The sequence below is a fragment of the Budorcas taxicolor genome, chromosome 8 (genome assembly GCF_023091745.1).
Source record: "Budorcas taxicolor isolate Tak-1 chromosome 8, Takin1.1, whole genome shotgun sequence".
Taxonomy (NCBI): Eukaryota; Metazoa; Chordata; class Mammalia; order Artiodactyla; family Bovidae; genus Budorcas; species Budorcas taxicolor.
The window spans coordinates 19,004,416-19,076,504 of record NC_068917.1 but is presented as its reverse complement, the minus strand read 5'-3'; positions in this window follow the sequence as shown (position 1 = coordinate 19,076,504).

The following is a 72,089-nucleotide window of genomic DNA, read 5'->3' as shown; positions in this document are numbered from 1 at the left end:
GATCCCCTGGAGGAGGGCGCAGCAATCCACTCCAGTATTCTTGCCTGGAGAATCCCATGGACAGAGGAGCCTCATGGATTCATGTCCACAGGGTCGCAAAGACTCAGGTATGACTGAAGCAACTTACCACATACATTAAAAGATGAAAGATTTTGCCCAATAACTTACAGGATTGACATCTCATGAATATTAATATCTTACACAGTAATTTCATTTCTATGTCACTGTTCTTTGTTTCTCCCTAAAGTTCTCATATGAGTCAGTGGTGAAAGGAAATGCTATGTTAGGGATTCATTGAAGGCACTCATCACATCATGTCTCACCTCTGATGACTAAGACTTACTTACTGGGTCAGATTTCTCTACTGATTCTCTTTGTTTAAATTGTATCCTTCCAGGAGGCCCCTCGATCCTTCAAAACCACCAACTCTGGCTGATGCCCCCAAAGAATCTCATATTTTCAGGTAAGAATCTGCTGAATGGCTCTACGTTAGGCCTGATCTTAAAACACACTACTTTCATATCATTTATGAAATTAATAATTTACTCCTTCATTTTGTAATCTGAACTTTGTATGTGGTTTGTATCTCCTCTCTGCATCTAGACCATAAGTCCTTTCAGGACAGTAAAGGGAGTACGAAAAGCCCTTAGAAGCAAAGCACTATGTCATGACATAGTAGATATTAATACAAGTCTTTGTGAATTTTGAAGAAATGTTTAATGGAGTAATAGAATCTCACAGTTATTTCAAGATGTAGAGGAAAGTCAAAGAAAAAATATTTGAAGATGATGCAGAAAACTCTCATTACTTAATTCAGCATTTATTGAGGAGCTACTGAATATTCAACACTTCAGCAGGCACTGGACTGCAATGTACAAGAGACACCCCAGCACTGTAAGGAGCCCTCAGTCTAAAAAAAGGAGTTGTTGCTGTTTAATCACTAAGTCGTGCCCAACTCTTTTGCGACCCCATGGACTGTAGCCCACCAGATTCTTCTGTCTATGGGATTTCCCAGGCAAGAATACTGGAGTCAGTTGCCATTTCCTTCTCCAATGAAGGAGTTAAATATGTTAAACAAAAAAGTATAACACTGCTTATACTGTTAACAAAAAAGTATAACAACAAAGTATAACACTGCTTTAGGGATTATAACAGGTACAAATTTAGGGTAATATGAGAATACAAACATGCAAAGAAGCCCAAGAATGTTAGAAGTTAGTCAAATTGGATTCTTACGAATAAACACTGGGAAGTACTGATTAACTCAGATCACCTGATGTATGATCACCTATGTGTGATTTCTCTTTCAAGTTTAGTTTCAATAAAGACAAACTTCCTTTTCTCTTCTTCCAGGCAGAGAGTTCAGAGTGGAAATAGAACATCAGGAAGCTATTTAGATAACAGGATGAACTCAGGGGTTGGTAATGCTTTGGGGGCAAGTCCTTATGTACCCAGCGGTAACTATGCATGGCAATCTCACCCACATCACAGAGAATGAAAGAACTGGGTCATTCTCCCTGCACAGGTCAAGCAGTGGTGAGAAGTTAGATACAACGCTCTAGGTCAGTGCCCAGTTTTACAAAGTGACTTTTCTATCAAACAACCATGACATATGTTTCTCTAAAAGCCACTGATTCTTCTCAGGATAGAACCTGAGTTGACTCAGATTAGAATATTAAAACCCAGTGATTACTTTATGTGCAATAACCCTAATATTTATTTCCTTATTTTCATTAATAACAGTAACAGACACAATATGAGGTTTATTATTATTATTATTGTTTGTGGGTTTCCCAGATGGTGCAGTGGTAAAGATGTAAGAGACGCAGGTTCAATCCCTGGGTCAGGAAGATCCTCTGGAGAAGGAAATGGCAACCCACTCCAGTATTATTGTCTGGAAAATCTCATGGACAGAGAAGCCTGGTGGGCTACAGTCCATGGGATCCCAAAGAGTTGGACATAATTGAGCATGTGGGCAAAAGGAAGGGATAAATATCTGCAGTAGTCCTTTTAAGAATTTCATTCCAATACAAAAACATCTAATCTGACTTGTCACCTCTGAGGAGTAGCTGCCTAAATTTACTATCAGACATGGGGAGACTTACTAGAAAAAGAACACAAAGTTAATGTAGACACCAGGGCACAACTGGGTGAAACGGACAAACAACTAAAGGACACTACAAAAGTCACTTCTGACCAGTAAGAAGATAATATTATTTTTAAAATAACAGAATATTTAATTTAAAAATATAGGAATTTTACCCTAATGTTTGATATAATTTCAGATTAGAATTTTCAGTTTGATTTCTATAATAAATAAGAGATGGTATTCCCATCTTAAAGAGATGGGGGTACTAGACCACCTTGCTTGTCTGCTGAGAAACCTATATGCTGGTCAAGAAACAACAGTTAGGACAGGACATGGAACAGCTGACTGGTTCAAAACTGGGAAATGAGTATGTCAAGGCTGTATATTGTCCCCTTGCTTATTTACCTTCTATGCAGAGTACATTATGTGAAATGCCAGGCTTGATGAATCACAAGCTGGAATCAAGATGCAGGGAGAACTATCAATAACCTTAGATATGCATGTGATACCACTCTAATGGCAGAAAGTGAAGAGGAACTAGAGTCTCCTCATGAGGGTGAAAGAGGAGAGTAAAAATGCTAGCCTGAAACTCAATATTCAAAAAACTAAGTTCACGGCATCTGGTCCCCTCACTTCATGGCAAATAGAAGGGGAAAAAGTGGAAGCTATGACATTTTCTTTTCTTGAGCTCTAGAATCACTGCGAACAGTGACTGCAGCCATGAATTTAAAAGATGCTTGCTCCTTGGAAGAAAAGGTGTGACAAACCTAGACAGAATATGAAAAAGAAGAGACTTTATTTTGCCAACAAAGGTCCGTATAGTCAAACCTATGGTTGTTCCAGTAGTCATGTACAGATGTGAGAGTTGGATCATAAAGAAGGCTGAGTGCCAAAGAACTGATGCTTTTGAACTGTGGTGTTGGAGAAGACTCTTGAGAGTACTTGGATTGCAAGGAGATCAAACCAGAAAACCCTAAAGGAAAATAATGTTGAATATTCATTGGAAGGACTGATGCTGAGGCGGAAGATTCAATTCCTTGGCCACATTATGTGGAGAGCTGACTCACTGAAAAAGACCGTGATGCAGAGAAAGATTGAAGGCAAAAGGAGAAGGAGGTGGCAGAAGATGATATGGTTAGATAGCATCAATCACTGACTCCATGTACCCAAATCTGAGCAAAATCTGGGATATAGTGCAAGAAAGAGAAGCCTGGCATGCTGCAGTCCATGGGGTCACAAAGAGTCGGACAGGACTTAGTGACTGAACAAACACAACAATAGTAAATAAGAGACTGCATATCTTTTTGTTTTAACCAATGAAAGCCTATATTGACCACTAAACATTTTCAGTGTAATAAAATGCCATGTGCATGTTATTTTCTCAGTTCATCAATTCATTCATTTATAAATACACTATTCACATTAAGGGACTATTAGATACTAGATTTTTTGTTTGTTTGTTTTTGTTTTCATGAGTGAATTTACTATAATAGAAAAGACCGGTGCCCAACCTAGGATGTACATAGTCTGGTGAAGATGGGAAAAAAGATGTGGATGGCCTTTAATACCAAAAAAGTAACATCAAAAAGATGCTCTGTTACTAAGCGAATCACACCATCTGAAGCCAGATCCGCATGACTTGATTTTGATTTGTGACACACTTGTTTCTAGACGTAAATTCCAAGTGCCTTCCTGGCCTATTCAAACCACAGTTACTGGATTTCTGCAGGTTAAAAAAAAAAAAAAGTACATTTGAACTTATAACTGTTTCTAAACAGGAAACAAATGCCTTGTGGAAAAGGCAAGCTGAATTTCCTCTTGATCTTTAAAATCCAAACATTTGGGAGAACATCAATGTCTAGTCACAGGGTTCCATTTAAAGCATGCCCCTGATTAAATTTCAGAAAGCATGTCAGATCCAGAGGCCAGTCAAAGACTCACCTGGGTGGAATATGATTAGACTTGGCAACTAGAATGGTACTTACTGCAATTACCTTCTGATTAATTAGAGACCACAGTTTGAAACAGTCAAGCTATTTCTAAGATACGAATCTTTTAGTAGTAAATACATCATATTGATGAGAATGAGTCATGGGATACATCTCACCAGGGTGACAGAAATATAACTCATAGGTGAATGATGTACAGAATTTAGGACAAATGAGATCAAACTGTAATTTACCATCCTTTCAGCACAGGTTTTTTTTGGAAGGTCTCCAAATCATGTATTTCAGAAGGTTCCAGCTTGATTAAGAATTCTATTTGATGAAAGATCAGATGGAGAAAACACTACCCTTTCTGCTGGTGAAGCGTGTTTTCATTCTACTACAAACTCAGGCCAGGAAACAAATGTTATTTTTCAAATAAAAATTATTAAAAGTTAGCTAAGATACTGTACTATAATAGCTATACTTCTCTGGCTCTTATTGGATCTGATTTGATAATCAGATTTGCCTTAGCTATGTCCAGGAGATGCTTGGGAATAGAGTCGGAGACTTTCTATTAGGTACGGATTTGAGAATTTAAAAAGTTAGGATTTGGGGCTAGGAAATTCTCTGATGCCCCGTACAGTGTTTCTCATTTGCCAGCCACCAGCTATAAAAACCTACGTGCAATACATTCACTTTTGCATACCCACAGCGACATGTATCATTTTCAATTTTTAAAATCTAACTCCTAGTAACACAAAGAATATATGTACTCCTTTGTACCTCAGTGATTGCATACAGATTGTTCTTGTTCTTCTTGTGATTCCATTTATTACAGTTTCTTACTTGCATTGCGGGAGTAGGTTAATTAGGTAATAGGGGAAAAACATGTTGAAATCCAATATTTCAGGTACACTTTACTTAAGGCATGAAATGAAGAGAACAAAAGTGTTCATAGGTGTATCTAACATTGTGAAGGGTGTAGGATATACAGAGGGAAGTTTACTGAGCTTTAGAGCCTAGGTGAATTCCAATAGAGTAGAATCATAAAAAGCATTTAAACTCTTAAAACTTTTCTATCAAAATTAGTTTTCAATCTACTTTAAATTGTTCTTGTAAATACCATCACTTTTATGAAATCACATTTTCGAGTCACATTTCAATACCATCTGTAGTATTTCCAGTGCTGGAAGTAGAATTTTTGTTTTCAATCCCAATGATTTACATCATATTTGCCAGCCCACATTGTTTTTACTAGATATTCTAGAACTTGCTGTTCTTTTTAACCATGCCATAATGCATTTCAACAAAATAAAGGCAAAGGGGAGTCTAGAATCTGATTTCCAGTCTTCAAAACTGACAAGAGTTGAGTGAGTCCTGATAAGGCATATGTTCATGCCTACATGTCACCTCTGTGAGATAAAGACATTCTGAGAAAACAAAGATGATGAATAAGAACTGGTCTCTGCCTTAGAGAACTTATATTCTAGTGAGGGAAACAGGTGTCATAGAGGTATGTTGTAGGAGTCAAGATATACACAATAGGGGATGAAAAATAGTGTGCTCAACTGTGAGGCCAAATAAGGAAGTGTGATACATATGAAGTGTGAATCTCACAAGATAAGAAGTCTGATCATGGAGAACTCCCCCGTATATGATAAAGGGTATGGGAAAAACACGCTGGTGCTTGCTTTTGCCTTTCTTTTTGTAAGGAGGCCAAATACCAGAGAGACTTTTAATTGGTGAACTACCTACACTTTATTGCTTAGATGCCCCTCCTCATCTGGCTGACACAAATCATGTGCATCTTTATTTATTTATCTATTTTTGACCTCACCACATGTGGGATCTTAGTTTCTTGACCGGAGATTGAACCCACACCCCTTGCATTAGAAGCACGGAGTCTTAACCACGGGGCTGCCAGGGAAGTCCCTGCTTTTGCTTTTGTTTTTGTTCAGACTCCAGGAACTGCAGCACACTAGGTTTCTCTGACCTTCACTATCTCCCTGAGTTTGCTCAAACTCATGTCCATTGAGTCAGTGATGTCATCCAATCACCTTACTTTCTGTCACCCCCTTTTCATCTTGCCCTCAATCTTTCCCAGCATCAGGGTCTTCCAGAGTACTGGAGCTTCAGCTTCAGCTTTGCTTTTAGTAATAAAATTCCTACTCTTTCTTTGAGGCTCAGCTCTGGTTCATCTCCTTCATGAAGCTTCCCCGACGGTTCAGGTCCACCATGACTTTCTTCCTCTGAATCTCTGCAGTTCTTCTCATCCACCCAGGTTCTTGCCTGACACTTAAAAGTACTACCTTTTTCTTTTCTGATAATATTGCATATCTGCTCTGCTTGTCACTGGGATCATAAACTCCTTGAAGACAAAGCTAACATCTAAGAGTAGAGATTTACAACACTGCATTTAGTTTCAGATGCCTAGCAAAGTGATTCAGTTATATATATCTGTATAACCTATAATGGAAAATAATCTAAAAACGTATACATTATTGTTTTTCAGTCATTCAGTCAGATCTGACTCTTTGCAACCCCATGGACTTTAGCCTGCCAGGCTCCTCTGTTCATGGGATTCTCCAGGCAAGAATACTGGAGTGGGATGCCATTTCTTTCTCCAGGGGATCTTCCTGACCCAGGGATCAAACCAGGGTCCCCTGCATTGCAGGCAGATTCTTTACCATCTGAGCTACCAAGGAAGCTCATATATATGGCATATATATAAGTTTTCAGATTATTTTCCATTATAGAGTATTATAAGACACAAACAGAAATCGAGGCTATAAGCCACTAAGCTATGACATTTAAAGAAATTGGGAGAGACAGTCTGTAACATATGTGGAAAGGAAAGCGACTGAAATTGAGACTGCTTCACCAGGCCCAGTGCCCCTGCAAAAAAGACTAGCAAAAATCTCCTACTGATCGTGCTAATAATGGAGTCTGACAATAATTGCCTTTGGCTTCATAATTAGGCTGCATTTTGAATGTGTAAAATGTAGCCTGTGCCTGGAATTCTACCTACTACCAAGAGTGTGAAAGTGACGTTACCCTAGAAAAAGTAATTTCCTGGTAAAAAGCACTCTGTCTATAGGAGTTGCCTTAAAATTATAATGTCTCTCTTATCATTAGCAAGGAGAGGGAGAACATGTCCAGGTTTTGCTTGAACAGATGGAAAAAAATGATAACTTCAATGATGGGAGTAACATATCTAGGCTTCCCTTGTGGCTCAGATGGTAGAGTCCACCTGCAATGCAGGAGATACGGGTTCAATCCCTGGGTCAGGAAGAGCTCCTGGAGAAGGGCATGGCAAACCACTGCAGTATTCTTGCCTGGAGAATCCCAAGGAGAGAGAAGTCTGGTGAGCTATTATATAGTCCAGGAGGTCACATAGAATCAGACACGACTGAGTGACTAACACCTACGCACAGACACAACATATCTAGAGAAGGGATGTTACTGGACATAATGATCTGTTTTAATTGAAGAGTGGAGAAACCCAAAGAAAGAAATGTTAGCATGTTCTTCAGGCAAGGGGGATAGAGAGGAGAGAAGTGAATATGAGAATGTGAGGCAGGGAGGAGGAGAAGAGGAGAAAGGAAAAGAAAGAGAAAGTGGAAGGAGAGAGGAAAGGGGAAAAAAGGAAGAGGAAAAGAAGAGAAAAAAGAGGAAGACAAAGAGATAGAGGATGAGCATTCATCTGTCCAAGGTCTGTGTTCCTAACACCAGAATTGTCATCTGGGGGAAAAGGTGGCTCAAAACCATTCACTTTCCTCTGCTTATCAATAATCCTCCATTCAAGGAAAAATGTGGCCCATGTGGTAGGCAAACCTAAACTCTTTCTTTTCATGCCAGATCTTATCACAAATAAGATACCCGCAAATGCATTTGGCTACAAAACTCTTCATACAAGGAACACATACCTCCAGGCCCAGTTTTCCATAGAACACATGTTAGAAGACAATCCATTTAAATCAATCCATGTAAATGCTCTGTTATGGGAAAGAAAATCTTATATAGATGAAACAAAATATTATTCAAATGATTTTAATATGGTCATTCAATAAGTTATAGGTATATGACTTTATATATACAACATCTATGCTAAGAAATATATATGAAGTGTGTATATATATTCACCTTTGTTGAAAAGGGGCAGTTTGTTATTGACATTATCATCAGCAAATATTCGTTCAGAATCAGGGCCTATCATAGCACCAGTAGTAACAGGCCTCTGTAAAATGAAACACTATGGGTTCTACCTCTCAAATCACTTTCAAATTAATGGAAAAGCAAAATACACACACATGTAACAAGAAGGAAATTACACAATATTATAAAAATTTCTTATACACTAGAGCAAATTCGCACCTATGTATAAAGGCATAGGGATTGGAGTGTTAGTTTAAGAACTGAAAATTAGGATAATAATATAATGGAAAACTCATGTTTATAAAGAGATCTTGGAGGAAAAACTCACCCTGACACACATTAGCTGTGTGAGCTTGGGTCAATTACTAACCTTCCGAAGTCTCAGTTTTTTCATCTTGAATATACATGTAGTTTTGTCTACACTGCAGGGTTACTGATATAAATTACCTGTATTGATCTAAACATTCAACTTAGGGTGGTTGCCATTATTTCATTGCCGCTGTCACTGCTGGATTCAACAGGAAGAGACATGGTATATCTGAGTCTTGGTTATCCTTCCGTTCCCATTTCTGCAGAAGGGACTTTGTAAAGACTGTCTCCAGCAGCATCTTAATTTCATGCTAAATCTTATACTCAGGATGAATAAATCCTTTCTAATGAAATGATCCCCTGCCCGACAACTTAGGGATTTCCTACCACTCAGTCCAAACCCTCTTGCACACATTTTGTCAAGCTGTCAACTCCTGGCAGGACTCCCCTCAACTTGCCAGTTGACTCCGCAGTCCATCACTTCACTGCTACTTCCGTCACCACAGTGCCTCCCTAAATTCCTTCTCTCTCCACCGTGGACTTCCCCTGCCCCTCACTGAGGGCAGCAGCGAGCTGCTGATGGAAAATGAGCTGCTCTCCAGTCCTGGCTTGCTGCCGACACCCACAATCCAATCTTAAAAGGCCCTTCTGCCAAAGCCTGGTTTTATTTGCCCTTGGTTGATTCATTTCCCACATCCCACTGCTGCTTTCTCATCGACACTGTCTTCCTTCATGCCTCAGCTGATGATCTGGATTCTGCCTTTTACTGACACAGCCAGGGCCACTCAAAACCAACAGCCTACAAAGCACTGACCAGAAATTCATGAAATTGCCTAGCATTTATCCCCACTAATCACCTAGTCTGGTTGTAAGATTAATCATGATAATTAAACTTTGAAGTATTATTGTACTGTGTAAAATGTAGTTTTAATTCTAAATTTTCATTTCAAAATTCATGGCTATCTCTCTTATAAAACTCATATAATAAGAAGTTAAAGGCATATTTATATATACCACTTGGTTAATGGCAGGGTCCTCTAAAGACAGTCTTTATGAGTGTGTATTAAAGAAGTATTCCCAAATAGAGAATCATGTCAACAGATAAGGGCGATCAGTTTGCTATTGTGGGATACAACAGGGCTTCCACATCTGTGGATCCCGTCAGTAGTGGCTGACATTTCACTGTGCTACACCACTTTATACAAAGGACTTTGTGTGTGTTAGCTGCTCAGTTGTGTCTGACTCTTTGTAACCCCACGGACTATAGCCCGCCAGGCTCCTCTGTCCATGGAATTCTCCAGGCAAGAATACTGGAGTGGGTTGCCATTTCTTTCCCCACAGTATCTTCCTGATCCAGGGATCGAACCCAGGTCTTCTGAATTACAGGCAGATTCTTTACTGTCTGAGTCGCCAGGGAAGCCCAAAGGACGCTTGGCATCTGTGGATGTTTTTATCTGTTGGGAGTGGACAGTGTCCTTGTTTTCAACATGATTTTTTTTTAAAATTTTAAAGTCTATAATTTGGTATGGAAAATCACTTTGGTGATCTTTGGTTAAAAAGAAAATGATATTTACTTCAGTATCAGCAACATGATTACAACATGACCAATAACAGAGTGATAAACAGGATTTTATCTCAAACACTAATGATATGCATAGACCTGTCATCATTCTAAGAAGGACCTTGTTGCTATAATTAGACCAAGATCTCTTCAAAAAGCCTAAGGAAGAGAAAGGCATATATAAATAAATAATAACGATCACCACCACCACAATATGTACTGAGTGCTTATAGGTATCAGGTATTCTGCTAAGCACCTTTACAACTCATTTACTTCTGGGAAAAGTGGGTAAAATATTCTGACATTTTGCTGAAAACAAGTGGATTTCTAGACAGAACTGCTACATATACAGATTGCAAATAATAATAATAATAATTAGAACAATAGTGATAAAATAATTAGAACATTATGTGCTAAGTCACTTCATTCATGTCCAACTCTGCGCAACCCCATGGACTACAGCCCGACAGGCTCCTCTGTCCATGGGATTCTCCAGGCAAGAATACTGGAGTGAGTTGCCATGCCCTTCTCAAGGGGATCGTCCCAACTCAGGGATCGAAGCCTCGTCTCTTGCATCTCCAGAGCTGGCAAGCGGGTTCTTTATCACTAGCGCCATGTGGGAGTATCCTCAATTAGAGCAGTAGCATTATTAGCATGTTTACAATGTATCAAATATTCGCTGAGTGTCTTAGAGCATGATCTCATTTAATCCTCATGATAGCCCATGGAACCTCTACTGATAACTTTATACTTCCTATTGGAAATCACAGTTCTGAGATAATAAATAACCTGTCGAGGATGATATGACTGTTAAGTGTCAGAGTTCAGATTCAAAGCCAGCTCTTAATTAAAGCCAATGCCGATAAATATGATAGAATATTTACAGCTACAATTAGCTATAATCTGCCTCCTCAAAGTAGAAGAGGGTAGCTTGCTAGCATGGCAGTTTCCAGTGGTTTCTACCCAGAGAAGTCCACACCCAAGAGCACAGAAGGAGCTTACTTCTTTTTCCCTCGCATTTGAAATCCATAAAAAATAAAAATGCAAAGTCTGTGATAGCTTGTAAAAGAGAACCATACTTATAAAGGCAAAGAGATATTTAGTAAATGTTTTTCTCTTTTTTTCTTGCTTCTTACTGTCAGACTAAATCCTCCAAACCCCTAGACTTTGGGTACTATTATATGTCACCGGGTGATTGAAAAAGATCTGTTACTAAATAATGGCAGTATTTAAAACATGAAGCACTAAGATGCCCTTGATGTAACAGTGGACAAAAAATTCAAATACCAATGGTCCCACTAACAAGAGAGAGAGATTTCCAACTCGTAAAGACACTGAAGTTATGAATTTGATTTGAAGCCCAAGTTTTGATATTCGTTCATTCACTCAGCAGATAAGTTCATTGAATGTGGCTCTGGAAATAAGATCCTAGAGAAAAAAGACAAAGACTCTAGTAACAAGAATATAACGTCTTAGTGAATCATATCCTTATTTCCTTAAGTAGGCATATTTAGAAAGAAATTCTTGTTTTTTCCCCCCAGACCATAAGAGAACTTCTTTGAAAGATAGCTAATTCAGTCATACAAAATGCACTGAATTCGGTGTATGACTGGGGAGCTGTATAACAACAGTAATGTTATGTAAAATAATTGGCGGGAAAGTGATGCTATGAGGTAGGGCTTTCCTACAGCAGAGGTGTTAATGCACCCAGGCTCATTAAAGGGTTGTGTCAAAGACTGTTGGGCTGCAGCTTCTTTTCACTTGCTTTGTGTCTTCTTCAGGCTCCCTTCCCCAGTTATTTTCCATAGCTTTAAAGTGTCCCCTATTATTTTGACCAAATGTGCCCTGTGATGGAAAGGACGTGATACTTTCAGCAGAATTACTTAATTAGGTGTAAATAAGCAGTCTGGGCCAAGTAGGGTAGGTTTGCTTTCCAGCCATAAAAATGTGCCTGCCATGCCTGCCGTGTTCCCAAGGAGTGAAACAGTGATTGATGCGATGATAAAACGATGAAGGGAAGGATAAAGCCTGAGAGAGAAAAGTCTCAAAAGGGAAATAAAAGAGGGAAGCCGCTGCCCCCATCTTAATTGAAGCATAAATTTCAGGAACAGGATCTGAGGTTTAATTTCAAGCACATATTGGGGGGAGTGGAGAGAGAGACAGCGTGTGTGTGTGAGTGTGTGTGTGTACTCTTGTATGTGATGAAAGCCATGTAAGTTTAATTCTTTTCATCCTTTGATGAAGAGTTCGCATACCATTTTTAAAGCAGGAAAAACTGCAAAATGAGAGGTTTATGGATTATCGGCAACAGGCGTTCAATTTAGTCAGCATTTAATAGAGACTAACAGAATCAATGACCGGCAGGCCCTGGTGATACAGCAGATTTGAAACCATAACTTTCTGCACTCAGGGAGCTCAGTGGTTTCAGTTTATCTCTTTTCTCTGCACATATTTTCCCTGCTTGTTCCCCTACACTCTATCGGAATTCTTTTCTTACAGATTGCATTATACATTACTTTCATATTTTTAGCCAAGATAGCCACACATGCAGAACACTACAGTCCAGCCCCAACCTGTATGTCCCACCTCTTTTTGCATTCACCCCTGTCCTCCAGTATCCAACTTCCATTCTCCAAGCATAACATTTATTTTTACACCGTGGTGACTTTGCCATATTTGCCCCTAGAATGCCTTCATACACATTTCCTATCAATTAAAATTCTCCTCACTTTCCAACTGTGCAGCTGAAGTATCTCTTAAGCCTCGAAGACCTTTTAATACTCTTATCAGTTTTAACAATCCATTTCAGTTTCTAGAGAATTTTGTTTGAAATGCGTCATTAAACTTTTTAGTTCATTTTGCCTGGAGTGAGCCATTTAGTGTCTGTTTTACTCTGGGTGAACTATTTGAGGACAGGGCTGGGAGGATCCCTGATTTGTTTCTGGCCTCATACTGTTTTACGTGTGGTTGAGGTTCAAAGGGCTTCCAGGTGGCTCGGACTGTAAAGAATCTTCCTGCAATGCGGGAGACCTGGGTTCATTCCCTGGGCTGGGATGATCCCCTGGAGAAGGGAATGGCTACCCATTCTAGCATTCTTGCCTGGAGAATTCCATGGACAGAGGAGCCTGGTGGTCTGTAATGAATGGGGTTGAAAGGATTCAGACATGACTGAGTGCCTAAGGCTTTCACTTGACACTCAAAACATGCTTGGAGAGTAAGTAAACTTGTAGCAAAAAATAAGTAACATTCATATGAGGTTTCTCATGATGGAAACAGCTGCCGCCTTGAAGTCTTAAAGTTTTATTTTCAGAAGACCTCAGAATAAGAATGGTGGCACAGGTGAGAATGTTCACACTCTCTGCAGAGGGTAAAGGACACATTGCCTACACAGGTAGGGCTTAAATGCTTTCCATGAACCACCTTGGAGACTACAAATTCCATTACAGGGGGCATGCTATTATCAGAAGTGCTTTGCAAAATCTAACCTTTTATAGCCTATCTTTATAGTTTAATATTGCTTCTCTGTACAAGCATTCAGTAATGTAACATTGAGATTAGGTAAACTTTTACTTTAAAAACGCTTTCTGCTGCTGCTGCTGCTAAGTCGCTTCAGTCGTGTCCGACTCTGTGCGACCCCAGAGACGGCAGCCCACCAGGCTCCCCCATCCCTGGGATTCTCCAGGCAAGAACACTGGAGTGGGTTGCCATTTCCTTCTCCAATGCATGAAAGTGAAAAGTGAAAGTGAAGTCGCTCAGTCGTGTCCGACTCTTCGCGACTCCATGGACTGCAGCCCACCAGGCTCCTCCATCCATGGGATTTTCCAGGCAGGAGTACTGGAGTAGGGTGCCATCGCCTTTGCCATTAAAATGCTTTAAGAAAGAAAAATTCCTTTTAGGCTAAGGAACAGTGCAAATTTTTACGAATTTTTTTACAGACTTCCAAGAACAGAATTCACAAGCCTTGACATTCTTTTAACTTTACGGAGAAGCTGACAAGCATCACCATAAAAAAAAAAAAAAAAAAAAAAAAAGCAACTGCCATTCTTACAACAGAGAGCAAAAACAAATTTCAAACTAATATAAGTATAAATCCATAACGTATACAGCTTCTGTTCATTTTAAAAGAGTCACCCTTTAACTGGGAAAATATTTGAATTCACTGTCAAATCTTTTATGTCCAGAGGCCACTTCCAAAGTTTTCATTTTTATACAGAACAGTGGAATTTATGATCTCTGTATATCCAGTCTGGAGAAGGCACTGGTGACCCACTCCAGTACTCTTGCCTGGAAACTCCTATGGACAGAGGAGCCTGGTGGGCTGCAGTCCATGGGGTTGCGAAGACTCGGACACGACTGAGCGTCTTCACTTTCACTTTTCACTTTCATGCATTGGAGAAGGAAATGGCAACCCACTCCAGCGTTCTTGCCTGGAGAATCCCAGGGATGGGGGAGCCTGGTGGGCTGCCATCCATGGGGTCACACAGAGTCGGACACGACTGACGCGACTTAGCAGCAGTAGTAGATCCAATCAACAGGATTCACTTTAAAGGACTCTCTAACATGGGGATGACCCACAGAGATGTTATGGGGAGGGAGGTGGGAGGGGGGTTCATGTTTGGGAACACATGTAAGAATTAAAGATTTTAAAATTTAAAAAATAAAAAACTATAAAAAAAAAGAGAAGTTATGTTTCTTTATGATTCTTAGATCAAAAGTATTGCTGTACACTTTTCTCTGTATATTGATGACTTATTTCAAAAAAAGATTCTAAAGAATAAAAGCACTTGTCTCACAAATAGAGAAGAGCTCTTTCTGTAATAATTACATTAACACATGATTATTGACCTTAAAAATAGATTAAATTGCATCCCTCCCCTTTGTGTCTTTCTTCTAAGTCTGATGTTTTAACATACAACCCAATTTTAGTGAAAATATTGAAATAAACATAATTAGGATCAAATTTATTTTGGACTAATAAGCTTAAGAACATGGAAGCCTATCATGAAGTGTTCTTGCTCTAATTTTTTGCTAGATAACAATGTAATGAAGCATGAAACTAGTTGAGGTTTATCCTACAAATGCATCTTTTTTGTTGATGTCTCTTTAATTTACAGACTTGCAGAACTTTTCCAAATATGGCTAACCCAATTTGCCACAAAACAGGACAAATAGTTACCCACTAACCCAGTTCATCAAATAAGGATTTGTGCCATGAGTGTGGTGATCTATATTATTTCTAATAAATTCAAAAGCCGTAACTCATCTGAATCTCAGACTTTCAGGATATCATCTCACAGACAAATAAGTTACTAGGAGATTGAGAAGACATATGTATAAAACTTTAGAAAATCAATTATTTTCAAGCACTATCAAAATTCTTATATCCTAATAATTATCTTAGCCTATAATTTATTAACTGCATTCCATTTGCTTAATTTTCAGAAAATAAAAAGCTGTATTTTAAAAAAACAAACAAACAAAAAACACCAACTGAAAGAGTTCAAGTTTTCTAAATGATTAAAATTTACGTATATTTTCTGTTTAGATAATTGAACGTAAAGGAAATCTTGATTTGGGATTCATAAAATTTTGATATAAGAGCTCTGCTAGTCTTAAAATCAGAAGATAGGAATAATGTAGTTGCCCCAAGTAACTGTTACTAACAAATTTTAATTATGTTATATAGGAGGAAGAGAGTTAAAGAGAAAGATAAGATCTGATAGTTGAAAAGAGGTTCCAGAATGAAACAGACAAAAGTTGCAGAGACTAGCTGAATAAGAGCATGTGTTACATTTTAAATTCCAAAGGCCACAATGGACTAGGTCATTATGTTACCATATCAAATAATACTTAGATGAACAGAATGTAGAATGATAAATACTTTCCAAAAATAAAAGGCAAAATAATGGTATACCTTCTAAATTGGAATAACTTTGAAGCATATATGTAAGATCATATGCTGTAAACTGCAACACTTTCCCTGCTTGACCTTCAAAAAGCACAACTGCTTATTCCATTATAGTTCAGAGTAGTTCCTTAAAGAGGAAACCGCCTTAGCTTGCAATCTGGGGCTATAGCATTAAACCATCATCCGTGTCTGCTTTAGGTGTATCTTAAAATAACCCCTCCCCTCCTCTTGAGAAAAAATAACTCAATGATTACTATATCCATTATCCTGAATTCAAGGGAGCACCATTCTTCAACAACCTGATGAGTGAACTTAGAAAGCAAACAGAGAAGTTACACATTATTCAATACACTTTGGCAGCACTCTAAAGCCCTTAGAAATGCCTAAACAAACGATAAATGATCAGATGACTCCATCAAATCTTACCTGGTTTACTCCTTTTAAAAATCCAACCCTTGCTGTCTACCATGCAAAGCTCTTGACCACTGGATGAAATCCAAACTGGGTAGTAGATCATGATAATTCCAACACGTCATGGGCAGCAGCATCTCTCAGAATCCCACAGGTTATCTCCTTGAACCAAACCTGCAACAAACAAGACATTTTTTTCATCTAACTGAAAAATAGGGAACCATATCCTTGGTCCAGGAGGCATCACTACTTGATCAATAAGGGAATCATAAAGGAGTGTATGAGGAGCAATAAATGCCTCTCAAGATGCTGATAAACATTAAAGCCAATAGACCGACATTTATGTGCTACCGAAGGTGTTTTGGCAGAGTGCATGTTCCTCTTCATGTTATTACAGATCTATTTAAGCTGTTGGTGTAAATAATATTATTGATATTAAAACTCACACATTTTGTAGTGCATACCCCTTCTCCTTCATGTAGGTGACCACTTGGAGTACTCAAAAATATTTTTCTGACTCTATTCATAATATTATCAGGGTAACTGGTAATGAAGTTCAACAGGACAAAACCCATCAGCAGCTAGAAGAAAATCCCCATAATGACCTAGATCAAGGACAGTTACATCTGTGAGTTCTGACATTCCACTTCAATATTCCCAACATAAAAATTAAAACATGTCTGTATGATAGTGTATGAGGAACACCTCTGATGAACATATATATATAAAGGGCTTCAAATTCAGCAGCCTCCATGATCCAAATCAAGATATAGACCACACCAGACAGTCACCAACACAAACATGTGGTAGCCAGAGTCTGTACACAAAGGAATGATCAGAAGTCAGGAAAGTAATTAGATAACTAATATTGGGGCAATCTACCACATATTTAATGCTTAAACTATTTATACTCATATGAGTGAATATGGTATTTAATCTTCATAAGCATGTTTAGCTTCCATTCAAGGAGATAAAACTCCATGTATAATCAACAACTCCTGATTGTATGATTTTATGGATACCTGCCACACAAATAACTGTGTTCAATAGAAATTTAGAAGGATTCTAATGGATAGATTTCTTTATTGGTCTTCACAGGGTAGGCATTAAGAATGACTAGATTTTTTTTTTAGCTACCATGACCATATTTAGCTATGCAGAGACAAAAACAAACATTTATTATTATTATATTTTCTAAGTGGTGCAGCAGAAATGGTTGAGAGGTTGTTCTAAGCCAGTAAGGGGACTGATGTGAATTGTTATGCATGGCAGATTCAAGAACACAGGTGCAAAGACCGGCTTTAACAAGATACAGAGTGATATATCCTCATAGATTTGTGATTAGAACTTCAACTAATATTCCCAGAAACCCATGTGGAAACTTTACTAGAAGACACAGTAGTGAGATCTCTTATATTTGAACCATTTCAGCAAGAATGGTAAGATAGCAAGGGGTTAAAGTCAAATGCATACATCAGAATAAAATGCAACACTTCAAAGTAAGTCCTTAAAAATCAAGACACGTGTACCTGGACATTAAGTGACCATTGTGCAATTCAAAAGTCAAGTGTTGTGTTGATGCTATTCATGTCAAACATAAATACCCATACATACACATACACATAACAGTTGAAATTGTCAAAGCTACTGATCCAAGCTCTGGTATTCATGAAGCTAACATTTTAGTTAATTTCTGGACACAAGTGTTCCTATTCATGCTCTCAATTATTTTACTTTTCTTCTTAGAGGATACTCTGAGTTACCAAATCAAGTCTTTTATAAAACAGATCCATTTCCATGAATAGTAATCCTTTCCTGTCTCTTGGGGGACAAGCAGGGTATTAGAAGTCATATACAGGTAGGCTAAATGTCAGGCAAGTGGAAATTAAACATCATCTTCAAGCTACCAAACTGACTTTGAAGTGAGGTTGAAAGCTAGTTGGTTTGGAAGGACCCACCTGTGACCTAATGTGATTCCTAAAACTTCAGTTCTGCCACTCACTATACAAGAGTGAAACTAAGTAAATCAGTATAACTATTTGTTTTCTAAAATGGCTTTATATCACCATACATAAATGATGTTATTGATCCCTTCTTTGAATGGATAGGTTTTCTGTGTATGTTTTAAGTAATGAATGAAAAGATTTTCTACTGACCATTGAACTCTAATTCATTCATTAACCCACTTATGCATTCCACAGATTTTAACTGAGCACCTCAGTTGTGCCACCTAAGGGGTTAGGTACCCAAATACACAATGAAAACACACTTATTGTTCCCATAAAAAATTTACTGTTTATTCTATTCTGATTTGCTGACATATACTGGTACCCAAGAAAGGCAGCAACATTAGACCAAATTAAAATAATTGGTTTTATTTTCTATCCCAGCTACTATATGATCAGACAAAGGGGTTTTTAAGTTTGCCAGTGAGCAAACCATTATAGACCAAGGGCTACAACACAAAACGACTGACTTACCCAGTCAACCTTATAGTTTGTATCGGATGTGATGGCCCTGTGTCACTCTCAAGCCCACTAACTGAGTGAGTCATGATGATTCAAAAAATCCAACCAATTAGGTTCTGACAGTACATTGACATTTCTGGCATCCAACACAGAGTCAGTGCCTCCCACATGTGTGTATTAGGCATTGCAGTACAATCTTATGTGGCCTATGTCACAAGTCGACAGATTTTGGTGCAGGTACTGTTATACAACAAATTGCTTCACATAATTTTTGTATTATTATTCCATTTATTTTTCTCAAAGAGGATATATAACATTAAATGCATGTATTTTCCTCAAAGAGAAGTTCTGAGATGTTCAAAAGTAACACTAATTCCACAACATTGGCTTGAATTTTCAAGACCAATTTTTAGAGTGAAAAAAATACAAAGCTTTTCACTTTCCTCCCTTCAGATATGATACTGAATAGGAATATGGAAATGAAAGACACAGATTATACTTCTAAAAATACTCTTTAGAAGTTAAGGAAAAAAATAAAGATATTTTCCTAAAATGGCTTCCAAATGGTTCCATTTTCTTCTATTTTCTCATCTTTTATTTTTTGGATCTCTGCTTATAATGAAACTAGTCTGAAAACACTTCTAAAAATAAATGTTATTCTTATTTTTAAGAGATTTGTATTCTTTAAAAATAATTTTGAATGAGTACATTATATCATATATAATTTACACCTCAATAATGTTGACTTACAATTTTTAAATGCATTTTTGATCATGTTCAAAGAGGTTCTAGATAGGGGCGTAAGATACAGAACCTATTGATAAAATACTGTTGCATTTGAATCTAAAATAAAACAAGTCTACAATAAATTTTTTATAAAGTAGAAGAAATTAAACATTCACAGACCCTACTTTCTTGTTTCTTGGTCTGGCCTTAAGTGCTCTATAATTGAATTTTGGTCTTCTTTGTCTTTCTTTATGCATGCTACTACTGTCTTTTTAGTTTATCTTATTGCTTGAAAGAAAGCTTTCCTAAGGATCCCTCTAGCACTGAGGCACATATTTCATAAGACATTGATTTGTACTTGTTGATATGATGCTTTTTAAACTTTATCTCAGGGATGTGCTTCATGATCACCATGGACACGTTGCAAACCCCTCTGGTAGCCAACAAAACCATAGGAATGCTCAGCATTCTATGAGCTCAGTGCATTTGTTAAATGACGTGCATTTTGCAATCCTTGTATCTAAGTAACTCATTTTCCTGCATAAACCTCAAGAATACAAACATCAAGAATGTAGGAATAGTGATTTAATCAGTGATTAAAGTTATGAAGCTTTTGGCCTTATGTATTTCAAATCTGTACCCTTTGATCAGTGATATTGGAAAAGGAAAGATGTCACTATTTTTTAAGTAGCAGATTTATTGCTTCTAGCTTCTTTTCTTTTTCTTCATTTAGTCAAATGTAAACATTATAGATTATTTCCCAGCAGGCAGGGGTGGGTAATTAACAAAAATCACTGTTAACAGCTATCTGCTATATATATAGTTTCTCATTTAATTGTCTCAAAAACCATGTGAAGTAAGTATTACAATAATGTCCAATTTATGGTGGTGAAAATAAAGATCAGAGATTTTAAATGATTGCCCAAGGGCATAGAGCTTTTGAAAAAGAGAGCTGGGTGTGTGCAGTTAATTGATAGTATGGTACTGTCAGTTTAAAATTCTTATAAATTGAATTTGAGAGATTTGCTCAATCTACTGATGAAAATCTGAGTTTCTGGGAAATGAAGTGACATCTCAGAGATCATAAGATCATAGCAGGTCTGGATGAATACCCAAACTCATGATGTCCCTGTCTTTCTAACACACCACTCTCTTACCCAGCTTTCTACACATGGTGTCTAAACAATTTTATAGATCTCCAATTCAGTTGTGTTTAGAGAACCATGTTTGGGGTAGGTTTTACTTTAGAAAGAAGATGCCAAAGCCAACAAACAAAATAACAGGATTTCTGAGTACTCAGTTTTAAAGGAATTTAATTTTCTGAAAGCAACAAATGATATTGTTCTCTCTCTCTCAAGCCAGTTTATTTCCCAATGGGGGAAAAAAAATATAGACACCAGGAGAAGAGTGTGTTGATGGATTGTGACAAAGTGTATGATTAGACTGAACTATAAATAGCACAGTGGTGTTTTGCTGATGCCCATTTGGTGTGTTTAGCTCTGTTTTTAGTAATTGCATGCTTAAAATAATACTCTAAGATATCCAGTTAATGTTTTTATTTCAGAAGCCCAGCAGGCAGCCTCTTAAGTGACATAAAACAAAATCTAGGGTAATTCAATCTACATCTGAGAAACCAGTGCCTGACACTCAAATACAAACAGTTCTTTGTGTCTGCTCAAAGACGCCTAATTCTGAATTGATTACGACCTAGAAAATGCCAATTACGATAGTCCACGTTCTTGATTTTTTGTTAAAGGAGGGACTCTATTACACTCCCAAATTCTCCACAAATGAAACGTGTCTCCATTCTTTTTCATTCCTTTCCTGGTCTCACTTTTCTGCATTCCTTCCTTCCCCTCTTCTCCTTTTCTGTTCCTTCATTATCTTCTCTTCCTGTTTTCCTTCCATACTTCCTTCAGTCCTCCTTTTGTTTCCTCCCTCTTTGTCTTTTCAGCTCAACAGAGTTTAAGGAATCTGTTACGTTCTATGTAATGTGCTAGGCTCTGAGGATAATGCAAGTACAAATTCAGTTCAAGAGGGAAGGGGACATGTGTATACCTATGGCTGATTCATGGTGATGTATGGCATAGGTCAATACAATATCGTGAAGCAATTTTCCTTCAATTAAAAGTAAATAAGATTGGAAAAATAAATAAAATAATTAATTTAAATTTTAAAAAGAAAGCATAAAAAAATAAAAGATTCAGGTACTGCCCAGGTATTGCCCATAGCCTACTAGGATGGACAGAGAAGTAAGCTGATGTATTATGGAAGAGGGGCAGGGGTTGAGCCTATATTAACTTTTCCAGAATATGTCAGCCTAGAGTAGAAAAACAGTGCATATCTTGACCCTAGTTGGCTTGGTCTGGTCAAGTGAGAACTTACAAACAAAACTGAACCCAAAAGTTCCCAAATACCTCACATTCTAAGTTTTCTGTATTTCCCTGGTGGCTCAGATGGTAAAGAGTCTGCCTGCAGTGTGGGAGATCCGAGTTTGATTCAGGGGTCAGGAAGATCCCATGGAGATGGAAATGGCAACACACTCCAGTATTCTTGCCTGGAAAATCCCATGGACAGAGAAACCTGGCAGGCTATAGTCCATGGTGTCACAAAGAGTCAGACAAGACTGAGCACCTAACACACTGAGCTTTCTGTGGCTTAGGAAGGGATCTTACAAATACTCAGCACTTACAATCAAATGTCTCAGGGTCAGCCACATGACTCGAACATGAACACAGCTTGGTTGACTACAACCAGAAGCCAAATGGACAGTCAATGGGGAAGTAAAGAAAGCAAGCTTAGCCTAAGAGCATCATAAACATATTAAACACTGCTTTTCCAGAGAGAACACTCTTTTTAACAGGTTTTGGTCAGTTGTCACCAGTTTAAGATGCTGCTTTACAACTAAGTCACTGCCCATTGTTGTCTACATGTTGGTCCCATTTCCCCACCTACTGGCAAAATCGATGGTAGGTAAAGATTTCTCAATAAATCTTTCTAGTGGAGGAAAAAAGTCCTTTGTATTAGCTTGTTAAAATCATCAAAAACTGCATTTCTTACTGTAGATTCTTGGGCACCCCTCCAGAATAAAACTTCATTTTTGGAGTGAAATTGGAAATTCTGCAAATGACAGTTCCCTAGATTGTACAAAGATACATTAGTGTTTAAGAATCATTATTAGTGATTTAAGAATCACTATTAGGGTTTAGGGAGAAGGCAATGGCAACACACTCCAGTACTCTTGCCTGGAAAATCCCATGGACGGAGAAACCTGGTAGGCTGCAGTCCATGGGGTCCCTAGGAGTCGGACACGACTGAGCGACTTCACTTTCACTTTCATGCACTGGAGAAGGAAATGGCAACCCACTCCAGTATTCTTGCCTGGAGAAGCCCAGGGACGGAGGAACCTGGTGGGCTGCCGTCTATTGGGTCGCACAGAGTCGGACACGGCTGAAGCGACTTAGCAGCAGCCTTAGGGTTTAAGAATCACTATTCTACAACAAAGCCTGTTTTTGACATTTCTAAATATGGTCCCACAAGTTTTAGTTTAGAACATCTATTTCTCTTTTACTTTCAAATAAATACATCTGTTTTGGAAAAAATATTCTTCCTTGAATTGAATAAATTGCGAAATTTCCTTTAAAGATCCACCCTTTTTCTTCAAATATTTAAAAAATGTATTTTAATGTTCAATATGTGTACAATCTTCATCACTCTCCTTTTTAATGTAACTTTAATTTTTGATAGCTAAAAAGACTTCCTAAGGACAGAAAGAAACCATTATTGGCATCTGGAATCATTGTGGATAGTACAGATTAGTCATAATAAGGAAGGAGGCATCAAGTTCTCTTTGGTATAAGGCAGCACTGTACCTACAGTGGGAAATAAGAAATGAAGGGAGCATAGTGATCTCAGGTCAACTTCCCTTCCATGGAGGAGACGTTTATGTCTCTCTACATGACCACCCTCAGTAACAGTCCACAGAAGGCAGGAGTCTGACAGCGATTACTGATGGGATCACATTCACTTCCTGACGGGATACACTCAGCACTTTGGGGATGCCATAGCTCCTTTCACAGGAGTGGTAGTGGTGGTTGTAGGGTATTTCAGGAGTTAGAGAGCATTTGAGAAAGAAGGATTAGGAAAAGAACACGTAATTGGCAGGTAACCACTGTGAATTAATGTGCTGTGGTGGATGCTTCACTCACTTGTTCATTTAATCATTGCAGCAAACCTAGCTGACAGATGTGATTATTCCTACCTGGTGACCGAGAAAACCTAGAATCACTGAGGATAAACAGCTTGCCTTGGGTCAAAAAGCCAAGAGGGAGAAGCAGAATTTAAACTTCTGACTTCTTAGTGGCACAGGCCATGTTTTGTTCTAATAGAATATGTTATAGATTGTCCTATGAATTTGATTTTATAATCACTTCAAGAATAAACCCAGGTAGACCATGTCTCTCTTTTATTTGTATTTCTAGACTTTCCCTTTTCTGAACACTTTCCCTAACCAGTTTTCCCCATCAGGTATATACACATAAAATACGAGAGAGATAATGCCATGTTTGTTTGTTTTTGGCTGTCCAGGAAGCAATACAGTCCTCTTCCAGTTAGGTCCCTGATTTTTGTTAGGAAAGTGGGACAGAGCTTGACTGCTGTATTATTATTGCATTCTGCATTATTAACATAAGGATAATCTTGAAGGGAAGGGAAAGCCTTCTTTCTATTGCTGCCGGGGAATAAGGGGAGCACAGATATGATATAAACTTGGATGCTTAAGGGAATGATACATAAATAAGTATATGACATATATACACCTATTATATATATAGCTACATATATATTATATATGTGTGTGCCTGTGTGTATATGTGTGTGTATATATATATATATATATATGACTCAGTGGTAAAGAATCTGCCTGCCAATGCAGGAGACACAGGAGATGAGTGCTGGATCCCTGGGTCAGGAAGATCCTTTGGAGGAGGAAATGTCAACTCACTCTAGCATTCTTGCCTGGAAAGTCTCATGGACAGAGGATCCTGGCAGGCTATAATCCATGGGGTCACAAAGAGTTAGACATGACTAAGCAAGTATACACACACACGTTTTATATATATATATATAGTGACTGAAAGAGTAGGTTTTCCTGCAATGTGACTGTTTATTTTTTCAGCTCCTAGCTTCCCTTCTATGTTCTTTTCCACATGCCTGTTTTGTAAGGTCTGAATCTCCTTTGGCTAAGTTCATTTTAATGTTTAAGAGAGCCAGCATTATTTTCCAATACTTGTAACTAAAAATCCTGACTGACACAGAATTTTGCTTTTTAAAATTGATAAGAAATCTGCTAGGACTCAGCTAGGAGACTGACCCAAAGTAATATGAAGCATGTCAAAGAGAATAACAAAGAGGAAAGAAAATCGGGGGGAAAAAAATACTGAATAGAGAGACTGTAGCGGAAGTTATGATGTATTTAGAAAAATTACCAAAAACGAGTACAAAAACAAAAGCCAGAAAGACTGTGTCTGGTAAATTTCAAATCTATGTTTTAAGGAGAATGTTGAGAACGACTTCCAGATACAATTAGATAGCTAGCACAACTATTCAATAAAGATACATTAAATTTAAAGTGATTTGCTTCACAAACAAATGGAAAATGAAATTAAATAATGATGGTACTGATGAACCTATCTACAGGGCAGCAATGGAGATGCAGACATAGAGAACAGACTTTGGACTTAGTGAGCGAGAGAGAAGGTGGGATTATTTGAAAGAGTCAGGATGAAACATACACATTACCAATATGTAAAGTACATAGCTAGTCTGGGGCTCTGTGACAACCTAGAGGGATGGGATGGGGAGGGAGGTGGGAAGGAGGTTTAAGAAGGAGGTGAGATATGTATACTTATGGCTGATTCATGTTGATGTATTACAGAAACCATCACAATATTGTAAATTAATTATCCTCCAATTAAAAATAAAATTTAAAAATATATTATTGCATCACAAAATATAGTACTTAAAGAAATTCCTCAAAAAATGTGTGTAATCAGGCAGAATTCTAACCCAACCTCCATGGTTTGTGCCTCTTGAGGGTAAATGTCCATACAGTCCTCCTCCCTTTGAATGTCGGCGAGATCTGTGAAAATGAGTTGTTGCTTATGATTAGACTACTAGTCAGTTGCCATTGAGTTGGGCTTCCCTGGTGGCTCAGAGGTTAAAGCATCTGCCTCCAATGTGGGAGACCCAGGTTCGATCCCTGGGTTGGGAAGATTCCCCTGGAGAAGGAAATGGCAATCCACTCCAGTATTCTTGCCTGGAGAATCCCATGGATGGAGAAGCCTGGTAGGCCCCAGTCCATGGGGTCGCAACAAGTCGGACATGACTGAATGACTTCACTTTCACTTTCAAGCAAAAGGAAGATCATCCTGGTCGGGCCTGACCCAGTCAGGTAAGCCTTTAAAATAAGGTGCAGTTTCAGAGAGATGCCTTTAGCTGGCCTTGAAGGCATAGCATCCCTGAGTTCTACAGTCCAAGGAAATGAATTCTGCCAATAGCCATCTGAGCTTGAGGCAAAGAAAACCAAAAACCTGAGTTTCAGAAGAGATCTCAGACATGTCTGATACATGATTTCCAAGCTGAGAGAGCTTAGGCAAAGGACTCAACTACACTAATTCTAGACTCCTGACCTATAGACATTGTGAGATATTAAATGGATGTTGCTTGAAGCCATTCAGTTTGTGGTGATTTTTAAAACATCAGTAGAAAACTAATACAACCTATAATGTCTCTACACTGAAAACAACAAAATATTTACAAGAAAACAAGGAAATTAAAGAGAATTTAAATAAACAGAGGGATATACCATGTCTGTGCATTAGAAGACTCAATGTTTTTAAGACACTAAGACCCTTTGAGCTGATTTATAAAGTCAATAGAATATACTCACAATCCCAGCAGGCTTGTAAACAAAATAGAAATTGTGAAGCTAATTCTGTAATTTATACAAAAATATAAAGGATCTAGGCAAAGCCAAAATAAATAAAAAAGAATTAAAATTAGGTAATTTTACTGTATTTGGCTTCAAGGCTCCCTATAAAGTCACAGTAATTAAGATGGTGGGTTACTGATACAATGATACACAAAGGGATCAACTGAAAAGAATAGAAAATCTAGAACTGCATCCACAATGATACCATCAATAATTTCAACAAAGCATACAGAGTAAAAATGTAAACATAAGAGTACACAGCGAATGTAGGTCACTGGTTACAGGAAGGGCAGGAAGCAGAAATGACTGCAAAGTAAGATCCAGCATCGTCTATAAAGATCTGCTTCTGACACAACAAAAACGAACACAACAAAACTGAACTAAATATGACAAAATGACAAACATTGTTAAACTGGGTAGAGGTGGATTTACAGGCCATGTTTCACTATTCTTTAGATTATTTATGTTTGTTTGAAATCTTTATTTCAAAAAATACTCTTTCCTTATGACTCATGATTTCCACAATTTGAGTTCACACAACCTATATTGACTTAAAATTTTTTTTGTATCTTTCTATTTGATATCTTTCCTACATAAGAGGAGAAATATGATTTCTATATAATAACTGATTATCAAAATGAGATATCTTCTCTGAGAAGTTCCAAGTTTTCTTGGCATTTGTCTTTCTGCACAAAGGATCTATACCTACATATTACCAACAGCTGATGACTGCTGCCATACAGTGATGTTTAATGCTTATATCACACGGAGCGGTCAATCACTGCACTTCTGATCTTATCCACATGGACACTTCTCTGCTTCGGGTATGGCCTTTACTTGAATGTACATTTAAATCTGCAGAGCTGTGTGAAGCAGTGATATTTGTGGTTGGATCTGATGCACTTTAAATATTCTCCCAACTCAGATACAGCACTGGTAACTCACAGATCTGTAACTCCGGACATCCAATCCCTTTGGACTTCAGACCTTTACTTCCACCTGCCTATCCTTCATGTTCCCTGGCTATGAGGCAAGCACCTTGGCTTCAGGCGAGTCACAACTAAACTAAATAACTCCCTTTATGAGACGTCTCTTCTCTTTTATATTTTTAGGTCAATGAATGGTGTTGCTACCCACACAGATGCAGAAATCAACAAAACAGGTGAGAACAAAAACCAACATTGATAAACACATGAAACAATGGAAATTACCTTTTATTCCTCCTCCTTCCTAACTCCCATATCTAGTCAGCAATAGATCATGTTTACTATAACTTTTAAATATCTTTGAACTCATCCCCTTGTCTCTTTAGACTGCTAAAACTACTTCCAAAGTGGTATTCCAGCCCAATTCCAGCTTTCCCTAAGCAATTGCTCTTTGAAATATAAATCTCATCATCATCACCAACAGGATAAAATCAAAATTTCTTGACTATGACATACCATCCTTTATTTTATGAAATCCGTTCATCATCTAACATACCCTGGCAACTTCCAAAACACGACATGCTATCCTTTGTTTACCTGATTTTGACAGGCTACTTCCTCTTTGAAAACTTTCCTTGCTTTGTTTATCTGGCAAACTAGTCTTAACTCCAGCATTACACCTTTGACTAAAGGAATTCCTGGGGCTTCCCAGGTAGTGCTGGTGTTAAAGAATTTGCCTGTCAGTGCAGGAGATGTAAGAGACACAGGTTTGATCTCTGGGTTGGGAAGATCCTCTGGAGTAGGAAATGGCAACCCACTCTGGTATTCTTGCCTGGAAAATTCAATGGACAGAGGAGCCTGGCAGACGACAGTGCAAGGGACCCCAAAGTCAGACATGACTGAGAACACACACACACATGCACACCCAAGAATTCCTGTCGTAACCTATCATACTCAGTTACCAGGCTGAACCTGAATCATTTGTAAAATGTCCATTTCTCCCCAGTAGACTAGGCCTCCTTAATATCAAGGATTCTAGGCAATGTTCATCTTTAAAAAGAGCACTGAGATTGTTAGTAATAAGTACACAATAATTGTGGTGTGGAAGAAATAAATAGTTACAAGTATCAGGGGAGGAAAAGACAGAGAAAATGAGACTGAGAAAGAGGTATTCCCATAATAAAAACAGGACAGGAAATAACTATCACATTTAATATGATAAAACTCAAAACAGAACAAAATCTGTTTCAGACCTGATTGGGCCAGAAATTTGGGGGACAGCATAGTTCACATCCACAATTTTAGCAAATCAAATAAAAAACATATAAGAACATAATACATATGCTTAGGTTAGGTTAGGCTATGATAGAACAGAACTTTGTTAATTGATGGTGGGAATGCTGGATGGTACAGTCACTTTGGAAGGTAGTTTGGCAGTTTCCTGCCAACTAAACATAGTCTTCCCATATGATCTAGCAGTTGGTTTCTTTGTTATTTACCAAATGCAGTGAAGATCTATATTCCCACAAAAACCTGCATGTGAATATTTAGAGCATATCTTGGTTCATATTTGCCAAAATATGGAAGCAACACAGAGGTTCTTCATTAGGTGAATGCATAAATACACTGTGACATATCTATTCAATGGAAGATCAGCACTAAAATGAAGTCCTACGGTTCAGCACTACAAAACAAAAACAAAATTATCAAGTCGGACATGACTGAGCGACTGAACTGAAAGAGACATGAAAGAAACTTAAATGCATATTTCTAAGTGAGAGAAGGCAATTTAAAAAGGTTATATACTATATGATTCCAACTATATGACATTCTGAAAAGGTGAAACTATAGAGGCAGTAAGAAGATCAGTGGTCATCTGGAAGGAAAGGGGGAAGGAATACGTGGAGCACAGTTGATTTTCAGGGCAGTGAAACAGCTCTATGTGATTACATAATGGAGGGTACAGGTCATTATACATTTGTCCAAACCCAGAGATTATACAACATTAAGAGTGAACTCTAATGTAAACTATGGACTTTGGTTGATTATGATGTGTCAACGGATGTCATCATTTGTAACAAATGTACCATATAATGGGGGGTGTGGATGGTGATAGAGATGGTTGGATGGCATCACCAACTCGAAGAACATGAGTTTGAATAAGCTCTGGGAGTTGGTGATAGAGAAGGAAGCCTGGCATGCTGCAGTCCATGGGGTAGCAAAGACTCAGACACAAGTGAGCAACTGAAATGATTGACTGATATATATATATATAATATATGTAATACATCAATATTAAGTCGGGTTTATCCCCCGAATTCTACACACTAACAAGAAAATATCTGGAAAAGAAATAAAAAAACAATCACAATCATATCAAATACAATAGGTTGTTTCCGTGTTCTAGCTATTGTAAATAGTGCTGCAATGAACAATGGGATACATGTGTCATTTTCAAATTTGGTTTCCTCAGGGTATATGCCTACGAGTGGGATTGCTGGGTCATATGGTGGTTATATTCCTAGTTTCTTAAGGAATCTCCATACCGTCTTCCATAGTGGCTGTATCAATTTACATTCCCACCAACAGTGCAAGAGTATTCCCTTTCCTCCATACCCTCTCCAGCATTTATTGTTTGTATACTTTTTGATGATGGCCATTCTGACTGGTGTGAGGTGATATCTCATTGTAGTTTTGATTTGCATTTCCCTAATAATGAGTGATGTTGAGCATTTTTTCATGTGTTTGTTAGTCATCTGTATGCCTTCTTTGAAGAAATGTCTGTTTATGTCTTTTCCCCACTTTTTGATTGGGTTGTTTGTTTTTCTGGCATTGAGTTGTATGAGCTGCTTATATATTGTGGAAATTAATCCTTTGTCAGTTGTCTCATTTGCTACTATTTTCTCCCATTCTGAGGGTTGTCTTTTCACCTTGCTTATAGTTTTCTGTGCTGTGCAAAAGCTTTTAAATTTAACCAAGTCCCACTTATTTACTTTTGTTTTTATTTCTGTTACTCTAGGAGGTGGATCATAGAGGATCTTGCTTTGATTTATGTCATTGAGTGTTCTGCCCAAGTTTTCCTCTAAGAGTTTTACAGTTTCTGGGCTTACATGGAGGTCTTTAATCCACTTTGAGTTGATCTTTGTGTATGGTGTTAGGAAGTGTACTAATTTCATTCTTTTACATGTAGCTGTCCAGTTTCCCCAGCACCATTTATTGAAAAGGCTATCTTTGCCCCATTGTATATTTTTGCCTCCTTTGTAAAAAAAAAAAAAAAAAAAAAAAGACTTCCCTGATGGCTCAGACGGTAAAGCATCTGCCTACAATGTGTGAGACCTGGGTTTGATCCCTGGGTGGGGAAGATTCTCTGGAGAAGGAAATGGCAACCCACTCCAGTATTCTTGCCTGGAAAATCCCATGGAAGGAGCCTGGTAGGCTACAGTCCACAGGGTCGCAAAGAGTCGGACACGACTGAGTGACTTTACTTTGTAAAAAATAAGGTACCCATAGGTGCATGGACTTATTTCTGGGCTTTCTATTTTGTTCCATTGGTCTATGTTTCTGTTTTTGTGCTGGTACCATACTGTCTTGATGACCGTAGCTTTGTAGTATAATCTGAAGTCGGGACGGTTAATTCCTCCAGCTCCATTCTTCTTTCTCAAGACTGCTTTGGCTATTCGGGGTCTTTTGTGTTTCCATATGAATTATGAAATTTTTTGCTCTAGTTCCGTAAAAATGTCTGTGATGTTGGTAATTTGATAGGGATCACACTGAATTTGTAGATTGCATTTGGTTCTATAGTCATTTTCACAATATTGATTCTTCCTACCCAGGAACATGGAATATCTCTCCACCTGTTTATATTGTCTTTGATTTCTTTCATTAGTGTCTTATAATTTTCTGTGTGCAGTTCTATAGTCTCCTTAGGTAAGTTTATTCCTAGATATTTAATTTTTTTTGTTGCAAAGGTGATGGGACTGATTCCTTAATTTCTCTTTCTGATTTTTCATTGTTAGTATATAGAAATGCAAATGTTTCTGTGTATTGATTTTGCATCATGCAACTTTGCTAAATTCACTCATTAGCTCTAGCAATTTTCTGATACTATCTTTAGGGTTTCCTATGTACAATAAGGCCTCTTTTGAAATTAAGTAGCCAGCTCATTGGCTATCAATCAGGTGTATAATGTTCTTTATCTAGATATTCTTTTTCTTTATATCCATATAGTGATAATTACCTAATCAATTATTTTACTGTAAAAGTATATTTTCCTAGAATGACTATTCTTTCAATTGGTCAGTTTTGTCTCCTCCCTTTGCAGATTTTGAAATAAAACTGTGATATAGGGTCTTAACAGATTTGATTAATTTTTTTTTATTTTTAAGTTTCAATTCATGAAAATAAAAATGATAAGGAGGGAAGGAGGTGGGTGGGAGAGTGGAGGAGAGGCTTGTCCAAGAGAATGGGAAAATGATGAGTAGAAACAATGAAATTTGAAGGAGAAACTTTTCAGCTATGAAATTAAAGCATATGATTATGAATTAGATTTTGAAGTTGATGGTAAACTTGAAGAGTATCTGCATAAGAGGATTACAGGAATAAATTTATTAACATACATAGGGTACTGTGTAGTGTTATAATGTTCTATTCTGATTAGGGGACTTTGTATTATTTTTAAAATTACTAGGTTATATTCCTGTAAATCCTTCTCTCCTTTCCACCAAAAACATATTTCTGCCTTCATACAAGACTGAATACAATTACTGTAGTTCCAAGAAAACGTTGATAGTTTTCTTAACATGTGCTAATGTGAAATAAGCTCACATGTGGCTTACTGCTGTTGCTGTTTCCACTTGAAATAATCACTTACATTACTCTCATCCCATAGGAAGTTTCAAAGTGGAAGATATCACCTTGCATCTTTACAGTTAATCAGAGCTCTGCTGTGTCAGGAAAAGGGAAAATCTGACCTTCTTGTTTTTAATGACCCAAAGGGAGTTATCCATTACATTAAATGCCACAGCAACTCACAAAATATAAAGGATTAAAGGCAGAGACAATATATCATCCCAACTTTTCATACAAATAGATTAATAGTCCAGGTACCAAGCAAAATACCAATAGAGAATAATCCTGACACCTGTTCCAAGGACTGATGAAGAAACTACACTGAATGGAAATTTAATTACTGATTTCCTATGGCACAGCCAGTTTCCTAATGAGACCACATGATTACAAGTGAGAGGACTCATATCCTTGGCTAATACATAATAATATCTGGAAGCATAACTGCTAAACTAGGAAACAATCATTTCAAGAGGATACTTTTCACACACAAAATAGATATATATTTAACAAGGGGGACTCTGGGTTCCTATTTGCAGATTTAAAATCATAGATTCAATTTAAGAAATATCCAAAAGCCACAATAAATTATTTTACTTTATGTAAGAATAAATTTTAAAAATTTATTTTATACTGGATTATAGTTGATTTGGGCTTCCCAGGTGGTGCTAGTGGTAAAGAACCGCCTGCCAATGCAGGAGACATAAGATACAGGAGTTCGATCCCTGGGTTGGGAAGATCTGCTGGAGGAGGGCATGGCAACTCACTCTAGTATTCATGCCTGGAGAATCCCATGGAGAGAGGAGCTTGGTGGGCTACAGTCCATAGGGTCGCACAGAGTCAGACACAACTATAAAGACTTAGCATGTACGCACATAGCTGATTAACAATGTTGTGTTAGTTTCAGGTGTAAAACAAAGTGACTCAGTTATACATGTACACGTATCTATTCTTACATAAATTATTTTCCCATTTAGATTACTGCAGAATATTGAGCATAGTTCCCTGTGCTATACAGTAGATCCTTGTTGGTTATCTATTTTAAAAATTAGCCATATGTATATGTCAATCTCAAACACCCAATCTATCCCTCCCACCCCTACTCCCCTGTGCGAACCATAAGTTTCATTCTCTGAGAGTCTGTTTCTGTTTTGTAAATAAAAGATCGTCTGTATGTTTTTTTTTTTTTTAAGAGTCTACATATAAGCGGTATTGTATGATATCTATCTTTGTCTGACTTACTTCACTTATGATAATCTTTAGGTCCATTCATGGTCCTACAAGTGGCATTATTTCTTTCTTTTTTAATGACAGAGTAATATTCCACTATAGTGTATATATGCATCACATCTTCTTTATCCATTTGTCTGCTGATGGACATTTAGGTTGCTCTGCTCCCGTGTCTTGCCTATTATAAAGAGTACTGCCATGAACATTGGGGTACATACATCCTTTCAAACTTTCTTTTTTCTGGATATATACCCAGGATTGGGATTGCTGGATCATATGGTAGCTTTATTTTTAGTTTTTATAAGGAACCTCCATACTGTTCTCCATAGTAGTTCTACCAACTTACATTCCCATCTACAGCATAGGAGGGACCCTTTTTCTCTATACTTTCTCCAACGTTGATTATTTGTAGACTTTTTGATGATGGCCATTCTGACTGGTGTGAAGTGATATCTCATTGTAGTTTTGATTTGCATTTTTGGATAATTAGCAATGTTGAGCATCTTTTCATGTGTCCCTTGGCCATCTGTTTGTCTGTTTTGCAGAAACGTCTATTTAGGTCTTCTGTTCATTTTTTGATTGGATTTTTTTTTTTAACTGAGCCATATCTCAACATTCAAGAAATGAAGATCATGGCATCCAGTCTCATCACTTCCAGTCCCATGGCAAATAGATGGGGAAATAAAGGAAACAGTGACAGACTTTACTTTTTTGAGCTCCAAAATCACTGCAGATGGTGACTTCAGCCATGAAATTAATAGACACTTGCTCCTTGGAAGAAAAGCTAAACTTAGACAGCTTATTAAAAAGGAGAGACATTACTTTGCCTATGAAAGTCCATCTAGTCAAACTCATGGTTTTTCTAGTAGTCATGTATGGATCTGAGAGTTGGACTATAAAGAAAGCTGAGCACTGAAGAACTGATGCTTTTGAACTATGATGTTGGAGAAGACTCTTGAGAGTCCCTTGGGCTGCAAGAAGATCAAACCAGTCCATCCTAAAGGAAATCAGTCCTGAATATTCATTGGAAGGACTGATGCTGAGGCTGAAGCTCCAATACTTTGGCCACCTGATGTGAAGAATTAACTCACTGGAAAAGATCCTGATGCTGAGAAAGACTGAAGGCAGGAGGAGAAGGGGATGACAGAAGATGAGATGGTTGGATGGCATTACTGACTCTATGGACATGCGTTTGAACAAGCTCTGGGTGTTGGTGATAGACAGGGAAGCCTGGAGTGCTGCAATCCATGGGGTTGCAAAGAGTCAGACAAGAATGAGTGACTGCACTGAACTGACTGACATGAACTGTGCCTCCCTAGGTAGGTTTACTCCTAGGTATTTCATCCTTTTTGTGTTGTGTGCATGCATGCTCAGTTTTGTCTAAATCTTTGCAAACCTTGGGACTCTAGCCCACCAGGCTCCTCTGTCCATGGGATTTCCCAAGCAAAAATACTGGAGGGGGTTGCCATTTCCTTCTCCAGACCTTCCTGACCTACAGATCTCCTGCACTGGCAGGTGGATTCTTTTGCCACTGAGCCACCTGGAAAGCTGTTATTCTTTTTGATGCAATGGTAAATGGAATTAAAAAAATTTTTTTTCTGTCTGATCTTTAGTTATTAGTATATAGAAATGCAACAGATTTCTGTTTATTAATTTTGATGAAACTTTACCTAGACTCATCAAAAAAAAAAAAGGAGGAGAGGGCTCAACTTAATGATATAAAAGGAGACGTTACAATGGACTCCACAGAAATACAAAGGATCATGAGACTACTATAAGAAATCGTATGCTAATAAAATGGAACAACCTAGGATAAATGGACAGATTCTTAGAAAGGTACAATCTCCTAAGTATGAACCAGGAAGAAAGAGAAAATATGAACAGATAAACCATGAGTACTGAAATTGAATATGATTTTAAAACTCCCAACAAACAAAAGTCCAGGACCACATGGCTTCATAGAAAAATTCTATCATACATTTAGAAAAGAGTGGATTCCTATCCTACTGAAACTACCTATATTTCTGAAGTTATTCCAAAAAAATTCAGAGGAAGGAATACTCCCAAACTCATTCTATGAGGCCATCATCACCCTGATAACAAAACCTAACAGATACAACAAAAAAATAAATTATAGGCTAATATCACTGATGAATACTATTGAGGAAATTAATAGAAATTGTCTTCTTCAGGCTTTAGAGGCAACAATAGGCCTTTGACTGGACAGAGACCCTCCCTGAAAGGAGTTACATGCTAAGCTGCTGACCAGCAAAAATGGGAAAAGTAGGTCTTGGGAACCAACACACAAGGAAGGGAGTAAGTCATGGAGCTTTCTGGACCTTGAGAATTTGGCTAGTTCCTGAGATCAGCAAACATTCTGAGACTTTGAACTAGAGATACAAGTATTTAGCATAATAGCAAGAACTGCGTTTTTGCATGTAAGCCGATGATTATCAGCTTGCAGCTTGGTAATAAAAGCAGGATTCCTCTGGATGGCACTCTGGGTCTGACCCGTGGGATGGAAGCACTGTCCAGGATTTTCTAATTGGGAACTCCGTGTTGCTATTTGAGGGATCTCTCTGCATTTCTTAAACCTGGGTGTAAGTGTTCCTCCAATTTGGTGATGCGCCTTTGATTTCTTGGTGTGTTGCTTATGTATCTTTTAATTGGAAACTCCAGTTTGAATCTGTATGTGTTTCCCCAGTTTGGTGATATATAAATCTATTTCTTGATATTCTAGTTGCATATTGGAAACTATTTTTCCAATTTGGTAATATGTGTAAATATATCTATAGTGTCTATATATGTGTGTGTGTGTGTGTGTGTGTATATAAATACACATGTATATATATACACAGATGTATGTATATGTATATATATATATGAGTCAGACATGACTGAAGTGACTTAGCAGCAGCAGCATGCACAGATGCATGTATATGTATATATATACACAGATGTATGCATATGTATATATACACACAGATGTATGCATATGTATATATATACACACAGATATATGCATATGTGTATATACACACAGATGTATGCATATGTATATATATACACACAGATGTATGCATATGTGTATATACACACAGATGTATGCATATGTATATATACACACACAGATGTATGCATATGTGTATATACACACAGATGTATGCATATGTATATATACACACACAGATGTATGCATATGTGTATATACACACAGATGTATGCATATGTATATATACACACACAGATGTATGCATATGTGTTTATACACACAGATGTATGCGTATGTATATATACACACACAGATGTATGCATATGTGTTTATACACACAGATGTATGCGTATGTGTATATACACACAGATGTATGCATATGTGTATATACACACAGATGTATGCGTATGTATATATATACACACAGATGTATGCATATGTGTATATACACACAGATGTATGCGTATGTATATATATACACACAGATGTATGCATATGTGTATATACACACAGATGTATGCGTATGTGTATATACACACAGATGTATGCATATGTGTATATACACACAGATGTATGCGTATGTGTATATACACACAGATGTATGCATATGTATATATATACACACAGATGTATGCGTATGTGTATATACACACAGATGTATGCATATGTATATATACACACAGATGTATGCATATGTGTATATACACACAGATGTATGCATATGTATACATACACACAGATGTATGTATATGTATGTATATATATAATTTGTTGTTGTCCAGTCGCTCAATCATGTCTGACTCTTTGTGACCCCATGGACTGCAGCATGCCAGGCTTCCCTGTCTTTCACCTTCTCCCAGAACTTGCTCAAACTCATGTCCATTAAGTCAGTGATGCCATCCAACCATCTCATTCTCTGTCATCCCCTTCTCTTGCCTTCAGTCTTTCCCAGCATCAGGGTCTCTTCTAATGAGTCAGTTCGTTATATCAGGTGGCTAAAATATTGGAGCTTCAGTTTCAGCATCAGTCCTTCCAATAAATATTCAGGGCTGATTTCCTTTAGGATTGACTGGTTTGATCTTCTTGCAGTCCAAGGGACTCTCAAGAGTCTTCTCCAACACCACAGTGCAAAAGGATCAATTCTTCTATGCTGAGGATGAGATGGTTGGATGGCATCCCCAACTCAATGAACATTAGTTTGGGTAAACTCTGGGAGTTGATGATGGACGGGGAGGCCTGGCATGCTGTGGTCCATGGGGTCACAAAGAGTCAGACATGACTGAGTGACTGAACTGAACTGAACTGAACTGAGGCTTCTTTATGGTCCAACTCTCATATCTGTACATGACTATTGGAAAAACTATAATTTGACTATATGGACCATTGTTGGCAGTCTCTGTTTTTTTCATACACTGTCTAAGTTTGTCATAGCTTTTCTTCCCAGGGCAAGTGTCTTTTAATTTCATGGCTGTAGTCACTGTCCACAGTGATTTTAGAGCCCCTCAAAATAAAGTCTTTCACTGTTTCCCCCTCTATTTGCCATGAAGTGATGTGACCAGATGCCATGAACTTAGTTTTTTGAATGCTGAGTTTTAAGCCACCTTTTTTACTCTGCTCTTTCACCTTCATCAAGAGGCTCTTTAATTCCTCTTCACTTTCTGTCATAAGGGTGGTGTCATCTGCGTATCTGAGGTTATTGATATTTCTCCCAGCATTCTTGATTCCAGATCATGCTTCATCCAGCCTGGCATTTCACATAATGTACTCTGCATGTAAGTTTAATAAACAGGGTGACAATATACAGCCTTGATGCACTCCTTTCCCAATTTGGAACCAGTCTGTTGTTCCATGTCCAGTTCTAACTGTTGCTTCCTGACCTGCATACAGATTCTCAGGAGGCAGGTAAGGTGGTCTGGTATTCCCATCTATATAAGACTTTTGACAGTTTATTGTGATCCACACAGTCAAAGGCTTTAGCATAGTTAATGAAGCAGAAGTAGATGTTTTTCTGGAATTCTCTTGCTCTTTGTATGATCCAAAGGATGTTGGCAATTTGATCACTTGTTCCTCTGCATATATATATATACACAATGTGATCACTGGTTCCTCTGCATATATATATATATATATATATATATATATATATATATACACAATGTGATCACTGGTTCCTCTGCTGTATCACTTACTATATTACTTGTCCTTATGCCGTAATTTACTATTAACAGAATAAACTTCCTTATTTCTCATTTACTAAAGTGTGAAGTTATTTTGCTAGTGAATCTCCTGAACTTGAAAATGAAAGTCTTTCACCCGATCATGAATCTTTCAGAAGAACAAATGTAGACACAAAAGTACTCAACAAAATACTAGCAAACCAAACTCAATAACACATTAAAAGGGTCATACCCCATGATCAAGTTCAATTTACCCCAGGGATACAAGGATTTTTCAATATCTGCAAATCAATTGGTGTGATATCAAAAACTGAAGAATAAAAATCATAGGATCTTATCAACAGATGGAGGAAAGGCTTCTGACAGAATTCAACATCCATTTATGATAAAACTCTCTAGAGAGTGGACACAGAGAAAACATAGCTCAACAAAATAAAGGCCACACATGACAAACTGATAGCTAACACCATACCAACAGTGAAAGGCTAAAAGCATTTTCTCTAAGATCAGGAATAAGACAAGGATGCCCACTCTTGTCACTTTTTAGCACAGTCTTTGAAGTGCTAGCCATGGCAATCAGAGAAGAAAAGCAAATAAAAGGAATAAAAATTGGAAAAGAAGAAATAAAACTTTCACTATTTGCAGATGATGTGATACTATACATAGAAAATCCTAAAGATGACATCAGAAAACTACAAGAGCTCATAAATGAATTCAGTAAAATTGCAGATACAAAATTAATACACAGAACCTGTTTATTTCTATACACTGACAATGGAGAAATAAACTCAGTCAAAAAAAGACAGTATATATGATGCTTTGTGAAGGAAGCATTTGCTAAGCTTCAACTCTAAAAGGTTTATTAAATTTTGGAAAAAGTAGACAATATTGATTTTCCTAAGGATGATTCAAATTCCTAATGTTGCACATGTAAAGACTAGAAGAAGCTGAAATCTGCCAATTATTGCTATCATCATCTTTAAGGCAGTTCATTCTTAGACTGTCGAGCTCAGAAGCTGCGCACTCTTGGAAACACTTTCAAACATTTTTTATTTCAAACCCTATTTTGAGGAAAGTTGCTTCCCAAATTCAAGCTTTTAAATAAAATCAGTGTCAAGTAATATATATTTTCTCAAATGCAAATTGAGAATTAGGAGACTGTAAGGAGCACCAATGAATATTTAACTAGAAGTTCTGTCTGTAATACCAGTCAGCTTGATGGCATTTTGTATGTGCATGTGAATGGGTCTTGTTTGAAGAGGGCCTTATAAAATGGATAGAGAGACTTAGATGCTAAATATCACGAGAACTTTAAACAGTGTGACCAGTGAGAAATCACTTTTAATCTTAAATCCTATAATAAGATTCCAGGAGGGAATTCTACACTTGAATGCAGCAAGAGTTTTGGTTTACAGTGAGCAAAAAGTTGATTGCAACCTTCCAACTTGAAACTCAAAACAAAATTTTAGACATTAGAGTCACTGGATTTTAGAACAGCTAAGAAAACCTAATCATGTACTTTAACTCCTCCCTTCCACCTTTCTCTCTTCCTTTCTCAAGAAGTAATTGAGTACGTTCTATATTCAAGCCACTGACTTCATTTTACAGCTAAAGAAACTGATATTGAAAAAGATAAAATTGTTCCCCCAAAGTAATCTATCTGAGCTGGGCATTTCTTTATGACCATCACAAAATTTAGTTTGACAGTCTGTTCTTTGGATATGACACGTTATTCTTTAATCACTGTAATGTTCAACCCTTTGCAACCCTGTGGACTATAGCATGCCAGGCTCCTCTGTCCTCCACGTCTCCTAGAGTTGACTCAAAACTATGTCCATTGAGTCAGTGATAGTATATAATCATCTCATCTTCTGTTACATTAAAAATTAGAATTTATGAACCTCAATATAAAACAGTGGCAAAGATTAAAACATAGAAATATGTTAGGAAAGAAAAGTTTATGATATTCAAATAATTTCCAAACAACCAGTGACAACACAACCTGAGACAGATCAATAGAGATACACTCTTGATCTGAGGTATATAATATAGTTTTGGTGTATAACTTTTCATAGAACAAACAGTTACATTCTAAATTTATTTCCTGTGCCTCTTTTATTTCTCCAAAATTCCTGACTGACCAGCTCTTTTTTTTTTTCTGAAAGGGTGTAAACCATCTTTATCACTTGAAAAGATATATTTATAATGTCTAGATTTTAACAAAAAGAAAATAGAATGCTTAATTTAAGCATTAGGAGAACTTAGCTAGTGTTGTTTGATTGTTTACAGGTTTATATCATCTTATCAGTACTATCAAACTGGACTGTGTCACTCCCCAGAGTATATGAGAATGCTTACTGGAGACCAGCAAGAAGATTTTAGAACTTCATTTATATTTTTAAATTTGATCCGTTTATAATTTCTATTTTATGTATATGTGTTAGCTTCAAAGTACCTAACTCTCTTTATGGGGTATAATAAAGGTAAATGAGTCACAAAAATGTAGAGTAGTTTATGGGTTAAGTGTCAAGTTGCCAGGGCCAGGATGAATCTAAAGTTTAAAATAGCTCTATCACTTACCACTTGACTGTGTGATACTTGGCTAAATTTATAAACCTTTCTTTGCCTCAAATTCCTTATCTGAAAATACTGGTGATAATAAGTAATAGTATTTCTCACTTTATAGGATCACCATAAACTTTAAGTGAGTAAATACATATGAACTATTTAGTATAGCACTTGATAAGTAATAAATGTCTGATAAATATTAGTTACCAAGAGCAATGACTACTATGCATACATACTTTGTAAATAGTATAAACACTTAAATTTTTATAAATGTAAACAATTAAATATATATGGAGATGTAAACAGATAAGTGAAAGTGAAAGTGTTAGTTGCTCAGTTATGTCTGACTCTTTGTGACCCATGGACTGTAGCCCTCCAGGCTCCTCTGTCCATGGAATTCTCCAGGTAAGAATACTGTAGTGGATAGACATTCCCTTCTCCAGGGGATCATCTCATTTCAGGGATCAAACCTGTGTCTCCTGCATTGCAGGCAGATTCTTTGCATTGCAGTCTGAAAAATCAGTCTGCAAGCCCACACAGGTAAGACGATATGTATTTATGTTAAAACTGAACATCTATTGAATTAAGTTCTATGCTAGAACTGGAGGAAATTCACAATTAGTAGGACACAAACTTTGTCTTTTGGGGGTTTAAGGTCTTATGGAATCAACAATAGAGTCCTAGGAAGACTTAAATGTGGCTGAAAAATGTTTCCACCTTAGATTACACATGTTGTTTTATAACTTTATTTTATTAGTAAAATTTTTACAGACCATTGTGTATGTGTGTCCAGTTGGTAAGCTGTGTCTGACTCTTTGTGACCCCATGGACTGTAGCCTGCCAGGCTCTGCTCCTTTGTCCATGGAATTCTCTAGGCAAGAATGGTTAGCCATTCCCTTCTCCAGGAGATCCTCTCGATTCAGGGATCAAATCTGGGTTTCCTGCAACACAGGCAGATTCTTTACTGTCTGAGTCACGAGGGGAGACCAAAGATCCACCAAGGCAAAATGTGTCAAATAGTTAAAAGTAGGACTATTCTAGGTGAGATAAGGTTGAGGTAGCCCATGAGCGTTCTATGAAACATAATTTCAAATTTTAATATCATGAGGTTGAAATTTTAATGGATTGAACTGCCATTTCATTACTCTAAAAACCAGAACTTTTGAAAAAGAAGTATTTTCAACAGGCACTAATAATATTTGCCTTCTCCCTCTCTGCTGTCCTTATTCACATAAATATGGGTTGATGGTAGCGATGAAATGCTATCTTAACGCACACACAGTACAAGAACAACTAGCTGTATTAGCAGTTACTAACTTTCCAAAAGCTCCCAGTCTACTAATTGAAGTCACATTTTTGTCTGTCACATAGAGTGTAGGCCAACTTTCAGAGCCTCAATAATGCAGCCCGTCAAATCGAGCTCCAGCCTTTGTAGGCTTAAGCATATCAAAACAAGAAGAGACAAAGAGGCAGCTTGAATGGCCAGTCTCTCAGACATCTGTGCACTGAGTCACATTAAAAGCCCATCAGCAAGTAGTGCACATACGCTGCAGTCATATAAGAAGCAGCAGGAGCTGAAACAGGTACGTGGCCCTTCAGCCCACCAAGATTCCCATGTCCTGTCAAGGTTCAGTGAATTAATACCCAGCTACAACTAGACTAATTTGATTTACAATGAGAACAACAAAGACCCAAAGCACTTCGACCCTCATAAAACTCCTAACAGATGCAAAGAAAAATAAAAATTCTTTAATATACCTAAACTCAGGACACCATAAATGGAGTCAGAACTCTGCAATGCAAATTAGCACTTGAAAATAGTTAGGCACAGAGTATGAACATCAAATCAGACACATATTTCTATTTATGCTATTGATTTATTCATGATCATGTAACACATTGTTGTCTAAATCTCAAAATTTCTTCTTTGGAGGAGAAAATAAATATTTGCAAAGTATGCACCATGTTCATCTTGGGAGAAGCCTCACAATAACTTTGGAAGCCAGAGATTATTTTTACCAAGTTCAAAGAGGTTAAACGACATGCCCAAAGTTATAGGACTTGCAACAATCAGCAGCAGATTATGACACTTGTTTGGCTGGAGCTAAAGCTCAGGCTTCTCTACAAGTATAGTTAAAATTACCTGTTTAGTTAGAAGTTTCAAAGGGCAAAAGCTTAACTGTTCTAGTGATGAGACTCTGTCAGGCATTATTGTTGATGTGGTGTTTAATTAGTAGGTGTATCCCACAAGAGAGCCTAATATTTGAGAAAATGAGGTCATAAAAAGCTGCCTTTGGAAATGTTCATGTTACTAAAAACTGTAATAATAATAAAACCATTTCTTGAATGCTTTTTCTAATCCAGGAACTGTTCCAAATAAACACTTAAGAATACATGATTTACTTAACCTTGAAAAGAAGACTTATTATTTTCCACCCTTTACAAATTAGACATTTAGAAGTTGAGCAACTTGCCACATTTGCATGGCCAGTGAATGAATAGCCTTAGTACTAAAGAATTAGAAGCACATTCCTTTAGTGAATAATTAAAAATTTCTTTCAGTGAGTGACAACTTACCTTTTGTATTTATTTGGATTGATTCAGTTCAGTTCAGTTCAGTCACTCAGCCATGTCTGACTCTTTGCGACCCCATGAATTGCAGCATGCCAGGCCTCCCTGTCCATCACCAATTCCCAGAGTTTACTCAAACTCATGTCCATCGAGTTGATAATGCCATCCAGCAATCTCATCCTCTGTCATCCCCTTCACCTCCAGCCCCCAATCCCTCCCAGCATCAGAGTCTTTTCCAATGAGTCAACTCTTCGCGTGAGGTGGCCAAAGTATTGGAGCTTCAGCTTCAGCATCAGTCCTTCCAAAGAACACCCAGGGCTGATCTCCTTTAGAATGGACTGGTTGGATCTCCTTGCAGTCCAAGGGACTCTCAAGAGTCTTCTCCAACACCACAGCTCAAAAGCATCAATTCTTCAGCACTCAGCTTTCTTCACAGTCCAACTCTCACATCCATACATGACTACTGGTAAAACCATAGCCTTGACTAGACAGACCTTAGTCGGCAAAGTAATGTCTCTGCTTTTGAATATGCTATCTAGGTTGGTCATAACTTTTCTTCCAAGGAATAAGTGTCATTTAATTTCATGGCTGCAATCACCATCTGCAGTGATTACGGAGCCCCCCAAAACAAAGTCTGACACTGTTTCCACTGTTTCCCATCTATTTTCCATGAAGTGACGGGACCAGATGCCATGATCTTCGTTTTCTGAATGTTGAGCTTTAAGCCAACTTTTTCACCCTCCTCTTTCACTTTCAACAAGAGGCTTTTTAGTTCCTCTTTACTTTCTGGCATAAGGGTGGTGTCATCTGCATATCTGAGGTTATTGATATTTCTCCCGGCAATCTTGATTCCAGCTTGTGCTTCCTCCAGCCCAGTGTTTCTCATGATGTACTCTGCATAGATTAAATAAGCAGGGTAACAATATACAGCCTTGATGTTCTCCTTTTCCTATTTGGAACCAGTCTGTTGTTCCATGTCCAGTTCTAACTGTTGCTTCCATACAGATTTCTCAAAAGGCAGGCCAGGTGGTCTGGTAGTCCCACCTCGAAGAATTTTCCACAGTTTATTGTGATCCACACAGTCAAAGGCTTTGGCATAGTCAAGAAAGCAGAAGTAGATATGTTTCTGGAACTCTCTTGCTTTTTCCATGATCCAGTGGATGTTGGCAATTTGATCTCTGGTTCCTCTGCTTTTTCTAAAACCAGCTTGAATGTCAGGGAGTTCACGGTTCACATATTGCTGAAGTCTGGCTTGGAGAATTTTGAGCATTACTTTACTAGCGTGTGAAATGAGTGCAATTGTACGGTAGTTTGAGCATTCTTTGGCATTGCCTTTCTTAAGGATTGGAATGCAAACTGATGTTTTGCAGTCCTGTGGCCATTGCTGAGTTTTCCAAATTTGCTGGCATATTGAGTGCAGCACTTTCACAGCATCATCTTTCAGGATTTGAAAGAGCTCAAGTGGAATTCCATCACCTCCACTAGCTTTGTTCATAGCGATGCTTCCTAAGGCCCACTTGACTTCACATTCCAGGATGTCTGGCTCTAGGTGAGTGACCACAGCATTGTGATTATCTGGGTACTGAAGATCTTTTTTGTACAGTTCTTCTGTGTATTCTTGCCACTTCTTCTTAATATCTTCTGCTTCTGTTAGGTCCATACCATTTCTGTCCTTTATCGAGCCCATCTTTGCATGAAATGTTCCCTTGGTATCTCTAATTTTCTTGAAGAGATCTCTGGTCTTTCCCATTCTGTTGTTTTCCTCTATTTCTTTGCATTGATCACCGAGGAAGGCTTTCCTATCTCTTCTTGCTATTCTTTGGAACTCTGCATTCAGATGCTTATATCTTTCCTTTTCTCCTTTGGGTTTCACTTCTCTTCTTTCACAGCTATTTGTAAGGCCTCCTCAGACAGCCAGTTTGCTTTTTCACAGTTCTTTTTCTTGCGGATGGTCTTGATCCCTGTCTCCTGTAGAATTTCATGAACCTCCGTCCATAGTTCATCAGGCACTCTATCAGATCTAGTCCCTTTAATCTGTTTCTCACTTCCAGTGTATAATCATAATGGATTTGATTTAGGTCATACCTGAATGGTCTAGTGGTTTTCCCTATTTTCTTCAATTTAAGTCTGAATTTGGCAAGAAAGAGTTCATGGTTTAAGCCACAGTCAGCTCCCTGTCTTGTTTTTGCTGACTGTATACAGCTTCTCCATCTTTGGCTGCAAAGAGTATAATCAATCTGATTTTGGTGTTGACCATCTGGTGATGTCCATGTGTAGAGCCTTCTCTTGTGTTGTTGGAAGAGGGTGTTTGCTATGGCCAGTGCCTTCTCTTGGCAAAACTCTACTAGCCTTTGCCCTGCTTCATTCTGTACTCCAAGGCCAAATTTGCCTATTACTCCAGGTGTTTCTTGACTTCCTACTTTTGCATTCCAGTCCCCTATAATGAAAAGGACATCTTCTTTGGGTGTTCGTTCTAAAAGGTCTTGTAGGTCTTCATAGAACCATTCAACTTCAGGTTCTTCAGTGTTACTTGTTGGGGCATAGGCTTGAATTACTGTGTTATTGAATGGTTTGCCTTGGAAATCAACAAAGATCGTTCTGTCATTTTTGAGATTGCATCCAGGTACTGCATTTCAGACTCTTTTGTTGACCATGATGGCTACTCCATTTCTCCTAAGGGACTGCTGCCTACAGCACTAGATATAATAGTCATCTGAGTTAAATCCATCCATTCCAGTCCATTTTAGTTCGCTGATTCCTAGAATGTCGACGTTCACTCTTGCCATCTCCTATTGATTAAAAAGTATTAACTGACAAAGAGACAGAGTGTAAGGGTTTTCCCTGTGTCTCAGTGGTAAAGAAACCGTCTGCCAAAACAGGAGATGTGGGTTTGATCCCTTGGTCAGGAAGATCTCCTGGAAAAGGAAGTGGCAACCCACTCTAGTATTCTTGCCTGGGAAATCCCATGGCCAGAGGAGCCTGGTGGGCTACATGTCAGTATATGACTTAGCAACTAAGTCAGGCATGACTTAATAACTAAACAACAATGACATGGAGACTAAGAAACATTTAAAGTAACAGACACAGATGAATTCAGATTTAACATAATATGATGTATAACTGGTGAACTGTGACTTCTATACGGATTTTGAAAGAACAGGGATGGCCAGCCACCTTCCTTGGGTCCTCTTCTCCTCTGACCTCAGATCCAGCAATGGTGGATTGAGCCTATCTTATGGTTCTACTCGCTCCTTCTTCCTGCATCTCATCTCACTGCACTAGCTGGGGAAAGGATAATATCTCATGTCACGGCTTGTAGTCTTAAACATATCAGCAAAATTGCTATGCCATATAAGGTAAAATATTCATGGGTTTCAGGGATTAGGGTGTGGAAATCTCTGGGGCATAGAAGGGTGTGTATTTTTCTGCCTATCACACGCCTATACTGATACAACACAGATGAATCTCAAATTATTACCCTAAATGAAAATGCATCATATCTCATGATTCCATTTACATGATATGTGGAAACGGCAAAAGTATAGATGCAGAAAACAAATCAGTGATTTCCAGGGACTGAAGATTGCCGGGAGAAATATCAATAACCTCAGATACACAGATGACACCAGCCTTATGGCAGAAAGTGAAGAGGAGCTAAAAAGCCTCTTGATGAAAGTGAAAGAGGAGAGTGAAAAAGTTGGCTTAAAGCTCAACATTCAGAAAACGAAGATCATGGCATCTGGTCCCATCACTTCATGGAAAATAGATGGAGAAACAGTAGAAACAGTGTCAGACTTTATTTTGGGGGGCTCCAAAATCAGTGCAGATGGTGACTGCAGCCATGAAATTAAATGACACTTATTCCTTGGAAGAAAAGTTATGACCAACCTAGATAGGATATACAAAAGCAGAGACATTACTTTGCCGACTAAGGTCTGTCTAGTCAGGGCTGTGGTTTTACCAGTAGTCATGTATGGATGTGAGAGCTGGGCTGTGAAGAAGGCTGAGTGCTGAAGAATTGATGCTTTTGAACTGTGGTGTTGGAGAAGACTCTTGAGAGTCCCTTGGACTGCAAGGAGATCCAACCAGTCCATTCTAAAGGAGATCAGCCCTGGGATTTCTTAGGAAGGAATGATGCTGAAGCTGAAGCTCCAGTACTTTGGCCACCTCATGCGAAGAGTTGACTCATTGGAAAAGACTCTGATGCTGGGAGGGATCGGGGGCAGGAGGAGAAGGGGACGACAGAGGATGAGATGGCTGGATGGCATCACTGACTCGATGGATGTGAGTCTGGGTGAACTCCAGGAGAGGGTGATGGACAGGGAGGCCTGGCATGCTGCAATTCATGGGGTCACAAAGAGTCAGGCACGACTGAGTGACTGAACTGAACTGAACTGAGGATGAGAGGAGAAGATTCACTACAAAGGAGCTTGAGGCAACTTTTTGGAGCGATGGAAACATTTTAGATCTTTCTTGTGGTGGTAGTTATACTACTAAACACATTTGTCAAAATTCACAGAACTGAACTCTAAAATTTTACTGTATGTAAATCATACTGCAGTAAACATGATTCAAAAAAAATTAAGAAAAGAAAAACATACTATTGCTTCACCAAGACATTTTAAATATCAAGATACTAGAATTTTAGAATTATAGGGTAATCTTATTAATATAGTGAGACCAGGTCCCTAATTTTCAGAGATTTTCCTGATTTCAAACATTCTCCTGGATATTTTCTGATTTCAAACATTGCTCCCGTGGAACTTCAAATATGTCAATATTATAGCAGGCAAAATATACTTCTTATACCCAGGAAAAAATCCCAGCATATTATCAGTTGTTCCATTCTGGGATTCAATACATAACTGTCATCAATCTGAAAGGTCACATAGCCTATTCCCATAATTTTTAAAGAAGAAAAAGCCAGTGAGATTGAGTAATTTGCTTGAGGTCACATATCTCATTAGTTTGAGAGCCAGAAGTAGAATTCAGGTCTCCTAGCTCCAGTCTAATACTCTTTCAGTGAACTGAAGGATGCATACAGATCTAAGAGAAATTGTAATTGTTTCTGTCAATCCCTATATTCAAGCATTAATAAGACACCTGTGCAACTATACACATTGTGAATGGCACTGGAGTTAGCACACACAGTTGGAAATGATTTTAGCAGTTACCTTTACTTTTTAAGATACGTGTACTGCTCTTGGGGCTTCCCTGGTAGCTCAGTTGGTAAAGAATCTGCTTGCAGTGCAGGAGACCTGGGTTAGAGCCTTTGGTTGGAAAGGTCCTTTGGAGAAGGAAATGGCAAACCACTCCAGTATTTTTTGCCTGGAAAATGCCATGGACAGAGGAGCCTGGTGGGCTGTAGACCATGGGATCACAAAGAGTCGGGCATGACTGAGCAGCTAACACTTTCACTTTCACTGCTCTTGGACCTTGGAGGAATAACGTTAGCATTAGACTTAGGACTTGGTTAAACTTTTGGTGCTGGCTTTACCAAAGAGCTATAGGAATAGGTTGGGGACAGTAGCTTTGGCACAGGGCACAGAAATGGAAAGGTCAGAGACAATGCTATATTGCATAGTTTAATGAGGAGAGCCAGATCATTGCATGAATGGCAGTTCGTGTCTTCAAAATATCTCTTCTCAAAGATGCAATTCAACAGGGGACTCTCAATCGAGACTGAGAATAGGGCTTGTTTATGCACCAAGTCCTTCAAACATCTGTTCCCCTTCTGTTTCTTGTGGTTAAAAACCCTGTTTCATCATGGCAGGACATTGAAACCCAGGGAGAACTTTCAGCTAGCTTCAAGTAATAAAACAGATTTTTACAGTACAGAATTATAGTATGATCTGATTGACAGCATCAATAATGGGATGTACTTTGTCTTGCAGCTGCCAATCCATGGCATAAAAGCTCATTTAATCACATTTCTTAGCATGAATGAGTTTAGGTTGCTTTAATTTTTGCTACTTTAAAGCTAATTTTAATAATTTAAAAAATCCATGCATTTGCACTTATTCACACCCTTCTCCCACTCAAGCTAAAACATTCACTTTGATTAAAGAAATGCTTAACCAAGAGTTGAACATGAATTATTCCATGTGTTTGTTTATATCTGTCCTGAGAAAATACCCAAACAAATTGCCTACTGAAATTTTAGAATAAAAAATCTGAGATTTGCATGGGAAGCAAAACATTTGGCAAACATGTTGTCACAGTAAGCAATAGCAGGCTTCCTTGGTGGTTCAGATGGTAAAGAATCCACTTGTAATGCAGGAGACCTGGGTTCAATTCCTGGGTTGCAAAGATCCCCTGGAGAAGGGCATGGCAACCCACTCCAGTATTCTTGCCTGGAGAATCCCCATGGACAGACGAGCCTGGTGGGCCAGTCCATGGGGTCTCAAAGAGTCAGACACAACTGAGCAACTGAGTACACACAACCCAAAAAGCCTAATGTGTTCTGAGTAGAGAAAACTAACGGCTGATAGCCAAGTGGAAACTACCTAAAAGACATATAGAAGCTAATTTGATAGAGACTGAAAGTTAGGAAGCCTGAATTCAAGTTTAGTCTACCATTAGTCAACATTCCATACGATATGTAAAAAACTTGTGTGCTGTATTAATTAAGGCTCTGATTGAAAGCAACCAGAAAAGTCAACTGTCCATTGGGTAAAGAAAATGTATTAGAAATATATTAGGAGATGACAAACTCAACGGGAATGAAGGAGATGCAGATCTCAAAAATAGCAACACTATGGGTAGGGCCAGGATAGAAAATATAACCAGTGTCTACTCAATATGATCAGATACAAAACATCATCAATTCCATAATTAGTCTGCTTCATATTCAATCTGCATATTGGATACATATGCTCAGCTTCTGTCAGGACATCAAACAAGTTAAGTAGGGAAGATTAGCCTCAGTCAAACACATCCGCCAAAGAAGAGAGAATTTTCCCAAAGGTATTTCAGCTGATATTAGGATGAGAAATGAAATGCCAGATGAGGGAAACAAAAACAAAACTGAAAACAACTATTTAAATTCAATGCATGATCCTTCACACATCCACCTATAAGATTGATTTTGTAAATAAAGTTAAATAACATCTCTCTGATGGCTTTCCATTCTACTTCAGTTCATTTCAGTCACTCAGTCGTGTCTGATTCTTTGCAACCCCATGGACGGGAGCACACCAGGCCTCCCTGTCCATCACCAACTCCCACAGTTTACTCAAACTCATGTCCATTGAGTTGATGATACTATCCAGCCATCTCATCCTCTGTGTCCCCTTCTCCTCCTGCCTTCAGTCTTTCCCATCAGGGTCTTTTCAAATGAGTCAGTTCTCTGCATCAGGTGGCCAAAGTATTGGAGTTTCAGCTTTAGCATCAGTCCTTCCAATGAACACTCAGGACTGATCTACTTTAGGATGTACTGGTTGGATCTCCTTGCAGTCCAAGGGACTCTCAAGAGTCTTCTCCAACACCACAGTTCAAAAGCATCAGTTCTTCAGTGCTCAGCTTTCATTATAGTCCAACTCTCACATCCATGCATGACCACTGGAAAACCCATAGCCTTGATTAGACAACCTTTGTTGGCAAAGCACTTCTGCTTTTTAATATACTATCTAGGTTGGTCATAACTTTCCTTCCAAGAACTAACTGTCTTTTAATTTCATGGCTGCAGTCACCATCTGCAGTGATTTTGGAGCCCCCAGAATTAAAGTCTGCCACTGCTTCCACTTTTTCTCTATCTATTTGCCATGAAGTAATGGGACTGGATGCTAAGCCAACTTTTTCACTCTCCTCTTTCACTTTCATCAAGAGGCTTTTTAGCTCCTCTTCACTTTCTGCCATAAGGGTGGTGTCATCTGCATATCTGAGGTTACTGATATTTCTCCTGGCAATCTTGATTTCAGCTTGTGCTTCATCCAGTCCAGCATTTCTCTTGATGTACTCTGCATATACATTAAATAAGCACAGTGACAATATACAGCCTTGATGTTCTCCTTTTCCTATTTGGAACCCATCTGTTGTTCCATGTCCAGTTCTAACTGTTGCTTCCTGACCTGCATATAGCTTTCTCAAGAGGCAGGTCAGGTGGTCTGGTTTTTCCATCTCTAGAAGAATTTTCCACAGTTTATTGTGATCCACACAGTCAAAGGCTTTGGCATGGTCAAGAAAGCAGAAATAGATATTTTTCTGGAACTCTTGCTTTTTTGATGATCCAGCGGATGTCGGCAATTTGATCTCTTGTTCCTCTGCCTTTTCTAAAACCAGCTTGAACATCTGGAAGTTCACGGTTCACATATTGCTGAAGCCTGGCTTGGAGAATTTTGAGCATTACTTTACCAGCGTGTGAGATGAGTGCAATTGTACGGTAGTTTAAACATTCTTTGGCATTGCCTTTCTTGGGGATTGGAATGAAAACTGACGTTTTGCAGTCCTGTGGCCACTGCTGAGTTTTCCAAATTTGCTGGCATATAGAGTGCAGCACTTTCACAGCATCATCTTTCAGGATTTGAAATAGCTCAACTGGAATTCCATCCCCTCCACTAGCTTTGTTCGTAGTGATGCTTCCTAAGGCCCACTTGACTTAACATTCCAGGATGTCTGGCTCTAGATGAGTGATCACACCATCATGATCATCTGGGTACTGAAGATCTTTTTTGTACAGTTCTTCTGTGTATTCTTGCCACCTCTTCTTAATATCTTCTGCTTCTGTTAGATCCAGACCATTTCTGTCCTTTATTGAGCTCCATCTCTGCATGAAATGTTCCCTTGGTATCTCTAATTTTCTTAAAGAGATCTCTAGTCTTTTCCATTCTATTTTTTCCCTCTATTTCTTTGTACTGATCACTGAGGAAGGCTTTCTTATCTCTCCTGTGATTCTCTGGAACTCTGTATTCAACTGGGTATATCTTTCCTTTTCTCCTTTGCTTTTTGCTTCTCTTCTTTTCACAGCTATTTGTAAAGCCTCCCCAGACAGCCATTTTGTGTTTTTGCATTTCTTTTCCATGGGGATGGTCTTGATCCCTGTCTCCTGTACAATGTCATGAACCTCTGTCCATAGCTCATCAGGCACTCTGTCTATCAGATCTAGTCCCTTTAATCTGTTTCTCACTTCCACTGGATAATTGTAAGGGATTTGATTTCATACCTGAATGGTCTAGTGGTTTTCCCTACTTTCTTCAATGTAAGTCTGAATTTGGCAATAAGGAATTCATGATCTGAGCCACAGTCAGCTCCTGGTCTTGGTTTTGCTGACTGTACAGAGCTTCTCCATCTTTGGCTGCAAAGAATATAATCAATCTGATTTTGATATTGACCATTTGGTGATGTCCATGTTAGAATCTTCACTTGTGTTGTTGGAAGAGGGTGTTTGCTATGGTTATGTGCCTTCTCTTGGCAAAACTCTACTAGCCTATGCCCTGCTTCATTCCGTATTCCAAGGCCAAATTTGCCTGTTACTCCAGGTGTTTCTTGACTTCCTACTTTTGCATTCCAGTCCCCTATAATGAAAAGGACATCTTATTGGGGTGTTAGTTCTAAAAGGTCTTGTAGGTCTTCATAGAACTGTTCAACTTCAGCTTCTTCAGTATTATTGGTCAGGGCATAGATTTGGGTTACCGTGATATTGAATGGTTTGCCTTGCAAATAAACAGAAATTATTGTGTCATTTTTGAGATTGCACTCAAGTACTGCATTTCAGACTCTTTTGTTGACTATGACAGCTACTCCATTTCTTCTAAGGGATTCTTGCCAACAGTAGTAGATATGATGGTCATCTGAGTTATATTTATCCATTTACAGCCCATTTTAGTTCAGTGATTCCTAAAATGTCAACATTGACTCTTGCCATCATCTGTTTGACCACTTCATTCTGTTTAGACCAATCCAACTTATTTCTATTGGTTTACCAAGCTCCTCTCCCATTTTGTCTTTTAGGAGTCTCTTTTTCACATTAATCTTGACAAATACTGGCCTTTTCCCTCTTCTTTAGAAACACCAGGCTCATTCTATTCTGGGCCTATCAACTGTACCATTTCCCTGGAATGTTTTTCCTGCTTTACTTTTCATGGGTGAATTCTTCTTGTGTTTTGGACCTCAGCTCAAGTGCCTTCTCCTCAGAGAAGTCTTCCCTGACTATCCAGCTTAAAATTAATCAGTAACTTTCTATCATACCACACTTCTTTTACTCACTGCTTTAAAATATAGAATTTTTGTTTGTTTCCAACTAAATCAAAGGAGTCCATGAGAACAGGAAACCTCTTTGCACACTGGACAGTTTCTAGATCTATGAGGCACTCAGAATATATTTACTTTATGAACAGTTCTCACAATAGATATATGAAATAGGCCTTACTATTTTTACTTTATAGAAGAGGAAATCAAATTTATAAAAGATAAAGAAATTTGCATGCCATAAATTTATGTACAGCATCATTCAAAGTCAGATCCATCTATCTAGCTCCAAGGCCAGGCTGTTAAATGGTATATACTGATTCTGTACCATTAGCTGTGTGACTTGAGGTGAGTCACTGGACAGAAAAATAATTTCCCAGTTCACTAGCACCATAATCTTTTTTTACTTCTCTAAATAAAATCGCATGTACAACCTTAATCGATTGCTCCTTTCCTATGTTAAAAGATATAATATTTATTTATTATGAAATCAACCAGTGGAAATCATAATGTTGTCCTGTGAAACACATTTTAAAGACTTATTCTGGTTGCATATGTTAAGAAAAATCCCAGTTTATGCATATATAGTGGCAAATGGTGAACTTTTAAAAACTGACCTCCTTGAAATCTCAGGATATTCATCAATTAGTGATATGAGAGGAAATACTTTACTGTAACTGTGCCCTGAAGGAGGTTAACCTGTAAGCATGTACTTATGTATTGTTTGGCCCCAATCTATTAAAATTTGATGTATAGCAGTACTCTAAGAGTGGACTATTAATTGTTATAACCTCTAAAAGATACTTTTTATATGGTATATATGTAAAGAAAAATGTGTGGAATTCTGGAAACATCCTAAAAGAATTTATCACTTAAAATGTGTGGGCTTAATGGTATTCAGCATTACCTGTAAATCACATACTCTGTAAGCAATTTCTACGTCTTTTGATAGAACTATATTCACTCTGACAAAAAATATATGGGAAGCAAGCCTCAAAGACCCAGAACTTGGGTCTTGAAATAATGTGTAAATACTCAAGAGCAGCATCAAAGCACATGTGCTTTCAGAGAACTATGGTAGAGAACTTTCAGGCTGACAGCTGCAGGGCCGTAACCAGTCACAATGAGTCACCATTATCTCCTTTAAAAAATAGAAGGGTAATAGCACCATACATCAGAATAAGAGGATGAGAAGGAATAATTGGAAACATACTTTGTAAAGAAATGGATAGAAATAATCCATGGCATTATTTAAAAAAAATATGTGTGCATGTGTGTATACTACTAAAATACTAATGGTGATGACAGCAGACAGACAGGTTAATGAAGTGAACCAGAAAGCTGAATGATACAAATACATTTTAAAGTATTTTCCTTTCTTTGCATATTGTATAAAAAGCCATGAGCACTTATATAATCAAAAGCACTAGTATGGTATACTGCAGAAACTTTAAAAACAAAACTTTAGATGGAGACAAATAATTAGGGGCAGAAGGATATTAACTATCAAACTAAGGAAATTTAGGGTTCTAAGCCTTCACTAGCATGGGGCCCTTGTCAAGGTCAATTCCTAATTTTGTATTAGTAATTTTTCATGAATTTTCTTGTTAATAGCACCACCACTGCTACCTCTGCACATTTTATAAGCTTCAGACCCAATAAAACCTGAATCTGTCTCTGGTTTCAGTGCTGAGTTTCCAATCATGACAGAATCTGGCATAATCATTAGTATCAGTATGAGTATGAAGGGGTAGTTGAATTTCATATATCTCTCACACTTCTGATCAATGTCTTTCTCTCTATTCTATTTTCTCTCTAAACACTGTATTTCCTGTCCCCCTCAAATCTCTCTCAATGATTTTTTTTCTCTTTCCTTCCCACTCTCTTTCTTAGTTCTTTTTCCAATTCTCTCACATAGTTTTTTCAAGCTTTTGCCTCTTCTCTCTCTCTTTTTTTTCCCTCCCTCTCAATCTTCCTCCTGCCTTTGTTTCTCCATGTCTTTGCTTCTCACTCTATCCCTTCCCTCAGTTTATCTCTCTCATACTTACCAAGGCAGCCTTACATTTCCCCTCTGCTTGACTAAACTTTATACAGTCAATTTCTTCCTGACTATAGATCCCTGACCCCTCTTTTCCTAGAGCATTTACTTTAGAAAAATTATAAATTCCTTCTCTGCTCCTATGAGATGCAAATTTTCTCCCAGCCTCTTGTTAGTTTTATAACTCAGTAAAGTCTTTCTCTAGGACCTAGAAGTTACCTTTTGAAATGTAATCATCAAGGAAAATTGTGCCCCTAGCTCCCAGTCTACATGGGAGGGTGGAAGCCTAATAAGCACCAGTGAGCAAACACAGATGCTTGATCACTCAGACCAGCCACCAGCATGTCCTCCAGTACTTTTCCACCAGCTCACCTTAGGGCTTAAAAAGTCCTACACCTTTTGTTTCAATGACTTGAGTCGGTCTTTCTCCTCTATTGTAATAGTTTGGAATAAATCATCCCTGCCGATTTGGCTCCATCCAGTGGAACTTTTCTTTGACAGCTGTTGCTGTTGTTCAATTGCTAAGTCATGTCTGACACTTTGCAACCCTATGAACTGCAGCATGCCAGGCTTCCCTGTCCATCACTATCTTCTGAGTTTGCTCAAATTTATGTCTAATACATACATAGAAATGATTTGTATGATGTGGCAGATAAAGCATTTAGTTCTAGTGCATACTAATGTCTTTCTTTCCTCAGACTCTTTAGCTTCGCTGTTCTAGCCTCCCCAATTCTTCATTTCCCTTCTGTGTTCATTAAAATCTTACTTTCTTTGATTTTTTTGTCTATAAACATTTACCCTTCTGTATCACTGTACCTTGTTTGTTTCTTATACAGCTTTCGACTACAATTAGTAATCACTTTATTGGTTGTTGTCCATCTATTTATTGCCTGGTTCTTGCATTAGACTGTACATTCTGTGTGATCAGGAGCCATATTTGAATTGTTCATTTTTTTCTTTAATCCCCAGAACTTCATCATGACATCCTAACACATAGTGCACACTCAATAAATGTGTTTGAAAAAATGACTGAGGACTTCCCTAGCAGTCCAGTTGTTATGACCCCATGCTTCCACCGCAAGAGGCACAAGTTTGATCCCTGGTTGGGGAACTAAGATTCTGCAATGCAGTGTGGTGTGACCAAAAAATAAGTAAACAAACACTGGACATTTTAAATAAATGACTGAATAAAACATATCAACAGTATATTATCTAATCCTAAGTTACAGTCTCTTTGATTTACGAGTATTAGGAAAGTTTAACATCCCTTTGAGGATCATATTCTGAAGCGTACTGGCCCAATATGTAACATATATGATGATTTTGACATGATGGCTGCATATTTCATCCCTGGGCACCCAGATGCCAATTCTGAGGAAGGCAGCAAGGGAAGGACTTCATTTAGCTCTCCACACTCCTTAGCCAACTGCCTCCGTCCCCACTCACAGCAGTAATTAAGTGAGCAGGAAGCTCAGGACCTGCACGCAATGCAGTGCTTTCAGGCCTGCTGTTCAGCCGCTAAGTCGCGTCCAACTCTTTTGTGACCCCGTGGACTGTAGGCCTCCAGGCTCACTGACCATGGGATTTCCCAGGCAAGAATACTAGAGTAGGTTGTCATTTCCTTTTCCAGAGGATCTTCCCAGCCCAGCAGTCAAATTCAGCATTTCAGGCAGATTCTTTACCACTGAATCACCTGGGAAGCCCACTTTCAGGCCTGAGGAAGTGCTTTTCCACGCTCACTTTGTGAGCTAAGATGGAAAATCACTCTCATTTTCGTCTCCTGTCTAGCATAGTCTAATACCACTTCTCACTCAGAGGGAGGTCCTGAGGCTGGAAGATTTTTTTGTCCTAGAGTTTAATAATAACATGCCATAATTCCTTTTAGAGTCAAGCAAACTTTCTCTCAGAATTTTATGTCTGCTTTTCAAAAATAGCAGAAATAAGCACTCCTGCTTCTGCCATCCTTAGGTGAAGTCTTCACTGATATTAGACAGGTATGGGGTTTGTATTATAATAAAATAATTGGTTACTTTTAATTATATCTGATAAAATGTACCACAATGTGTTCTTTTAAAACATGATGACAATGCCAAAATCACTTGTAAAGAGTTAGAAAAACACACAACATACACTCTCTAGGGTCCTAGATATTCCTTTCAAGCTTTCTGATTCTATTCATATGTGCATCAAAAAGTTCTTACCAGGAGAATAATAAAAAAATTTGAAGTGGGAAGTAAGACAATGAAAGATCTTGAAGAAAGGGGAAAATTACGTTGGGGAACCAGGAGAAATCACTGAGAAAAGGCTCTAGAGTTCATAAGATGAGCAACAGGAGCAAGACAATAGTTCTCAGGCAAGCATGAAATGAAAGTTTGAAGAGAGCAGTTACTTGCCTTTTGATAGGCAGAGAAAGAATATTAACAACACAGCATCAAAAAAGGAAAAGGCTGTCCGTGATACTATGTATGCCAATTAGTATGGAAAAATATAATGTGTTCTGATAACTAGATAAGAGTTCATTGTGAAGCAAGGACAACACTAAATAAATAACAAAGGACATGATGAGCTACTTTGGCAACCAAACACAGGCCTTCAGAATTCTCATGAAATATGTGACTTCTATCACTAAGGAGCTGGCTATTATTTTGAGAACCATGGAGGGAAGAAGACACTTCCAGAGATTAAAAAAGGGCACAAAGTCATCTTTGGAAATGAAAAAAAAATGGCATAGTGATAGCAGTTATTTAGAATACTAACCTTAATTTCAGTCATGGGAATGGCATTAAAACAAATCATTAAGACCTTAAGTCACTAAGCACAACATTAGGAAAATCATATTACACCAGATCCCTTTAATTTTCTTCATTAAGGAAGTAATGCGCGGCACATAAAAAACACCATATGTAATCTTTCAGAACTCAAATACATTGCAGCATTCTATTAACTTTTTAGTAAGCTAAGAATATCATCATAATATCATACACTGATCAGGTTACTAAGTGATAGGTAAGTCATGGCCCAGGGTTTGTTGTCAGACTACAAAAAAATGGTGAATAATGCCCCCCTGAGATCAACACTGGTGCCATTTCACAAAACAAAACATCTAATAAAAATCCTTTACTTTGTTGACCTAGGTAGCCTGAGTGTACCAGTTAGTGAATACTAATAGAATGAAATTAATGGTTCAGTAGTCATTTATGGATGTGAGTGTTGGACCATAAAGAAGGCTGAATGTCTAAGAAAAACTGATGTCTTTAAATTGTGATGCGGGAGAAGACTCTTGAGAGTCCCCTGGATTGCAAGGAGATCAAATTAGTTAATCCGACTATGCCAAAGCCTTTGACTGTGTGGATCATAACAAACTGTGGAAAATTCTGAAAGAGATGGGAATACCAGACTACATGATCTGCCTCTTGAGAAACCTGTATGCAGGTCAGGAAGCAACAGTTAGAACTGAACATGGAACAACAGACTGGTTCTAAATAGGAAAAGGAGTATATCAAGGCTATATATTGTCACCCTGCTTATTTAACTTATATGCAAAGTACATCATGAGAAACGCTGGGCTGGAGGAAGCACAAGCTGGAATCAAGATTGCAGGGAGAAATATCAATAACCTCAGATATGCAGATGACACCACCCTTATGGCAGAAAGTGAAGAGGAACTAAAGAGCCTCTTGATGAAAGTGAAAGAGGAGAGTGAAAAAGTTGGCTTGAAGCTCAACATTCAGAAAACGAAGATCATGGCATCTGGTCCCATCACTTCATGGCAAATAGAAGGGGAAACAGTGGAAACAGTGTCAGAATTTATTTTTCTGGGCTCCAAAATCACTGCAGATGGTGGTTGCAGCCATGAAGTTAAAAGACGCTTACTCCTTGGAACGAAAGTTAGGACCAACCTGGACAGAGTATTAAAAAGCAGAGGCATTACTTTGCCAAGAAAAGTCCATCTAGTCAAGGCTATGGTTTTTCCAGTGGTCATGTATGGATGTTGAGAGTTTGACTGTGAAGAAAGCTGAGCACCAAAGAATTGATGCTTTTGAACTGTGGTGTTGGAGAAGACTCTTGAGAGTCCCGTGGACTGCAAGGAGATCCAACCAGTCCATTCTAAATGAGATCAGTCCTGGATGTTCTTTGGAAGGACTGATGCTAAAGCTGAAACTCCAGTACTTTGGCCACCTCTTGCGAAGAGTTGACTCACTGGGAAAGACTCTGATGCTGGGAGGGATTGGGGGCAGGAGGAGAAAGGGATGACAGAGGATGAGATGGCATCACCAACTCGATGGACATGAGTTTGAGTGAACTCCGGGAGTTGGTGATGGACAGGGAGGCCTGGCGTGCTGTGATTCCTGGGGTCGCAAAGAGTTGGACACGACTGAGTGACTAACCTGAACTGAAAGGAAATCAACCCTGAATATTCATTGGAAGGACTGAGGCTGAAGCTAAAGCTGAAATACTTTGGCCACCTGATGTGAACGGCCATCTCATTGGAAAAGAAACTGATGATGGGTAAGATTGAAGGCGAAAGGGGAAGGGAGCGGCAGAGGATGAGATGGTTGGATGGCATCACTGACTCAATGGACATGAATTTGAGTAAACTCTGGGAGTTGGTGATGGACAGGGAGGCCTGGCGTCCTGCAGTTCATGGGGTCACAAAGAATCGGAGACGACTGAGCCACTGAACTGAACTGAAAGCCATAAGAGTGAAGTCCTTGTTATGGGATTAGTGCTCTTTTAAGATGACACATGAGATAACTTGCTCTCCTCCTCTGCCTCTCTCTCCACACAGACACAGACACACAGGCACACACACACACACACACACACACATGAGGTCATGTGACCACACAGTGAGATGATGTCACCTTCAAGCCAAGAGAAGCGACCTCAGGATGAAACTTAGCATCTTGATCTTAGATTTCCCAGCCTCCAGAACAGTGGAAAATAAATATCTTTTGTTAAACCACCTCAGTTCAGTTCAGTTCAGTTCAGTCACACTGCCGAGTCTGACTCCTCAAGACACGAAGAACCGCAACTCGCCAGGCCTCCCTGTCCATCACCAACTCCCGGAGTTCACTGAAACTCATGTCCATCAAGTCAGTAATGCCATCCAGCCATCTCATCCTCTGTCATCCCCTTCTCCTCCTGACCCCAATCCCTCCCAGCATCAGAGTCTTTTCCAATGAGTCAACTCTTCGCATGAGGTGGCCAAAGTACTGGAGTTTCAGCTTTAGCATCAGTCCTTCCAAAGAAATCCCAGGACTGATCTCCTTCAGAATGGACTGGTTGGATCTCCTTGCAGTCCAAGGGACTCTCAAGAGTCTTCTCCAACACCACAGCTCAAAAGCATCAATTCTTCAGCACTCAGCTTTCTTCACAGTCCAACTCTCACATCCATACATGACTACTGCAAAAACCATAGCCTTGACTAGACGGACCTTTGTTGGCAAAGTAATGTCTCTGCTTTCAATATGCTATCTAGGTTGGTCATAACTTTCATTCCAAGGAGTAAGCGTCCTTCAATTTCATGGCTGCAACCACCATCTGCAGTGATTTTGGAGCCCAGGAAAACAAATTCTGATATTGTTTCCACTGTTTCCCCATCTATTTCCCATGAAGTAATGGGACCAGATGCCATGATCTTAGTTTTCTGAATGTTGAGCTTTAAGCCAACATTTTCACTCCCCTCTTTTACTTTCATCAAGAGGCTTTTTAGTTCCTCTCCACTTTCTGCCATTAGGATGGTGTCATCTGCATCCCACCTAGTATGGTATTTTGTTAAGGCAACCAGGGCTGACTAAGATAAATTTTAGATTTATAGAAAAATTCAGCTGAAAGTATAGAGACTTACTAAATACCCTCTCATCACTCCCCCACAAGTTTTTCTAATTAAAACACCATGTATTAGATGATACATTTGTCACCATCGATGAGCTAATAGTAATTAGTTGCAGATGGTAATTTTTTTAACCTCCATATCTAGTTCCTATGTTTATGCTTGATACATTGTAGGTGCCAATTTTTATTAAAATAATGAAAAACCAAAAGAATGAATGGCTCTGATACATATGACAACGAAAATGTGATCTATCATTGTGAATTGCTGATTATCTTGCCTCTGTCACCATCCTGGATGTGGTGGATAGACAGATCTACACTGCAGCCTGACTTCATAGCATCACTTAATGTCCTCTGTTATGCCATGCCTTGCAGTATGCTCCTCTCCCATCATCACCATCAAAGACAAGTAGTATTCAAATTTCACTAATTATTAAAATATTGAGAACAAATTTGGTACTAGAAAGTCATTTAGGTAAGCTTTAGATATGAACTCTCATAATGAACTCTACCTCATTCAAAAAAAATGAGACAGATTTTTCCAGGAGCATCCAGATTGGGTAGGCTCCTGTTCTTGTCTCCAATTCTCTTTTAGGTTTCTCTCCTCTTATCATCCCCTGCTTAAGACTTAAACTGTATTTTTTTTTTCTTCTGTCACCTTTTCTTCCCACTGCTCCCCAAATCATTGCATCATAGGCCCAGGGAGAGCTTAGAGGGTTTCTTCTTCTCTGTCACAGACAGCAATCCAAGACTTGTGCAAACACAAGATTAAGAGTGATGATAAGCATTACAGACCACTACAGACAGTTACTTCTGGAAGGTTCTGGAAGAATGCCTGTTAACATGTTCATGACTCTACCATAGCATTTTACTTTCAGCTCTGGAATATGAGAAAAGCACAGAGCCTTGAACAAAGTAAGCAACTCTTATACAATTATTGTTGATTGGATCATTACAAAATATAATCTGAGTAGCACAATGGCCCTCTTTTTCAGAAAAGCTCTTCTTGGAAAAGGTAGGATATATAATGGGCTTCCCAGGTTGCTCTAGAAGTAAAGAATTTGCCTGTCAATGCAGGAGATGGAAGAGAAGAAGATCCCTTGGCTCTGGGAAGATCCCCTGGAGGAAGATTGGCAACCCACTCCAGTATTCTTGCCCAGAGAATCCCATGGACAGAGGAGTCTGGTAGGCTAAAGTCCATGGAGTCACAAAAGAGTTGGACACAGCTGAGCACAGGGTATATAATAATCTGAACATTTGGTGATTATGTCAATAATGTGGGTTTTACCCGTGATAAAATATTTCTTACCATTTAAGGAGCCACCTAATGAGATGGCTTTTTAAAATTGCATCAACACAATTAAATGAGTATTGCAATTTTAACAGTCTTCAAAGGTCTAATGAAGTATATCTTTAAAATGAGTCTTCCACAATATAACTGACTAAATAATCTAGTTCTTTCTTGACACTGCAATGATGTAGGATTCAGAGCCACACTGTCTGACATACTACATTTTCTTTCTCTAACTCAGGTAAGGTTTCCAGTGTCAGTATTTACTGTTTTAGGGAAGGTTAAAAATGCTGAGAAACAAAATGAAAGCTGCTACATTAAGTAAGGTTAAGTAAATTTTATTATTGTAGGCCTTTCCAGAGCTTGTAAAGTCTAATGTGAACTCAAATATCTGAAGGGGGGCTAGATGACATTTTGAAAAAGGCAAAAATAAGGAGATAGTAAAAAGATCAGTGATTTCCAAGAGGTAGGGAAGGAGAAAAAGAGATAATACGTCAAGTAGAAAGGATTTTTAGGACAATGAAATTGTTTCTAGCATTATAATGGTAGATACATGTCATTATACATTTTTCTAAAGTCATAAAGGTATAACATCAAAGAGTGAATCCTATACTAATGCATGAACTGGAGTGATGATAACGTGTCAGTGTAGGTGTATAAGCTGTAATGAAGGTACTACACTCGGCGAGACTGCTAATAACTGGGGAGGCATTGTGTGCAAAAGTTGCTCAATCACGTATGACTCTTTGCAACCCCATGGATTTTATAGTCCATAGATTTCTCCAGGCCAGAATACTGGACTGGGTAGCCTTTCCCTTCTCCAGGGGTCCTTCCCAACCCAAGGATCAAACCCAGGTCTCCTTCCATGAAGGCGGATTCTTTACCAACAGAGCTATCAGGGAAGCCCTGTATATGTGGAGGCAAGGGCATATAGGAAATCATACCTCCCACCTCAATTTTGCTGCTAACCTAAAACTAAAGAATAAAGTCTTTAAAAAGCACTAACAAATACATTTTGGAAATGTTCATAAAATATTACATTAAAAAAGTAATGAATCACATAGAGCATTTTTGTTTTGAGGAGACAGGGATTTAGACCTTAAGAACTTGTCTGCAACTACATGGTCAGTAGGCTGCAAACTGGCTTTGGTTATAGTTTCTAGTTTGAGCCATTATACTGAGCTTCCTCTTCAAACCTCCCCTGAACTGAGACTCACATTTGGGATTCTCTAGACATGAAAATAGGCCACGTTGTTAGTGGTAGAAATCTCTTAAAAGGGCACTTCTCATACCATCCTACCATGGTGTTATCTAAGTTGGCACTCTTAAAATGGGATAAAAATTAAGTACCACAAGGAAAGGGGATGGGGAACATGCATGGTAACTGCCAACCTCAATATCAAGACGCGTTCTTATAAAAATCTCACTGGTTTCTTCTGTCCAAAGAGAATAAAACAAAAAGAAATTGCATGGATTTTGACTGAAGCAAGAACCTTGCTTAATCAAAAGGAAGTGCATCATACCAGAAGGAATATTTAAATCCCTAAATGAATGTCTAAGAGAAACCTGGGTAATTGTGGCCCAAGAAAGCCCAAAGGAAGTGAACTGTGAAAGCACATATTAGCCTGGGGGAAGGGCTGACTCACAGACCTCTTGCTTTGTTTCTGAGCTCTGTGGTGTGATGACCAAATATAATCATAAGGGGGAAATGAGGATGAGGTAGATGGTCTCAGCCCTGATGTTTAAAGCTAGCTTTTTTAGCAGGAAAATGAAAATGTTATGATACAGAGATACTTATCTTTAATTTGTGCAGTTTTACTGATTAGAATCCAGCTGGTCTCTTAAAAAATCAGCCAGTGACAAGTGGAAGCCTGTCTATAGGAAATTATTAAATATGAGCTTTCTTTATATTTTCATTGAAATAGAGTTGATATACAATATTATGTTAGTTTCAGGTGCACTGCTGAGTGATTTGTCATTTTTATACATTACAAAATACTTTAACACAGTAAGTCCAGTAATCTGCCCCCCCATACAAATCTATTATAATATTGACCATATTCTATGCTGTATATTATATCCCTGAGGATTATTTATTTTACAGCTGGAGATTTGTACCTCTTAATCTCCTACACTTATTTCACCCAACCCCCTTCCCTCTGACAACCACCCATTTTTTCTCTTGTGCATGAGTCTGTTTCCACTTTTTTTTTTTTTTTAATATGGCATTTCTTTTCTCTGTTTGACTTATTCCACTTTCATGCATTGGAGAACAAAATGGCAACCCACTCCAGTGTTCTTGCCTGGAGAATCCCAGGGACGGTGGAGCCTGATGGGCTGCCGTCTATGGGGTCACAGGGTCGGACACAACTGAAACGACTTAGCAGCAGCAGCAGCTCCATCTATAAGATTTCATTCTTGTTTATGGCTGAGTAATATTCCATGGTGTGTGTGTGTGTGTGTGTGTGTGTGTGTGTGTGTGTTTGTGTATACCACTTGTTCTTTATCCATTCATATGGAAGGTCTATTTTGAGTTTCTGAGGAACTTTCATACTGTTTTCCACAGTGATGCTGAATTTACAGTCTCACCAACAATGTACTATGGTTCCCTTCTATCCACATTCTTGCCAACACCTGACGTTTGTTTTCTTGATGACGCCATTCTGATAGGTATGAAGTGGTATCTGACTATGGTTTTGATTTGCATTTCCTGGATGATTAGTGATGTTGTGCATCTTTTTGTGTGTTTGTTGGCCATCTGTATGCCTTCATTGGAAAAAAAAATTTCTATTCCAATTCTCTGCCCATTTTTTAATTGAGTTGTTTTTTTGATGTTGTGTCATATTAGTTATTTATATATTAATCCTTAATTAGATATATCATTTGTATATATCTTTTCCCATTCAGTGGGCTGACTTCATGTTTTATTGATGGTTTCATCTGATATAGTCCCCATGTGTTTGTTTTTCTTGTTTTCCTTGCCTGAGGAGAAAGATGAAAAAAAAAAAAAAACTGATGTCAAAGAGCATCATACTTTATCTGCTTACACTTTTCTCTAGAAGTTTTATAGTTTCAGGTATTTGTGTCTTTAATCTATTTTTTTTTGCACATCGTGTGAAAAAATTAGTCCAAATTTTTTATTTTGTATGCAGCTGTTCAGTTTCCCAACACCACTTATTAAAGAGGTTGTCTTTGCTTCATTGTATATTGTTGCCTATTTGATAATAGATTAATTAACCATGTAAGTGTGGGTTTACTTCTGGACTCTCTTTTCTGTTCCATTGACCTATGTGTCTGTTTTTGTGCCAGTTCCATATTGTTTTGAATACTGTAGTTTTCTAGAATAGTTTGGAATTAGGGACTGTGATACCTCTACTTCTGTTCTTAACTCTCAAGATTTCTTTGGCTATTTGGGATTGTTTGTGTTTCTTTGCATATTTTAGAGTTATTTATCCTGGTTCTCTGAAAAATGCCATTGCTGTCTTGACAGGGATTGCACTGAGCATGTAGATTGCCTTGGATAATATGGCCATTTTAAGGACATTAACTGTTACAATCCATGAGCACTGTATACCTTTCCATCTGTTCGTGTCATCTTCAGTTTCTTTCATCAGTATATTTCTCTAAGTTAAATTCTTTTACCTCCTTGGTTAGAGTTATTCCAAGGAACAGTATTGGAGATAGAGACCCCTGAATACTCTAACTTGCCAAGTAAAGTATTCTTGGCTGTAGATTCTTTTTCTTTTTATCACTTTGAATATATCATGCCAGTCCCTTCTGGCTTTCAGGGTTTCTGCTGAAAAGTCAGCTGATAGCCTTTTGGGGTCCACTTGTACATAACCAGTTGTTTTTCTCTTGCTATTTTTAAGATTCTCTCTTTAGCCCCCCTCCTTTTTTTTTTTTTGCCATTTTAGTTATAGTTTGTTGTCATCTTAAAGATGACCTCTTTAAGTTCATCTTTGGGATTCATGTTTGGGACTCATTGTTTCCTGGACCTAGATGTCTGTTTCTTTGCCTAGGTTAGTAAAGATTTTAGCTTTTATTTCTTCAAATATGTTCTCTGTCTCTCCTTTTTCTTCTGTTTATGAGACTCCTATAATACAAATATTAGTATTCTTGGTGCTGCTCCAGAGGTCTCTTAAATTGTCCTTAATTTTTAGACTTCTTTATTCTTTTTCCTAGTCAGTTTGGGGGATTTCTACTATTCCAAACCATTCATCCATTCCCCTGCATCATCTAATCTGCTGATTCTTTCTAGTGAACTTTTTGAAGTAAAACTATTGCATATTTCAGCTCCGCAGGGCTCTTCCTTATACTGTCTAACTCTCTGTTGAAATCCTTACCATGTTCATTCATTCTTCTCCTGAATTTGGTAAGCATATTTATGATCATTCTCTGAGCTCATTATAAGGTAGACTGCTCATCTCCAGCTCATCTAGTCCTTTTTCTGAGGTCCTGTCTTGTTCCTTTGTTTCTCTGTATTTCATGTGTTAGATTGGTTGGTCATGTTTCCTAATCTTAGAGAACTGGCCTTATGGAGGAGGCAGCCTATGGGGCCCAGCAGCACACTCTCCTCTCATCCAGAACTCTATGTTCTCTGAGTGCACCCTTGTCAAGTGGTAGGGATAGACTGGGTGCGCTGACTGATAGCACCGGCAATAGAACTGGTCGGTGAGACTGGCCTCCAGTCTGCTTAGCTATGTGGCTTACCTTGTGCACTGGCTGTGGGCCTCATAGAGGATGGGGCAGGCTTCCAATGTGGTTTGCTGTTTGGCCTGCTGATAGATGGTGCTGTGTCCCTGAAAGACTGGCTACATGGCCCAGGGGACACACAGCTGCTGTCAGCCCACTTGTAGGTGGGACAAGCCCTAGTCTAAGAGCCTAGAAAAAAGATTTCAAACTGGCCCTTGCCAGAGCCAGTATCACTGTGGTAAAATGAGCTCTCCTAAAGGGTTGCCATCAGTGTCTCCACCCATAGAAGGAGTCCCACTTCCCTCTCCAGGACTCTCCAAAATCAGCAAGTTGGTCTGACTCAGGTTCCTTTCAAACTGCTGCCTCGGTGCCAGAACTTAGAGCATATGAGATCTTTTAAATGCCCTTTATCAGAAAAGTTACTGTTCTTTCTTATAGCCTTCTGGCTCTTCTGAGTGTCAAAGCTAAATGTTCTGGGGCCTTTATCTTCCCTGTGCAGGACCCCAAGCCTGAAAAGCCCAATGTGGGGCTTGGACCCCTTGGTCCTTGGGGAAAATCTCTGTGGTTATGAGTTTCTGACCCAGGGATGTGGTTCCTGATTATACCTCTTCTTTGTCCCTCCTACATGCTGTATCATAGCTCCTTCTCTATAATTTTAAGTTAAGAAGAATCTTTTCCACTAGTCTTCAGGACATTCTCATAGATAGTTGCTTCATAAGTTGTAATTTCAGCAAGTCCCTGGGAGGTGAGTTTGGGGTCTTCCTACTTTGCCATCTTGGTCACCCCTTATAATACGGGGTTTCTAACAAGTCAGGAGTCACAGGAAAATAAGCCAGAAAGAAAAACACCAATATAGTATACTAACACATATATATGGAATTTAGAAAGATGGTAACAATAACCCTGTATGTGAGACAGCAAAAGAGACACAGATGTATAGGACAGTCCTTTGGACTCTGTGGGAGAGGGAGAGGGTGGGATGATTTGGGAGAATGGCATTGAAACATGTATAATATCATATAAGAATCGAATCGCCAGTCTAGGTTCGATGCAGGATACAGGAGCTTGGGGCTGGTGCACTGGCATGACCCAGAGGGATGGTACGGGGAGGGAGGTGGGAGGGGGGTTCAGGATGGGGAACATGTGTACACCCGTGGTGGATTCATGTTGATGTATGGCAAAACCAATACAATATTGTAAAGTAATTAGCCTCCAATTAAAATAAATAAATTAAAAATAAAAGAGTGATTAACTTAGATACACATCATGAGCAGGCCTTTGTATTTCAACCATTGAAAGCAAGGACTTCTATTTTGGAACACAAATGATTAAACAGGAAGACCCTTTGATTCAATAGAAAAAAATACAGCTGCTGCATAGCTTCTTGAAAAGAATGAGACCTTTCAGGGTAAGGGTAATCTAGGTCAATCAGCAATTCTACAAGGACACAAGAGAGATTTTTAAAGGGCAGTTTTGTATAAGGTTAATCGATGTGGGCAGCTAAGGTACATTCAAATGTAAAACACTAAGACATTTAGGATGGCTGCCTGGAAAAGTCAAGCCACAGTGGTAATCTGATAGAGCAGATAAGAGCCTTCTTTCCTTCCAGTCCAATGCTAACATACTCTTAGTTTTCAAAGTACATCAAATGAAAAATGTACATTGCTCTTTAGGAAATTAAACCAAATTGAAAACCAGCCAATTCTCAAGTGTGCATATTAAGGCTATGATGTACTCTAAGGATATTGTTAATGAACTTTCAAAATGTGGTCATTTCAGGGTCTTGCCATATCCTTTGGTTTATGTATATATAGCTCTTTAAAACCCACACAAATGCTATGTAAGACACTGTAAAAGGATATCATTCTCACTGCAAATTGTTTAAAAAGTGTACAGGAGCAGACATCCTCTCAGTGCATTAAACCTAACATATCCATTTGAACAAAAGCAAAGGAAATGAAAATATTGCTTACAAATGACCTCATTACATAATTTTGTCAGCTCACTGTTCCATAAAAGAAAGAGCCATAATACTGGAGCACAGTAACATTAGAAAAATTATCAAGAATTCATGTAATGTTGATTTATATCTCAGGTCTGAAGATTTGAAGAAATGATTGTAGGCTTCCCCTTATGCTGCGGAATTTGCTTCCTTGCAAAAGCAGGAGCTGTTTTTTCCCTGAAGCCTTTTCTGAACACAAAGTACTTTCTCTGGCAGATGGATATTGTGGATACACATGTATGTTAAGTACTTCAAAAAATTAAATAGAGCATAAGAAATAGAATCACCTAAGAGCCTTCAATCTTATTAGGAAAATAAGATGCATAAGCCAGAAAATCATCGTATGGCTGAACAACCTCTATTTTTACAACCTAAATCCATATTTCTATTTCCTTTGATAATTAACAAACTAAATCAACTATAAAATAAATGGTATTTGACCAATTAAAATGTACATTTCTCAAATGAGGAGTATTTAACAAACATAACTGGAAAAATATTCACAAGACACCATTCAATGAAATAGTATAAGTTTCTCTATCTAAAATTATATACTTAACCTCTATCTGGGCTTGCTTTCTAATCTAGGAAATGGGATAATAAAGGTAGCTACTACATAGAATTTTTGTTACTTAACTACTTCTAAGATACTTATATATAATATCTGGTATACAGTAAATTTTAAAAGAGTATTTTTCCTTAGAAAATGGGCTTAGGCTGGGGTTGTGAGGTACAGTGGTTGAGTGGGAACTGTCTGTGGAATCCTTTGCCTGGCTTTCTGAAAGCATGAAGCTGTTGTGAATCTCAAAGGAAGTGAAATAAAGGGCCCCAAGGAGCTGGGCTTGCTCTTTCTATGCCCAGGCAGGTAAAGGAGCACTGAGGCTATGAAAGGATCCTGAACATTAGTACAGTGGACACAATGGTAATACCCAGCTATGAAGGAAGGACCTCCTCGAGGCCTCCTTGTTGTTCAGTCACTAAGTTGTGTCTGACTCTTTGCAGTCCATGGACTGCAGCGCACCAGGCTCCCCTATCCTTCACTATCTCCCAGAGTTTGCTCAAACTCACGTCTACTGTCTACTGAGTCTGTGATGCTATCATCAACTTGAGGCTTTGACACTATTTAAAACACCAGAATTCAGGTATCAAGACAGAATAGGAGTGGTGTTAGTGGGTGGATAGGGACCTTGGTGGAGGAACTCCATGACTGCATCAAAATTGCCTATCAAGCCAGTGAGATAAAGGCTAGGAGTAGAAGTTATTTAGAGATAGTAAAGAAACATATATTTTGTGCCTACCTCTGTTGGTAGATTGAGTTTCAGATCCACTAAAATTATTATTATTTTTATTATCTTTCTTTCCCTCTAGCTAGTCACCAACTCTGATCTGTGCTCACAAGGACTTTCAAGGCAGAGGACTTTTGCTGAGATCTAGGAGGCGGAGCTGGTATCACATCACAATGTATGCCAAATGCCAGTAAGACACCAAAGAAGTCTAGCATTTAAGGCATCATTAAGTTCTATACATATTTGTGTTAAAGGAGTTCTTTTTTTTTTTTCTTCCCCTACATCTTCTTACCTGAGAGAAAACTGAACATAGAAGTGTACAAAAAAACCTCAGAGATCTGGGCATGTAGCTCTGAGGGACTTTAAGCAAGACAGTTCTTTAATCATGTGCCATAATATATATGTGAATCTTGCATTCTACTACACAAAATATTCATGCCTGTTTAATGTGAAAATTAAGCTCCTCCCACATACCTACTATCCCAGATTCTCAAGTTAAACTGATTTCCAAGAAAACATGCTTATCCTGTAGGTTTGTCTGCTGCTTGGCCCATGGTGGTGGGGTTCTCTTCCTATGAGGCAATCTTACTCCAGTTTGAGAAGCATGTTCTTTGTTTTTCTCTTAAAAATACTCATTAATGAATTGTAACATTGTAGAAACAGTACATGCTACAGATAACAAGCTGAAAAGCATAAACAAAATATTCCAAACATGACAAAAACTCAAGTGGAAAGTCATGATTGAGCTTCAGAAAAGGCATTTCCTTGGGTTCTATGCTTCCCTGGTGGCTCAGAGGGTAAAGCACCTGCATGCAAGGCGGGAGACCTGGGTTCAATCCTTGGGTTGGGAAGTTCCCCTGGAGAAGGAAATGGCAACCTCTTCAGTATCCTTTCCTGGAGAG